This window comes from Furipterus horrens, unplaced genomic scaffold (assembly GCF_987537825.1).
Source record: "Furipterus horrens unplaced genomic scaffold, mFurHor1.1.pri manual_scaffold_7, whole genome shotgun sequence".
NCBI lineage: Eukaryota > Metazoa > Chordata > Mammalia > Chiroptera > Furipteridae > Furipterus > Furipterus horrens.
The window spans coordinates 73,692,647-73,764,735 of record NW_028327177.1 but is presented as its reverse complement, the minus strand read 5'-3'; the positions used below and the strand labels follow the sequence as shown (position 1 = coordinate 73,764,735).

The window sequence follows — 72,089 nt, the reverse complement described above, 5'->3', positions numbered from 1 at the left end:
TGCTCATTCGTTTATTTTGTTCATTAATTCCACTTATAAGTGAAAGCAAATGGAATTTGTCTTTAGCTAGCTGGCTTATTTCACTTAACATAATAGTCTCCAGTTTCATCCATGCTGTGATATTGCAAAAGGTAAGAATTCCTTTTTTTCTTTTTTACTGCTGCATAGTATTCCATCATGTAAATGCACTGGTTTTTTAATCCACTCACCTCCTGATGGGTACGTAGGCTGTTTCCAAATCTTGGCCTTTGTAAACAGCTCTGCTATGAACATAGGGGTCTGTAAGCTCTTCTGAATTGATGTTTCAGGTTTCTTAGGTTATATTCCCACCAGTGGACCTCTGGATAAAAAGGCAGTTCCAGTTTTAACTTTTTGAGGAAATTCCATACTGTTTTTCACAGTGGCTGCACCAGTCTGCATTCCCACCAACAGTGCAGTAGGGTTCCCTTTTCTCCACATCCTCACCAGTACTTGTTTGATGATTTATTAATGATAGCCACTGTCGCAGGTGTGAGGTTACATCTTATTTTGGTTTTTATTTGCATCTCTTTGATGATCAGTGGCATTGAGCAATTTTTAATATGTCTATTGGCCATCTGTATGTCCTTTTGGAGAAGTGTTTATTCAGGTCCTTTGCCCATTTTTTGATTGGATTGTTTGTCTTCCGTGTTTTGGGCTGTATAAGTTCTTTATGTATTTTGGAGATTAAACCCTTGTCCGATGTATTGTTGGCAAATATGTTCTCCCATACAGTTTGTTCCCTTTTCATTTTGATGATGGTTTCTTTAGCTGTGCAGAAGCTTTTTAACTTAATGTAGTCCTATTGTAGGGGCACCAAATAGTCCCTGTGAAAAGTTTCAATATGTAAGTATGTAAGGGCGTTAAATGTTCTTTGTAAGAAGTAGCAAGGACTTGCTAAAAGGCCTTGGAAAAAGCAATGTAAGAAGGAGTGTTATAGCAATTAGTGATTTATAAGCTAAAAGGACTTCAGCCTCTATCATCTCCCATTTGCTTGCTTGTGTCTGGTTTATAACATTTGTGAAGGTTGTGCTTTGCAGAATGTCTAGCCCTTTGAAAATAAATTGCTTCACAGGGAGTTCGTCCCTGGCTGAAGAGCTATGCTGCCACCGAAGATAACCTTATAGCCTTGCGAATTTCTGTTCCTGTTACTGCCAAGACATCCCTGCAGTCCTGCCCAGCCCCCTCTTCCTAAGGCTGTTTCCCGCCAAAGAAGAAACAAAGAGGTTCCACCAGTATAAAAACCCAGCATTTAGACTCCATTGTAGGTTGGAGCATGTTAGAGACCTGCTCAGGGTCTGCCCAACTCCTGGCCATTATTAAAAATCCTTTGCTTAACTTTATAGCTGCTTCAGAGTGTTCAATCTCGCCTATGTAGCCATAACACTATTTATTTATTTTGCCCTGGGAGATGTATTGGCAAAACTATTGCTATGTGAGGCATCTGAAATTGTACTAACTATGTTTGCCTCTAGGATTTTTATGGTATCATGACTCATATTGAAGTCTTTTATTCATTTTGAGTTTATTCTGGTGTATAGCATAAGATGGTGTTCTAGTTTCTTTTCTTTTTTTTTTACCTGTACCAGCCCAGTTCTCCCAAATTGAAGACTCTGTCTTTACTCCATTGTAGGCTCTTGCCTCCTTTGTCAAATATTAGTTGGCAGGGACTTCTGGCCAACATGGAGGCATAGACAGACATGCTGCATCTCCCTCCACAACTAAGAAGGAATACAACTACCTCAAAACTAGAAATAATTAGAAGTTCCAGAAAATCAAAGTGCATGGAAGTCCAGCAAACAAAGATATAAAGATGAAATACTCATCCAGACAGGGCCCCCATAGACCTAGAACATCCGCAGACACACCCACTCTGGGAACGACATCCAGGGCAGCAGCTGGAGGGGGCACCAGTGCGGTGCGGAAGTGGGAGAAGTGCCTGGAAAAGGAACAAGTGCTGGGCAAGCGGCATTGTTCTTTCTCGGACCCCACTCCCACATATAGTGCCACAACATGGTGAAACAAGTTGCCCATTACTGATGAATACCTAAGGCTACGCCCCTTACAACATAACAGGAGCAACAGCTCTGCCTGGGACACGGAAGCAAACAAACACAGGAGACTTCCAGCCAAGATGGAGGCCTAGACTGATACACTCTGTCTGCCTCCACAACTAAGAAGGAATACAAATACCACAAAACCAGCAATAACCAGAAGTTCCAGAAAATAAATGGAAGTCCAACATATGAAGTTATAAAGAAGTGGTGCTCGTCCAGACAGGTAGGAAGGGCGAAGCCTGGGAGGAGAGGTCAAGCTGTGCTGTCCTCGGTAGCAGCAGTGACAGCAGCAGGACAGTGGTAAGCACAGACACCTGTATTTAAGGGGAGGCAAGAAGCACCTAGAGAGCACTGTGGGCTTCAGACCAGACCCGTCAGCTTGTGATTCCATTGCAGGGGAAGGCAGACCTCCATTGCCTTGGACTGTGAGGACTGGTGGAGGTGGGGACAGAGGAGGAGGCTCCCGGTCTCTCAGCGCAGAGTGAATGGCAGGAATACATCTTGGATCCCCACCGCCGCAGGAAATGCCACAGCATGGTGAGACGGGTCGCCCAGTTGTGACGAGTGCACAGGGCTCCGCCCTCTGTAGCGTAGGAGGTGTGGCAGCCCTGCATAGGAAGCAAAGGTAAACATAAAACTGTTCAGAATGGCACAGATCATGATAGAGATCCCAGTGACGCCGCTGACCAGACAGCAAATTTCTAATCAAACGAAGCAGCGGATAGGAAATCTTTCTGAGGCACAGTTCAGAGCTTTGGTTATTAAAGCGCTTATAGACCTAACAGCAGATCTTAAACAAGACAGGGAAGGAATGAAGGCTAGTCCTGCTGAAATGAACAAAACCACACATACGAAACTAGTGATGAGGCAAGGAAAACCAGGGATCAATGAACAAATCGGAACATAGGGAAGGAACAAACAGTCAACCAGTGCAGAAAGAGGAAACAAAAAATGAGCAATGTGAGGAGAGGCTCAGAAACCTATGGGACAGCTATAAGCAAACGTACATTCGAGTTATAGGAGTGCCAGAGGGCAAAGAAAAAGAACTAGAAATTGAAAAATTATGTAAAAAAATAATGAAGAAGAACTTCCCTAACTTGGGGAAGGAAATAGACTTACAGGTCCAGGAAGCACAGAGTTCCAAAACAATTGGAACAAGGAGAACCATACCAAGACACATTATAATCAAAATGTCAAAATTAAGGAGAAAGAGAGAATCTTAAAAGCAGCAAGAGAGAAGAAGAGAATTATGTTCAAAGGGGTCCCAATAAGACTGTCAGATGATTTCTCAAAAGAAACTCTGCAAGCAAGAAGGGACTGGCAAGAAGTATTCAAAGTAATAAAAAGCAAAGACCTACAACCACGATTACTCTATCCAGCAAAGCTGTCATTTCAGAATGGAAGGGCAGAGAAAGTGCTTCCAGGACAAAGTAAAACTGAAGGAGTTCATCAGATCCAAACTACTGTTTTATGAAATGTTAAAGGGACTTGTTTAGGAGAAAGAGGATCAAAACTATGAACATTAAAATGAAAACTGTATCACAACAACCAACAACAGAAGCTAGGGAACCGAAACAAAGACAAACTAAGTAGGCAACAGAGTGTGAAAAGAATTATAGGTATGGGGAACCTTATTGGGGGAGATCGGCAGGGAGGATGAAGGGGGGAAAGGGAGGGAAATGGTACAGGAATTAAGAAGCATAATAGGAGGGAGTGGAGTAGATAGGAAGATGTTGAGAAGAACTATATGCGCAACCAATGGGCATGGACTAAGGTGGGGAGGACAATTGGAGGGAGGGGGGTCACTGGGTGGAGGGGAACAAAGGGAAAAGAAATTGGGACAACTGTAACAGCATAATCAATAAAGCATATTTTTAAATATATATATATATATTAATTGGCAAGAAGGGTGTGGGTTTATTTCTGGGCTCTCTCTGCTGTTACATTGATCTATTTGTCTGTTTTTATGCCAGTACCAGACTGTTTTGATTACTATGGCCTTATCATATAATTTGATGTTAGGTAGTGTGATTCCTCCAACTTTATTCTTCTTTATCAGGATTGTTGCTTCTATTCAGGGCCTTTCGTGGTTCCATATAAATTTTTGAAATATTCATCCTAATTCTGTGAAATACGTCATTGGAATCTTGATAAGAATTGCATTGAATCTATAGATTGCTTTGGGTAGTATGGACATTTTAATGATGTTAATTCTTCCTATCCATGAACACGGTATGTGCATCCACTTATTTGTATCTTCATCAGTTTCGCTCTTTAGCGTCTTATAATTTTCTGAGTACAGGTCTTTTGCACTTGGTTAGGTTTATTCCTAGGTATTTTATTCTTTTTGAAGCAATTGTGAATGGGATTGTTTTCTTAACTTCCCTTTCTGATATTTCAGTATTAGTATATAAAAACTCAACTAATTTCTGGATATTACTTTGGTATTCTGGTACTTTGCCGAGTTAATTTATTAGTTCTAGTAGTTTCTTGGTGGAATCTTTGGGGTTCTCTATATACAGTATCATGTCACCTTCAAATAAAGATGGTTTTACTTCTTCCTTTCCAATCTGGATGCCTTTTATTTCTTCTTCTTGCCTGATTACTGTGGCTAGGATTCCCAGTACTATGTTGAATAGAGTGGTGAACATAGATACCCTTGTCTTGTTCCCAGTCTCAAGGGGAATGCTTGTAGTTTTTTCTCATTATGTATGATGCTGGTAGTTTGTTTGTCATATATGGCTTTATTATGTTTATTATGTTCCCTCTATTCCAATTTTGCTGAGAATTTTATTATAAATGGGTGCAGGATTTTATCAAATGTTTGTTTGTTTGCATTTATTGATATGATCATATGGTTTTTATCCTTCATTTTTTTACATGGTGAATCACTTTTATTGATTTGCAAATGTACCAAACTTCCATTCCCTAAGTAAATCCCATTTGATCATGGTGTGTGATCTTTCTGATGCGTTGCTGTATGTAATTTGCTAATATTTTTGTGAGGATTTTAGCATCTATGTTCATCAGTGTTCATCAGTGTTATTGGCCTATAATTATTTTTCTTTGTAGTGTATCTGACTTTGGAATTAGGATAGTGCTGGCTTCATAAAATGAGTTTGGGAGCCTTCACTCCTCTTGCATGGTTTGAAATACTCTGAGGAGGAGGGGTGTTAGCTTTTCTCAGAATCTTTGGTAAAATTCACCGGTGATGCCATCTGGTCCAGGGCTTTTGATTGTTGGGAGTTTTTTTTTTTATTAAAGCATCAATTTCACTAAGTGTAATCTGTCTGTTTCAGATTCTCTGATTCTTTACAACCCAATTAAAAAATGGGCAAAAGACCTGAATAGACACTTCTCCAAAGAGAACATACAGATAACCAATAGACATATGAAAAGTTGCTCAATGTCACTAACCATCAGAGAAATGCAAATTAAAATCACAACATATCTCACATCTGTCAGAATGGCTGTCATCAATAAATCAATAAACAACAAGTGCTGTAAAGATGTAGACAAAGGGGAACACTTCTGCACTGTTAGTGGGAATGCACATTGGTGCAGCCACTGTGGAAAGCATTATTGAGATACCTCAAAAAGTTAAAAATAGATCTGCCTTTTGGCCCAGCGACCCCACTTCTGGGAATATTTCCAAAGGAAGTCAAAACAGTAATTCAAAAGAACATAAGCATCCCTATGTTCAATGCAGCATTATTTACAGTCGGCAAGATATTGAAGCAGCCCAACTGTCCATCAGTGGATGAGTGGATAAAACAACTATGGGACATTTACACAATGGGATACTACTCGGCCGTAAAAGAGAAAATTTTGCCATTTGCAACAGCATGGATGAACTTGGAGATTATGCTGAGTAAAATAACTCAGAGAAAGACAAACACAATATGATTTCACTCTTATGTAGAATCTAATGAATAAACTGATATAACAAGGAAAATATACACAAACTAATAGGTAGAGAGCAGGGTGACAGCTAAGAAGCAGGGGAGGTTAGGTGGGTGGAGGGATTGAGCAAAAAAGAAAAAAGGACTCATGGACATGGACAACAGTGTGGTGATCGTGGGGCAGGGGTAAGTATAAAGGGACTATATGGTAATGGTAAAAATACAATAAAAAACAAAAAATAAAACATCTTTTTTCTTAGACAGCTTTGCTCAAATGCTGCTTAGATTCATCGTAACTTTCTCTAACTCTTTGGAAGAAAATACATTTGAAATTAATCCCCCATTAATCCTAACCATGTCTTTCCCTCTCCCCTGCCCCTCAGGAGCTGCTCAGTGATATTGAGAAAACTCTTTAAAATCCACACTGGAGTGACCACCAAGCAGCTCAGGAACATGGAGCCCAGGCTGGAGGTCTGGGAACAGAGGAGGGAATGAGAGAGGGGGCACTGTGCAGGATGTGCATTTGCTAGTTTGTTATTTCACACCTCCCCTGGCCTCCCAAGGTCCACCAGCAGCCAAGCCCAACACAGATCACATCTGGGAATGGGAACTGGAGCAGGGAATGCTTAGAACCACCTGGTAGGTTTATACCCTAGAGCTTAAGGCAACAGGAGTTAACTGCTTCAGCAGCTCTCCCACCTGCCCCACCCTTTGCACCTTTCATTTCTTCCTGCAATCCTTTTTGTGGGCCTCCCAAGTTGCTGGGGTTCAGCGACCTAAGAACGACCCATCCCAGCCTCTAGACCCCACCTCTTATCTGGGCGGCTGGGGTGCTGATTGACAGCAGAAGTGAAAATGATTCTTCAAATGATCTCATTACTGCCCTGCCATATTCATGGGCTTTGTGTTCGTGGAAAACATGTTTGTGAGAGGGAAGATGGTGGAGGAGTGAGGAGAGGCTGCGGTTTCAGGCTCCGGAGACCTGTCTGCAGTTTGGGCTAATTGCAGACAGAACATCTCAGTGAGCAGCTGGACACTGGCAGGAGTCGAGCCAAGGCACTGCTGGATTAGAGAAAATCCATCTGGGAACAACCTGTTTAGTGAGGATAGCGGAGGAAAAGGGGACGAAACGGGATCCCTGACTGGGGCGGCTGCCCGAGCTGTGGCTGGAAGTACACAAAGGCTTTTTGGCGACCACAAGCTAACCCAGAGAGGAGTCGGGAGGAGAGTGGATCTCTGTCCGCTGACAGAGGCGGGACTCGACCAAGTGGCATTGGCGCCAAAGGACAGGAGACAGCGTGCTGCCGGGCAAGTGAGGACATAATTCTCCTTTATATTTTTCTCTAGTGGACGGTGGAGAGGGGAGGAAAGTTTGGGGGTGGTAGGCCATTCTTGAGGAGCGCAGGCGCAGTGGTGCACTCATCCACTCCCCAACCCTCCCCTTGGGTCGCGGGGGCGCGCATAGGGAAGTGCTCTCACTCACTGGCCCAGGTGCGCAGGGCCGTGAGTCCAGGCATCCCTCGGACACTCCCCAACGGACATAAGATCAGTGCCCCAACGGGCACAGGGAGGGCCCATTGAACACGCAGAGGACCGTGCTCAGACACCCCTAGCCAGCTCCTGTGGGCGCCGGGCCCCAGGCCGGAGAGCAGACCACAAGCTCAGGCTCTGTTCGCCCGCCCAGACGGGTGAGGGAAGGTGGCCGACTGCAGCACGGGAACAGCGGGCGGCAGTGACTCACAGAAGCTCACTTCCACTGAGCACAAGTGTCCGCAGCCCCGCCCTAAGAGGCGAGAGACCAACTCCTGGAGCTGGGTTCAGCAGGACTAAGGGCAAAGGCACGCAAGCGCTAAAACACCTCAGCCCGGAAACAATAGGCGCCAATTGCGGGGCAAGCTCTCGGGCCACCTGCGCGTGCAGGGGCGCGCATGAAAGGGCACCTCAGCAGGCTCCAGCGGGCAGCAAGGGAGCGTGCCATGCGGGCAACCGTGGGCGCACACCATTGCTGCAAGAAACAAGAACCTCTTAACCGCCACACTAGACCAGCTGTGGATGCAGAAAAAGAAGGTGACACACCAAGGCTAAAACGGACATCTCCACAAAAGAATTCGAGATAAAGCAGATAGAGTGACTCTCAATCAACAAGCCAGAAGGAATATCCTAACAAAAAAATCTGAAATATAACCAAACAGCATAAACAAACGATATAAAAGGTACCCCAAGAACATCAGGCTCGGGAGATCAAAGAGACTGCACCACTGAAACCCCCAAATCTACCATAAAGAATCTCATACCACAAAGGTGGAAAGGCAAAGCAGACAAATCCAAATAACAAAAACAAACAAGAAGAATCCAACATGGTAAGATGCAGAAACAACCTCTCAATGAAAAGAAAAGAGGAATCCCCAGAAAGAGAGGTAGATGGAATAGACACAGCCCAAATGTCAGACATGGAATTCAAAACTATGGTGGTGAAGAAGCTCAATATGCTCGAAAACCTCAAAAACAACTATGACAACCTCCAAGAAAGTTACCAACAGCTCCAGGAAAATTACAGGGAACTTGCAGAGAACTACACCAGCATCAAAAAAGACATAGAAACTATCAACAAGAACCAGGAAGAAATGAAGAATGCAATCTCTGAACTGAAAAACACAGTAGAATCAGTCAAAAGCAGACTAAGCGAAGCAGAGGATCGGATTAGTGAGTTAGAGGATACTGTAGGTAATAATTCTCAAATGATACAGCAAAATGAAAAAAAGATTTAAAAAAAAGAACAAGATGTAAGGGAATTACAGGATAGCATTAAAAAAATTATATCAGGATCATAGGAATAAGAGAGGGAGAAGAAAAGGAGCATGAAATTGAAAAACTGATAGGAGAAATAGTGACAGAAAATTTTCCCAACCTGATGAGAGAAAAAGTTATGCAAGTCCAAGAAGCACTGAGAGTTCCAATCAGGAGGAACCCCCAAAAACCCACTCCAAGGCACATCATAGTTAAAATGGCAACATTCCAAGACAAAGAGAGAATCATCAAAGCAGCAAGAGAAAAACAGCAAATAACTTACAAGGGAGCTCCAATGAGGCTATCGACCGATTTCTCAACAGAAACATTACAAGCCAGAAGGGAATGGTCAAAAATATTTCAAGCAATGAAAAACAAAGGCCTACAACCAAGAATACTCTACCCAGCAAGGCTCTCATTCAAAATGGAAGGTGAAATAAGGAGTTTCTCAGACAAAGGAAGACTAAAAGAATACATCTCCACAAAATCAGCATTGCAAGAGATGCTAAAGGGAATATTCTAAGAAAAAGAAAGAGAAAAAAAACAAAAAAAAGAGTAGAGGAACAGAAATACAAAAGGAAATGAATAAATACATGTCAATAATAACCTTAAATGTAAATGGATTAAATGCTCCAATGAAAAGACATAGGGTAACAGAATGGATAAGAAAACAGGACCCACATATTTGCTGTCTACAAGAAACACACCTCAAAACAAAAGATTTACATAGACTGAAAGTAAAGGGATATAAAAAAAATATTCCAAGTAAACGGACGTGAATAAAAAGCTGGAGTAGCAGTCCTCATATCAGACAAAACGGATTTGAAAGCAAGGGCAATAAAAAGAGACAAAGAAAGACATTTCATAATACTTAAAGGAATGATTCATCAAGAAGATATAACACTGATAAACATATATGCACCCAACATAGGAGCACCCAAATACATAAAGCAAATACTAGAAGACCACAAGAAGGATATTAACAACACACTCATAGTAGGAGACTTTAACACTCCATTATCAGCAATAGACAGATCATCCAAGCAAAGAAACATCAAGGATATACAGGCATTGAACAACACACTAAACCACATGGACTTAACTGATATATATAGAACTTTTCACCCCAAAGAAGCAAAATATACATTCTTGTCAAAGGCACATGGGACATTTTCAAAGATAGACCACATAATAGGACACAAAACAAGCCTCAACAAATTCAACAAAATTGAAATCATATCAAGCATCTTTTCAGACCACAATGCCTTGAAACTAAAAATCAACCTCAGGGAAAAAAATCAAAGACACCCAAACTCATGGAGAATGAGTAACACGCTCTTAAACAACGAATGGGTTAACAATGACATCAAAGAGGAAATCAAGAAATTTCTAGAAACTAATGACAATGAACACACAACAGCCCAAAACCTATGGGACACAGCAAAAGCAGTCCTAAGAGGGAAGTTCATAGCAATATAGGCATATCTGAAAAGACTAGAAGAATCTCAAATAAAAAACCTAACCATAAAGCTACAAGAACTAGAACAGCAACAACAAACAAAGCCTAGGGCAAAAAGAAGAAAGGAAATCATCAAGATCAAAGCAGAATTAAATGACATAGAAACTAAACAAACAATCCAAAAAATCAACAAAACTAGGAGCTGGTTCTTTGAAAAAATAAACAAAATTGACAAGACTCTAGCCAGGCTCATCAAGAAAAAAAGAGAGAAGACCCAAATAAACAAAATCAGAAATGAAAGAGGAGAAATCAAGACTGATACCTCAGAAATACAAACAATTATAAGAAATTACTACAAACAACTATATGGCAAGAAATTTGACAACCTAGTAGAAATGGACAGATTTCTAGAAACATATAACCTTCCAAAACTGAATCAAGAAGAAGTAGAAAGTCTCAACAGACCAATAACAAAGAAGGAAATTGAAACAGTAATCCAAAATCTCCCTGCACACAAAAGCCCTGGACCGGATGGCTTCACAGGTGAATTTTACAAAACATTTAGGGAAGAACTAACTCCTACCCTCCTCAAACTATTCCAAAAAATCCAAGAAGAGGGAAAAATCCCAAACTCTTTTTATGCAGCCAGTATTATCTAATCCCAAACCAGGTCAAGACACAGCAAAGAAAGAAAACTACAGGCCAATATCACTGATGAACATAGATGCTAAAATCCTCAATAAAATTTTGGCAAGCAGGATCCAGCAGTACATCGAAAAGATCATACACCATGATGAAGTGGGATTCATCCCAGGGATCCAAAGATGCTTTAATATTCGCAAATCAATAAATATAATATATCATCTAAACAAAATGAAAGACAAAAATCACATGATCATATCTATAGATGCAGAAAAAGCATTTGATAAAGTACAACACCCATTTATGTTGAAAACACTCAGCAAAATGGGAACAGAGGGAGCATACCTTAACATCATTAAGGCTATGTATGAGAAGCCTGAAGTCAACATCATACTCAATGGACAAAAACTGAAAGCATTCCCCCTGAAATCAGGAACTAGACAAGGCTGTCCGCTCTCCCCACTTCTATTCAACAGAGTGTTGGAAGTCCTAGCCACAGCAATCAGACAAGACAAAGAAATAAAAGGCATCCAAATTGGGAAAGAAGAAGTAAAACTATCACTATTTGCAGACGACATGATAGTATACCTAGAAAACCCTATAAACTCCACTAAAAGACTACTTGATATAATAAGTGAATTTGGCAAAATAGCAGGGTACAAAATAAATATACAGAAATCTAAGGCATTTCTGTACACCAACAATAAAATACCAGAGACAGAAGCAAAAAAGAAAATACCATTTACTATAGCAACAAGAAAATAAAGTACCTAGGAATAAACTTACCCAAAAAGATAAAAGACCTGTACACTGAAAATTATGCAACATTGAAGAAAGAAATTAAGGAAGATACAAATAAATGGAAGCAAATACCATGTTCTTGGATGGGAAGAATCAACATCATCAAAATGGCCATACTACCGAATTCAATGCAATCCCTATTAAAATACCAATGACACATTTCACTGACCTAGAACAAATCCTCCAAAAATTTATATGGAACCAAAAAAGACCCTGAATAGCAAAAGCAATCTTGAAACAGAAGAACACAGCAGGAGGAATCACGATACCAGACATCAAACAATACTACAAAGCCACTGTGATCAAAACAGTCTGGTACTGGCATAAGAACAGACATATAGATCAGTGGAACAGAATTGAAAGCCCAGAAATAAACCCAGGCCTCTATGGTCAACTAATCTTTGATAAAGGAGGAAGGAACATAAAATGGAGTGAGAATAGCCTCTTTAACAAATGGTGCTGGGAGAACTGGACAGAGACATGCAAAAAAATGAAACTAGACCACCAACTTACACCACATACCACTTCTTTATCCGCTTGTCTGTTGCTGGGCACTTGGGTTGCTTCAGTATCTCAACTACTGAAAATAATGCTACAATGAGGATAGGGGTATATGTATATCCTTTTGATTTAGTGTTTGGTTTTTTTGAGGGGATACACACCCAGAAGTGGGATTGCTGGCTCATAAGTAGTTCTATTTTTAATATTTTGAGAAAACTCCATACTGCTTTTCATAGTGGCTGCATCAATTTACAGTCTCACCAAAAGTGCACAGGAGTGCCCTTTTCTCTACATCCTCACCAACACTTGTTTGTTTGTTTATTGATGATAAGCCTTCTGACAGGGGTGTGGTGATATCTCATTGTGGTTGTAATTTACATTTCTCTGGTAATAGCAATGTCAAGCATCTTTTCATATATCTATTGGCCATCAGGATGTCCTCTGTGATGAAGTGTTTATTCAAGTCCACTGTTCATTTTTTAATTGGACTCTTTGTTTTTCTGGTGTTGAGTTGTATGAATTCTTTACGAATTTGGGATATTAACCCATTATTAGATGTATCACTGGCAAATACTTTCTCCCATTCAGTACTTTTTTTGTTTGTTGTGTTTTGCTGATGTTGTTTTGTCTTAGTGCAAACTTTTTTAGTTTAATGTAGTTAATTTTTCTATTTTCTTTCCCTTGCTTGAAGAGATATATGAGAATAAATATCACTAAGCAAATGTCAGATAGTTTACTCTGTTGTGCTAGGATTTTTATGATTTCAAGTCTAACATTCAAGTGTTTGATCCATGTTTAGTTTATTCTTGTATATGCTGTAAGAAAATGGTCTAGATTCATTTTTTGTATGTATCTGTGCAATTTTTCCAAAACCACTCATTGAATAGATGGTCTTTACCCCATGGAATTTTTTTTGGTCATGTATTAATTGACCAGATATGCATGGGTTTATTTCTGGTCTTCTTATTATGTTTCATTGATCTACATGTTTGTTTTCATGCTAGTACTGTGCTGTTTTGAAACCTATGGCCTTGTAGTCTAGTTTGATGTCATGTGGTGTGATACCTCCCATTTTGTTCTTCTTTCTCAAAGTTGCTATGGCTATTGGAGTCTTTTGTAGTTGCAAATAAAGTTTAAGGCTATTTGTCCTAGTTCTATGAAAACTGCCATTTTTATTGATAGAGAGTGCTTTGAATCTAGAGATTGCTTTGGGAAGTATGCACATTTCAACGATCTTAATTCCGCCTACTAACAAACGCAATAGAAGCTTTCATTTGTTGCTGTCTTCTTCAGTGTCTTATAATTTTCTCAGTATAGGCCTTTTACCTTCCTGGTTGAATTCATTTCTAACTATTTTATGTTATTTTTTGGATGCAAATGTAAACAGGATTGTTTTCCTAATTTTATGTTAGTGTTTACTTTTAATTGGTGTATGGAAATGCGACTGATTTCTAATTATTAATTTTGTATCTTGCTCCTTTATTGACTTACTTTGTTGATTTTAGTATTTTTATATAAAGTAGTATGTCATCTGCAATAATGGGAGTTTTACTTTTCCCATTTTTATTTGGATGCCTTTTTTTTCTTCTCATTGCTGTTGCTATAACTTCCAATAACATGTTGGAATAAAAGTGGTGTATGTGAACAGTCCTGTCTTGTTATAGATATTAAGTAAAAATGCTTTAGCTTTTCCCTGTTGAGTATGAAGTCAGCTGTGGGTTAGTCATATACATCCTTTATTATGTTGAGGTATGTTTCCTTTAATCCCACACTCTTTGTCATAAATGGAATCTGGGGTTTGTCAAATGCTTTTCCTGCATGTATTGATATGATTCATGCTTTTTATCCTTTAGTTTGTTTTCGTGGTGTTTGATCTTAATTGACTTGTGGATACAGAACCAAACTTGCATCACAGGACTAAATGCACTTGATCTTTCCATCTGATCTTTATCAGTTATTGGTATATTCGTCTTATTGATATTTTGTTGAGGATTTTCCATCTATGTTCATCGAGGATATTGACCTAGAATTTGTTTTGTAATGTCTTTGTCTGATATACTATCGGGATAATGGTGGTCTCATAAAATGAGCTTAAGAGCCTTTCCTCCTCTTGAATTCTTGGAATAGTGTAAGAAGATTAGATGTTAATTCTACTTTTCATGTACGACAAAATTCATCCGTTAAGCCCTTCAGTCCAAGACTTCTGTCTGTTGGAGGTTTTTTTGATGACTGATTTGATCCTATTGGTGATACTTGTCGCTTCTCCACTGTCATTTGTGATTTTATTTGTTTGTGCTTTCTCAGTTTATTTCCATAATGAGTGAAGATTGATCAACTTTAACCAGACTCCTTAAGAAAGATTGGTAGATAAAGGCTTATCTATCAATGACGCCAATGTGGAGTGATTTGATTCTCGCTAGGAATGTGTAAGGCTTCCGAGCCTTCTGTATTTTAAATGTTTGGTGTTGGTCATCGTTTGCGGAGTAGCCATTATAGTGGGCATGCAGTGGGAAACTACTGCAGTTTCCACTTACGTTGACCTAATGTCAAATGATCTCAGCATCTCTGTTCATGTGCTATTTTCCTACCCATTATAGTTTTTGGTGAAGAGTTTGTTTAGCTTTTTTCCTTATTTTCAAGATTGGGCTTTTTTCTTATACAGTTTTGAAAGTTCTTTATGTATTTTGCATACAAGAATATATATTTTTTACAGGTGTTATTTCCTTGGGAGTCACATATGGTTAATCCATGTTCCAGCACCATTTGTTGAAAACACTCTCCTTTCTTCCTTTGAGTTACCTTGGAAACTTTAATTACAATCAATTGACCAGAAACATAAAGGGTTATATTTAGAGTTTTTATTCTGTTTCATTCCTCTATCCTTGTATGTTCATTTTCATTTTATGCCAGGCCTACACTCATAATTACTTTAGGAGTTTTAGGGTAAAAATGGAAATCAGGCAGTATATGTTCTCCAATTGGTCCTATGATTTCAGTTAATGTGCTCAAACGAGTAGAAAGTATTACTTCTTCCTCTGTGTTCTGAAAGAATTTATGTACATCTGATAATTTTTTCCCCTGAAATATTGGGTAGGAAGGATCAGTGTAGCTTTCAGAGACTGAGATTTCCTTATGGAAAATTCATAAAGAAAATTGTAAGCTGAAGCTATTATGTATGGAAATTCGGAGGACTTAAGAGTAGTCACTTAGAGTGGCCAAAATATTTTAAAATGTAAAACCTGAAATCGTAGCCAGAAAATGCCATCCCACGAGAATGTATGTCAGTATCCTCTGTGAACATAGATAAAAATTCATTTAAAAATTTGGCCAATGAAGTCCAACAATATGTATGCAGAATTATGCCTGAAACGAGGGAGTTTTATTCCAGGAGTGCCAGGCTCTTTCCACACACGGTGGCCTGCATCTGTGCCCCTGGGACCTTGCTTTCTAAAATCAGTGTCAGCACTCCTGTCATGGGGATGCTTGGATTTCTAGAGGAACCCCAGCCAAGCCCTGCGCGAGTGGCCCATTTCCCTCATCCATCCTCCCCACGCCCCCACCCCAAACCCCCAAACACCTCCCACACCCGCGCAATCCTGTTAAGGCCCCAGGCCCCTGTGAGAGCCCCTAGTGACTTCAGCTTATTCCACTGGTCAGGCAGTGACCAGGCACATAACACGCAGGAGAAGTGACCCATAGCTCTCGGCTCATCTGAAAATGCCCCATGCATGTGACAAATTAGGCTCAGAGCCTCACTTGTTGTGGGAACAATCACAGGCCCATAAATTTAAAGTATTTCCTTCACATTGCAGGGATTGAGCAGAAGGGTAGTCACTGTGTCTGGAGACCTAGGAGCAGGGACACTGGCTGGATCCTGCCACCTGCCATCAAGACGCTGCCCTTCCCTGGCTGAAGAGCTGCACCTGCTGTGCATGTGTCTGGCTGCTCCATCTCCCAGCAGCCACAGGTTTGGCCTAGAGACAGGGAGCAGGCGAACGTCTAGAGAGCAGAGACCTGTGGACACAGAGGGTGTGACCGAGTAACTGTATATATGTGGTTTTCAGTGCCTTTTCCTGCTCATCTAAGCCCTGTGACCTCACAAAGTGTCATGTCCACCTCCAGGGGTATCTGAAATGGTTAATATATATTATTGTACATGTTTCAGTGAGGGTATTTTGGGTGAGATTAACATTTAAGTCTGCACTTTGAATAGGCAGATCACCCTCTCTAATGTGAGTACAGTTTATCCAATCAGTTGAAGCACTAAATCGAGCAAGAAATTTCCCCTGAACAAGAAGGAATTCTGCCAGCAGATCACTTTGAACTTGAACTGAAACACTGACTCTTCTGTGGATGTCCAGCCTCATAACCCACTCTGCAGATTTGGGACTTGCTATCGTCCATAATCACACAAGCCACCTTCTTACAATTCACACACACACACACACACACACACACACACACACACACACACACACTCACGTTCATATGGGGCACGCACCTCATTTCCTGTGAGAGCGTGCGCATGTCCTGGCCTGAAGAGTCCCTATTCCTGGTGGGATGGGCCTCTGCGATGTGCTTCCAGGTGAAGAATCCTTGCTGTATCCCATGCTGTGACTTTGCAAGGCAGGCAGCCTAGCAGTCCCTGTAAGGGTTTTCTTATATATGCAAACCTGGCCATGCCACTCCTGTGTCAAGCTCCTCAGGGGCTCTCTGCAGCCCCCAGCCTTGTCTCCAGCCTCATGCCCCTGCACTCTCATCTCCTCACACACTCGTGAACCTGCTGTACCAATCCCCACCCATTATTTTCTTGTCTCTCTGCCTCTTTTATTTACAGTCCTCCCTAGAGTGTTCTGCCACCACCTCTTTGCTCACCTAACTGAAACTTAAACTTCAGTACAGGTGTTATCTCCTCCAGGAAGCCTCCCCTGATCTCTCCCTTTGCTCAAGTCTGGGCTATATCTTTTTTCTCTGGGCTGTAATGAGGTCCAGGGCTGATCTTGACCTTGGGTCAGCTTCCTCTTTTAGCCTGTGAGTTTCTCAATGGCCTGAACAGAAACGTAGTTGGCATAATAAGTGTTCCTTGAATGAATGAATGAATGAATGAACAAATGAATCAGTCACATCAAATGGCTTCTCTTGGGGTTTTCTCACTTAAGGTCTTCCAGGGAGTCACTCAGACTCATTTTCATAGCATTTTCATGGAGAGGATGCTGGGATGTGCTAAGACTCTAAGGTTATGTGTCATGGGTACTGATGTATACAGTCAAGAGTGCTGATGGTCTAAATGGAAAATAATAACAACATTGTATGGAGCACAGACGCTATTTAAAGTACAGAGCTAAAACTCTTTACAATATAATTGAATCTTCCCCTAACAAGGGTCACAGGAGAGCGTCAGAAAGGTTACCTCACTTGCTCAGAGTTACAGGGCTGACAATTGGGTCCACACCAGGCCAAGGGCTACAGTCTCTCAGGCAGGATTCTCAGCTCCTCTCAGTTTCCAGTCTAGGGTCTGTACCTGCATCCCCTCTGTGGCTCTCCCACCAGCCCCAGGACCCCATCGCTGGGACAGAAACAGAGGCTGTGCTGGTAAAAAGCAGTCAGGACCTGCCTGCCTGAGGGCCACCTGCAGAGATGAGAGCATGGCTGCCAGAGACTGCTGGAGGGTTGTCTGTTTTATTTCACCAAAGCAGCTCTCAGGGGGTGGGAGGGACACCTAGAGGAACCTGGGTCTCAGTCACAGGGGAAGGGTGTCTGCAGCTCTCAGACAGTGTTAGGTCTGATTCCCAGGAGCTCAGCAGGAACACGGGGCTAGGCCTAATACCAGGAGGCCCAGGTGAGGCTGGGAGTTGGGCATGTGGAGCTTGGCTTGGGTATCAGGCCCGCTCTGCCTGGGTCCTGTGCTCTTCCAAGGTGCATTCTGAGTGCGAGGAGTCAGGAAATTGCAGGTGAGAGAGGCAGCTGAGACAAATCAGGGCTCCGCACATTTGCTTTCCCCTCATGTCACTTTGCCTTGTTTCCATTCTCACAGTACATTGCCTCTGAGGCCAGAGAGCTTTCTGAGCCACTGGTCTCATTCTGAACACTTTGGAGATTCAGGGAACTCTTTCTCCTCATAGAGGATACAACTGATCTGGTCAGGTTATGAATTCAGGAACGATTTTAGTATTTCAGTCCCTGCCTTCTTAATGCCATCTCTATTACTCAGGGTTCTCCAGAGAAAGAGAGAATATGCAGATATGTATTTTAAAGAATTAGCCCACATGCTCATGTAGGGAGCTTCACAGAGACAAAAACCAGCAAGGAACTCTGTCCCTCATCAGGATGGGACAGGTATGGGTAGTCGTGATGCCTAGCCAGGCCTCCCTGCCAACAAACTCACTCCACGGTCCGCAGCACATGCAGCCAGGAATCCAGATGCTTGGACTTGCCATGTTGTTGACCTTCATTTCTTTCTGAAGGTTAATGTCATGGGCAATCAAAACAGGTTGAGGAAAAGAGATGAAAGGCAGAAACATGGAAACCTTTTAGACTAGTGAAATGCTTAGTTTACCTTTGGTAAATAAGAGGGTGCTTCTATTTTCACAAGAATGTATCGATTTCAGGCCGGGCTGGGCAAACAGGCTGTGATATGGTCACTGCTTTCATCCAGAGAGAAGGTGCAGAGATGGGTAACAGGAACCTAACGTGGGGGTCCCCCTGTGGTCCTCCCTTAGCTCTGGGAGTCAGGACAGCTTGGGCTGTAGCTGGTGCCCTAGGAAGCTCCATGTGGCTTTCTAGCTACCTGCCTTGGTCTGAGTGGGGCTCCAGCATGAGAGACCCTGGGACCAGTGGCAGACCCACCTGGATCAGTTGGTGGGAACTACAGAACTATCTGTCACCCACTCTGTGTCCTTGGAGAGATCGCTAGATGTTGCCAACCTACCTCCTGATATATACAAGTTCACGGGGTGGGCAAGAATGATGGAGTCAGACCCACATCCCAGGACCTGGCACGGATTCCACCCCTCCACAGTGATAGCTTGTGTTGTTCTCATTATTCCAGAAAATGGCTTTGTGAATTTTTTGCTTAATGACTGAAACTTTGTTTGTTCCTTTTTTTTTTTTTTTTGTTTTAAAGATAGAGTTGATTTTAAAAATGCCTAAAGGTGCCACTATTTTCTTCATTCAGAGGACTAGGGAGTGTGATGAGAACAATATTTAGATGATGAGCAGGTCTCTCACACTAACATTTATCACCACTGTTAGGTTCGGTGAGAGAGAGGAGAAACAAGAGAATAGGCCATGAGTCTAAAAGATTTGTTTGGCCAGCTGCACAAGCGGACTGAGACCAGGGAGGCAGGAAGGTGTCAGCAGCAAACAAGAGAAATGGGTTTTTAAAGGGGATGAGGAGGCAGGGCGGGAGTTGAAGAGACTCTGTAGGTGGCTTTGGGGGAGTTGGCTCTGAGAACAGAGAGGCTTACTAACACGGAGAAGTCATTAAATTCTTGCCAGCAGACTTAAGATATCTTTGAAGGACACAGGCCGTCAATGACATCAGCAGTAACTATGGGGACAGTAGATTTATTGGGTGTTAGGCAGACCCTGACACCAGCAGTTACTGTGGGGGCCTGCTTAAACCCAGCTCTTAGGCCTAAGAGCCACATTTTGTTTTTCCTCCTTTCAACTGTTCCTCTTCCTCCCACCTTAAGAAGAGTTAGTTTAAGTAAAATGAAAATTAGGAGCTTCAACAATATCTGTAGCCTTCGTGTCACGGAGCCAAAGAATGAGGCAGACCCAGGCTGGAGTTGAACTTGGTGTGGAGCTGTGTAGAAGAGAAGCCGGGCCAGAACAGAAAGGGTGATTGCTCCCTGGGGCTGCCTAGGGTGGAGGATAAGCAGAAGAGTCTGTGGGACTGCAGGGAGAGGAAGTAACCTGTGACCTGCTGCCACGTGGGAAGCGTGGCAACAACAGGCCTGGCTCTGGGAGGAGCAGAGAGGTCCAGGACCCTCAGGCTCAAGGAGGTCCTTCTCATGAGCTCTGAGGGGACTGACCTTGGGATCCCTCCTGAGGAGGAATCCAGGCCACTAGGCCTGGAAGACTGGAAACCACAGGCTGGCTCCCGAAAGAAGCACAGAGGCAAGTCCTGTGGACCCCTGAGCAGGGGTGGAGTGTTTGCTGAATGGGGACGGGAAAGAGCAGTGGCTTGTGCTGAATGAGGAGGACATTGTCGTCCTTGCGCTCAAGTCCATGCAGCCAAACTGGACTGACGTGGCCACTTTATTTTAATCCAAAACCCTCAGTGCCAGCACTGTCCACACAGTGGCTCCAACAGGCATGAAATCATTCACTGTGAAAGTGGGCAGAGCGTGCAGGTGCTGGTGAGAAGCCACCTACACCGGGATAGTAATGGTTTTTCTCTGGAACCCAGGGCAGCTGGGATGGGAGGCCCACAGAAGGTGCAGCATCAGCAAAGTCTTCCCCTCCTACTCCCCCCCAGTGCTGCTGCCTGGGTGCTGGGCCCACACTCCCACCATTAGATGGAGTCCGTCCCACGGAGCCCAGGACCTCTGCCCTAGCACCACATCCCTTTCTACAGGTGGGCTGTCATTCTTGGGCCGTGAGCGTGGCTTCTCTGAGGACATGCTGACTTCAGTGAGCTCTGCAAACTCCACTGGCTCAGAAATCAAAGGCAGGCTTGGGAAGGGGAGGTGTCTCATCTGAAAGGGGTAGCATTCTGGAAATGTTGACTGTTGACTGGGAGCACGAAGGATGGAGAAAAGTACCTGACTTTTCTGCCAATTTTCTTCAGGCATGTTGGGCCTTGAATCCACGCTCAACTGCCAGTACACCCACCCAGTCGTAGAGATGTTCTGCCATGTCCTCAGATCTGGAAGAGCCAGATTGATGCTCGGAGGCCCCCTGTATCCAGAGTGGTTTCCAAAGCACCAGGTAAGCCTCTCTGAGGTTGTACAACTCGGTGCCCTGGAAAGTGGTGAGCGGAGCGTGCCTCAGGGCTCTGACAGAGGACCTGAGCGTGGCTCCTGTAGCTTGTTTGAGGGACCCCAACTCAGTATGTTTCTGAGTTTTTGTCTTTCCATCTATAAAATGGGATAACACCAGTCTCATTCAAGAATTCATTCACCAAATATTTCTCAAGCTCCTGCCACAGGTCAGCATTATCCTAGGTGCTTGGGCGATAGAAATGATAAACACATGAAGCCTGACCAGTACCCCATTGCCACCCTCAAAGGTCTAGTGGGCTTGAGGGGCAGAATGGTACAAGCCAATTTAATGCACAATAAGTGGCCAGGTAGTGATGAATGCTGAGGGTAACAGCACGTGCCTGTGGGAAAGCTGTTTTCTGCATCCTGAGATCCCTTCAGGGTGGGAGGAAGACTAGTAACCCCTGGAGGTGGCTTCTCTGAGCTCTAGGCCACTAGCAGAGCCTGGTTTCCATTCAAATGGAAGATAATGTGAGCATGTGTAAGGAAGCCGAGTGTTCAAAAGAGCCAAAGTGCCAGACGTCTGGACTCGGCTCTCTCCTCAAAGCTGGGAACCTGGCCCATTCCCAGGGGGCTGTGGGGAGGGTTGTGCTGGGTATCTTAGTAGAGGAGTGGAGATGACACAGTCAAGGATGGTTAGAGGTCAACAATTCAGAGGGGGCTTTGTGTGGCTCTGATTGTAAGAAGGGGCCCAGATAATGGAACCTTGAGGGGTGACCTCACTTCCTTGGTGACAGATAACAAGAGAAGTTAGAATTCCAGTAACCAAGCACCCCTATCCACTAACTTGACTGAAAATAGTTAAGAGAGCAGGATGATTCCTTGGTGTTTCCCAATTCCCCGAAGCTCTGGATGGAAACAACCCCGGAGTGAGGAATGTTTTGCTTCCTTTCGATGTTGCCACAAACCTCGCCTCCAACACCTCTCAGGCACGAGGCACCCTCAGGTAGCAGAGGGCAACCCAGGGCAGGCCATTCCAGTCCAAGGCCCAGCTGGGATCCCCCTGAGAAACCCCATACCCCTTACTTCCCATTTTACCTGTGTGTGTGTTTGTTGGGGGTGGTGAAGGAAAGCATTGGATGAGGGGTGCTCTTATAGGAGCAGGTTGTTAACGGTTGAAAGCCTGTTGGGGCAGTCATGTACACTGTCCAGGTCATGGCTGGCAGGATGGGGAGCTGAGTGCTGGGGACCAAGCTCCTCTACTTGCATGTTTATTGGGAGTCCTCATGGTGCCATCTTGTTCCCTCACTGGTGGGAGGTCTTTGTAGAAGCCCCGCTGTGTCTGTTGTGGAAGCAGAATCTGTGGTGGGCACCTTCCCCTGTGGCAATACCCAGTCAGGCCCCTGCTGCCTCCTTGCCGGAACCGGGCTCTGTCTTTGTAGCACTCCACCCTGGACATCATGGAGGAGATGGCCAATGGGTTTGCCTTTGCCACCAACCGGTACAAGGGACAAAGTCACCAAGCCAGGAACACCATCCAGTGCCATCCTGAGGTGAGAGCTGGCCCACACCTAGGACCCTGGGATCACTGGGGTGGAATAGAGCCCAGACCCAAATCTGGGGCCTCAATGTTTTCAAAGGACCACTACCCCCAAAACCTACCTCCAATCCTCCTGACCAGATTCTTGGCAGGGTAGAAAGAGAAATACACTTTTCATGGCTCTATTGTGATCACAGAGAAAAATTCTTACTGTCTTTGTATTTTGCTCATTTTGATTGTGTACCTACCTGACCCAGGTATCCTGTGGAGCGGTCAGCTCCACTGTCCTTGAAGGCCTTCTCAGAGAATCGCACACCATCACACTTGATAGGGTGGTCCCTACAATTTAAAAAATGGTGGAACTAAGGTATTGGATCCATTTCTCTGCAAGTCGTCATCTCACAGAAGAAGTAAGGTAAAGAAAACAGAAGGGTACAATTTGTATCAAATGGGATCACATCAATCTCTACATTCCTCACAAATTTTCAACGTATATATTTAGGTTATGTATTCAACTAGACAGGAAACAGCAATATGTTCAGAAACCTCAATCTCTACCTCTGAACTACATAGTAATTCCACGGTTAACCGTGACACACAGTGAATAAAAATAATGTACTATCAGCAAGAGGGAAGCTCTGGCTCTTCGAATTAGAGAAAATGAACGGGTTTGTACAGTGTTAACTGTAGTGTTGCTTCATGTAACTTGACATTACTTGCTTGTCTTTGATACAGAACACAGTGTTATGTTCATTAAATTGTAAGGTCAAAAGAAATAGGAACAATCTGTGAATTATGATTCCTAACAGTTAAACCACTTATCATTATATCTTCTAAGAATACACACTATAGTTCACATTAAACAGGAGTTTTCCAAAAATGAAAATCTCTACCTTTTATATTCTAAAATTCCACAGTCAACCTTAAGAAGCAGTAGAGGAAATCAATATAGTGACAGCTGGATGAAGGCTCTGGTTCTTAAAATTATTCGAGAAAGTGAATGAGTTTTCTACAGTGTTAACTGTACTGTTGCTTTGGGAAATTTGATCTTCCTTGCTTATGTTTGAGAAAGAACACTTTTTTCATTTTAAAAAAAAAAGGTAAAAGAGAACAGAAAGGAACATACTCTATATGATAGGATCACACCAACCTCAGCATTCCTAACAAATTTCCTACGTATAGGATTAGATTATGCATTAAACTACACAGGAATGAGAAATATTTTCAGAAACCTCAATCTCTACGTGAGTACTTTGTAGGAATTCCACGGTTAACTGTGAAACGCAGTGAATGAAAACAATGTACTGTTGGCGAGATGGTAGTTCTGGCTCTTGGAATTAGAGAAAGTGAATGGGTTTCCACAGTGCTGACTGTAGTGTTGCTTCAGGAAACGACATTACCTACTTCTCCTGATATACAACACAGAGTTTTGTTTGTTAACTTTTAGGAAAAAAGAAACAGAAGGGTATAATCTATATCAAGTGTGATAATATCAACCTCCACATTCCAAACTAATCTTCTACTTATAAGATTACATAATGCATTAATTACACAGGGAACAGGCATATTTTCAGAAACCTTAATCTCTAAGTGCGTACTATGTAGGAATTCCACGGTTAACCATAATATGCAGTGAATGAAAACAATGTACTATTGGCAAGAGTGAACCTCTGGCTCTTGGAAGTAGAGAAAATGAACGGGTTTGTACAGTTGTGACTGTACTGTTACTTCAGGAAACTTGACCTTACTTGCTTATCTTTGAGATAGAATACAGCATTTTGTTGGTTTAACAGGAAGGTCAAACAGCAGAAAGAAACTGTATCTATATAATGGAATCACACCAACCTCAAAATTCCTAATGAATTTCCCACGTATTTGATTAGATTATGCAATAAAATACAAAGAAAAGAGGAATGTTTTCAGAAACCTCAATCTCTACGTGTGTACTATTTAGCATTCCACGGTTAACCATAACACGAAGTGAATGAAAACAATGTACTGTCAGCAAGAGGGAAGCACTGGCCCTTGGAATTAGAGAAAGTGAACGGGTTTCCACAGTGCTGACTGTAGTGTTGCTTCAGGGAACTTGACAACACCTGGTTCTCCTTGAGACACACCACAGCGTCTTGTTCATTAACTGTAAGGACAAAACAAACAGAAGGGTAAATCTGTATCAAAGGTGATCACATCGACCTCCACATCCCTCACTAATTTCCTACGTATGATTAGATTATGCATTAAAGTACACAACTAAAGAGGAATATTTTCAGAAACCTCAATCTCTATGAGTGATCTCTGTAAGAATTCCACGGTTCACCTTGCCATGCAGTGAATGAAAACAATGTGCTGTCGACGAGCGCGAAGCTATGGCTCTATCTACAAGAGAAATTGAACATGTTTGTATAGTGTGAAATATTGTGTTGCTTCATGAAACTGACATTACTATCCCATGATTGATATAAACACAGCGTTCTGCTCATTAAACTGGAAGGTCAAATGAAACAGAATGAAAAAATCTGTGAATATACATCATACAACTCTCACATTCCTAAACAATTTTCCATATATCTTCTTAGACTACACATTAAAGTACACTAGAAACAGGAGTTTTTGGTAAACGACAATCTCTACCTCTTTACACTCTAGGATACCACAGTCAACTTTACGACGCAATAGTGGAAAACAATATAGTGACAGCTGGATGAAGGCTCTGGCTCTTGTAATTATCCGAGAAGGTGAATGAGTTTTTAACAGTGTTTACTGTACTGTTGCTTCAAGCAACTTGACCTACGTTGCTTATGTTTGAGAAAGAAAACAGCCATTTCTTCATTTAAAAGAAAGGCCAAAGAGAACAGAGAGGAACAGTCTCTATATAAGAGCATCACACCAACCACAGCATTCCTAAAGAATTTCCTACGTATAAGATTAGATTATGCATAAAAGTACTCAACTAAAGAGGAATACTTTCAGAAACCTCAATCTCTATGTGTGTACTCTGCAGGAATTACACAATTTACCGTGACACGCAGTGAATGAAAACAATGTACTGTCGGCAAGAGGAAAGCTCTGCCTCTTGGAATTAGAGAAAGTGAACGCATCTCCACAGTGCTGACTGTAGTGTTACTTCTGGCAACTTGACCTCACCTGGCTATCCTTGATATAAAACACAGCGTCTTGTTCATTTACTGTAAGGATAAAAGAAACAGAAGGATACAACCTGTATCAAATGTGATCACATCGACTTCCACATTCCTCACTAATTTCCTACGTATATGATTACATTATGCATTAAAGTTCAAAACTAAAAAGGAATACTTTCAGAAACCTCAATCGCTATGTGTGTACTCTGTCGCAATTCAGCAGTTCGCCGTTACACCCAGTGAATGAAAACAATGTACTGTCAGTGAGAGGGAAGCATTGGCTCTTGCAATAAAAAAAGTGAATGCATTTCCACAGTGCTGACTTTCGTGTTGCTTCAGGCAACTTGACCTCACCCGGTTTTCGTTGATGTACAACAGAGCGTCTTGTTCATTAACCATAAGGACAAAAGAAAGAGGAGAGTACAATCTGTATCAAATGTGATCACATCAATTTCCACATTCCTCACTAATTTCCTAGGTATATGATTAGATTATGCATTAAAGTACACAACTAAAGAGGAATATTTTCAGAAACCTCAATCTTTACCTGTGTACTCTGTAGGAATTTCACGATTCACCATGACACGCAGTGAATGAAAACAATGTACTGTCGGTCAGAGGAAAGCTCTGGCTCTTTGTACAATAATAAATGAACGGGTTTATACAATGTGAACTGTCCTGTTGCTTCATGAAACTGACATTACTATCTTATCATTCATATAGAACACAGCGTTCTGCTCATTAAACCGGAAAGTCAAAAGAAACAGAAAGTAACAATCTGTGAAGTATGCAATCACACAACTCTCACATTCGTAACCACTTTTCCATATATCATCTTAGACTACACATTAAAGAACACTGGAAACAGCAGTTTCCGGGAAACTATAATCTTTACTTCCTTACACTCTAGGATTCCACACTCAACCTAATGATGCAATAGTGGAATACAATGTAGTGACAGCTAAATGAAGGCTCTGGTCTTGGAATAATTTGAGAAGGGGAGTGAGTTTTGTACAGTGTTAACTGTACTGTTGCTTTGAGAAACTTAACCTTCCTTGCTTATGTTTGAGAAAGAAAACAGCCATTTCTTCATTTAAAAGAAAGGTCAAACAGAACAGAAAGGAATAGTCTCTGTATGATAGGATCAAACCAAACTCAGCATTCCTAATGAATTTCATATGTATAGGATTAGATTATTCATTAAAGTACACAACTAAAGAGGAATACTTTCAGAAACCTCAATCTCCACATCTTTACTCTGTAGGAATCCCACAGTTCACCATGACAGTGCATGAAAACAATGTACTGTCCTTGAGAGTGAAGCTCTGGGTCTTTGGACAAAAGAAAATGAACGAGTTTGTACAGTGTGAACTGTCGTGTTGCTTCATGAAACTGACATTACTATCATATCGTTATTATAGAACACAGCGTTCTGCTCATTAAACCGAATGGTCAAAAAAGACAAAAAGGAACGATCTGTGAAGTATGACATCACACAACTCTCACACTCCTAACCACTTTTTCATATATCTTCTGAGACTACACATTAGAGACACTGGAAACAGGAGTTTCCGGGAATGTACAACTCTATCTTTACACTCCAGGATTCCACAGTCAAACTAGTTACCCAACAGTGCAAAACAATATAGTGACATCTGGATGAAGGCCCTAGCTTTTGGAAATATTCGAGAAGGTGAATGAGTTTTTACAGTGTTAACTGTACTGTTTTTTGGGTGGCTTGACCTTCCTTGCCTATCTTTGATAAAGAAAACAGCCATTTGTTCATTTAAAAGAAAGTTGGAACAGAACAGAGAGAAACAGTCTCTGTACATGAGGATCAAACCAACCTCAGCATTCCTAGAGAATTTACTATGTATAGGAATAGATTATGCGTTAAAGTACACAACTAAAGAGGAACAGTTTCAGTAACATCAATTTCTAGGTGTTGTGATCTTATTTGATACAGATTGTGCCCTTCTGTTTCTTTTATCCAGAAAGATTAAAAAAAAGACGCTGTGTTTTATATCAAAAAGGAAGAGGTGATTTCTTTTTTTTTATTTATTCATTTTTTAAAATGTATTTTATTGATTATATTGTTACAAGAGTTCCAATTTTCTCTCCTTTATTCCCCTCCACCCAGCATCTCCCTCCCCCAGCAACCCCCCCCAAGTCCATACCCATGGTTCATAAAAAATAACTATCCCTCCCTCTAAGATATTAAGACCCTTTGTAATCATGTAAAGGACAATGGGCGAAGGTCTCAAGCTCCTCTAGCTGCTTCAAGCTGGACATGGTCGTCGTCCTACCTACCCTTGGGTCCAGAAATCCATAATAATAGTGGGGGTGTGGAGGGGAGGATGGCCTTCCCACATGGGGAAGGATCGTGCAGATTCCAGGTCAGTTGGCTGTCTCCGGACAACGACGTGCTTGGTTTAACAGGCTGGCATCCTTGTTGTGTTCTGGGGGCAACAGATTTGGCAAAAAGGGTTAAAAGACATCATTCAATCCATAACTACTAGATGACAAAAGGCAGGGATTAATTTTTCAATGTTCCACATTAGGAGAAAAAAAGAAAAAAAAGAAAAAAAGGGCTTCTTTGGAGGAAGGTGTGCTAGGCACATCTCGCCTGTCCAAAACTCTTTTGCCCATTATACTTAGTTTGGGCTGAGGGAAATAGTTTAGGTTTCCCCCCTCTCAGACCTCTGAGTGCTTTCTGTACAAGCCATTAGGATAGAAAAGAGAAACCAGTTTTAAAGTGAAGCCCACAGACCACCCCATTCTTCACCAACCCAGCCATTTAGTTCAGCCAAACCGTTGAGTCTCAGGAGGCAGCGCTGCAGAGAGGATTAAGTGAGGCTTGTGCGTACAGACGATCACTCAGGTAATGCGGTCATAGGCTTATGCCCTTTGAAAACAGAAAACACATGTTAATTTATGTAACATAACCCACAAACAAGTCTCTAAATCTGTAAGACTGTCTTATTGGGAAGACATCCAGTTGCAAGGCACTTGACATTATATTTGCCTGCAACTTGATTATCTTTGATGATATCACAGACATGGTTTAGTTTTCAAGTGAAACCATATTTTAAGTGAAAAGAGACTTTTAAGACGGTTAGCTGCCCTACTTTATAGTCTACTACTGATCATTGTGATTTTCCTTGAATAATGATTTTTCTCCCTCAGATTACCCTCCTTGTCTTTAAAGGGACTACATTAAGTCCATTTTTAATTTATCCTGTTCATTTGCATAAACATAACAAGAGCAGCAAATGATCACTTATGAACTTTAGTTCTGCTTTGCTGGAACTTACCCAAGGAACATTAGGGTGACCCTCAGTCTGCTCTTCAGGGCACAGAAGCTGGGCCACATACCTGGCATTCATCCTTGCCTGTACACACCTGTCCTTTCCAAGTCTTTCTGGTTTTTCATTGTGCCTTAAGGGCCCTTCTAGCCATCTTTCAGGAAAACAACCTTCGTTCTTCCCTGGAAAGATTGCTGTGGACGGCACAACCAACCACGGTACCAGGCCTTTTATCTCGCAGGCTTTTATTACCTTTGAAAGTCATTCGCAGCTCCTCAGGGCTTTTTGGTAACAACCTGAGCCCAAGCATGTCTCCTTTAGGCTTGACATTCCAGTCAAAGACTTGGTCGAAAAAAAAAAAAAAAGAAAAAAAAGAAAAGGAACCTCTATTAACAACTGGTCTTATTAGGTCTATGCAAAGAAACTTAAGTCATTACTTACTTGTTTAGAATGCCAAACTCTGGAGAGATCAAATAGGGAGAAAAATATACAATGTAAAGGGAAATCTTTGACCTAATATTCACTGAACTGGCATTTCCATTCTTCATATTTTCATTTTTACCGCACTAAAAAAAAATTTTTTGTTTGTTTTCCCATTACAGTTGTCTCACTTTATTCCCCCTCTTGCTTCCCTGTACCCTGCCCCTTCCTTCCCACACATTCAGTCTCTACTCAGTTGCCCATGTCCGTGGGTCATTTATACATGTTCTTTGACTTGACACTTCCCCTTCTTACCCCCTTCTCTCCCTCCTACCTCCCCCCTTGTTACTGTTAGTCTACTTCTTGTTTACATAGCTCTGGTTCAATTTTGCTCATTTGTTTATGTTGTTCATTAGTTTCCTGTAATAGGTGACAGCATAAGGTATTTTTCTTTCATTGCCTGGCTTATTTCACTAAGCATTATTCTCTCTAGTTCCATCCATGTTGTTGCAAATGGTAGAAGTTCCTTCTTTCTTTCTGCTACATAGAACTCCATTGTGTAAATGTACCACAGTTTTTTGATCCACTCATCTACAGATGGGCATTTAGGTTGTTTCCAGCACTTGGCTATTGTAAATAGTGCTGCTATGAACATTGGAGTGCATAGGTTCTTTTGAATTGATCTTTCAGGATTTTTCGGATATAATCCTACCAATGGAATTACTGGTTCAAAACGCAGTTCCATTTTTAGCTTTTTTGAGGAAATTCCAAACTGTTTTCCATAGTGGCTGCACCAATCTGCATTCCCACCAGCAATGCACCGAGGTTCTTGTTTCTCCGCATCCTCTCCAGCACAAGTTGTTTGTTGATTTGTTGATGATGGCCATTCTCACTGGTGTGAGGTGGTATCTCATTGTGGTTTTTTTTTTTTTTTTTTTTTTTTTTTGCAGAGAGTAAAGGTTTTATTTTACTTTGCCAAGAGAGGGAAAGGGCTAGGACCCGCACCAGCACCAGCACTGAGGGATTAGGGCTTTGAGTCTTTATTGGGCAATAGGGTGGTTGTAGAGCAGGATGTTTCAGCTAGGCTGCAACTTGTTTCAATGTTATCTTTGGGTGCAGGGTCGGGTGGTGGCTGTGCTCTGCGTGTCCTGTTTCATAAATTCCTGGAGCTTCTGTGCCATCAGGGTGTTCCCAGTAATTTTCTAGTCCTGAGGATAAAGGCTCATAAAACAATTAAGGTCAGTCATGATTTATGGAAACCAACCAGCTCTGGGAAAGAGGGCCTAGGAAAGTGGCTTTTGTCCTATTATAAACTGTTAATTCTCAAATGTGCACATAAAATATTACTTTAAGCAGGATAAAGAAGGCAAACATATGTTGTGTTCCTAATACTGGTAAAGCAAGCTGGGTGAAAGTGGAGCCTCAGAATACATTTTATGTTTACATAAGACCCTTAATCCTAAATCCTAATCCAACAAATTTGCAGGGTTGATTCTTCACTCTTAATAAACATTGAGAGATGATATTTTAAAGTAATTAATATACTCATAATTCCTTATTGATTCATTCTGTTTGTTCTATGTCATTAATTGATTAGGTTTTTAGTGTAGTTAAGCACTTCTGTCAGCTGCGTTTCTGACATAGTTTCACTAAAACCAGAGTTCTTATCTGCTGACTCTTCACACAGTATACAATAGGGTTCATCAATGGAGGAACCAGGAGGAAAATATCAGCCATGAGAATCCTAATAATTGGGGAACTGTGTTTGGCAAAGCGGTAGATAACAGCTAGGGAGATAATAAGAATGTAGAAGATGAGTACAGCACAGATATGGGAGACACATCTATTGAGGACCTTGAACCTTTTTTCTTGTGATGCTATGCTCAATACTACTTTCAATATCAGCATGTAGGATAGGAAAATAAATGTTAAGTCTAACATGCTTGTGAGAGCCACAAATAAACCATAGATGACATTGACCTTGTTGTCAGAGCAGGCCAGGTTCATGACATCCTGATGTAGGCAATAGGAATGGGAAAGGAGGTTTTTCTTACAGTACCTAAGACGTTTTAATGTGAAAGAGAAAGGGAGGACCAACAAAACAATTTTGAGAGAAAAAGCAAACCCAATTTTAGCTACTCTGGCACTGGTCAGAATGGAGGTATATCTCAGAGGATTGTAAATGGCAATAAAGCGATCAAAAGACATGATGAGAAGCACCGATGATTCCATAGCTGAGAATCCATGAATAAAAACTCTTGGGCAATACAGGCATCTAAGGAAATTCCTGGAGCATTGAACAAGAATATCCTTAGCATGGTAGGCAAAGAGGAGAGGGACAACCCGAGGTCAGAGACACCCAGCATGGAAAGGAAATAGTACATGGGTTCATGCAGAGAAGTCTCTGTTTTTATGAAAAATAGGATGGTACAGTTCCCCCAGATTGCAACAAGGTACATGAGGCAAATGGGGATGGAGATCCAAACGTAGGCAGTCTCCATCCCTGGGATCCCAATCAGGAAGAAGGTAGAAATTTCAGAGGTGTTGAAGATGTACATGCCAGGTAGATAGGGAAGCAAGGTGAGAGGCTCAGGAGAGGCTCCCTGTAGTGCTCTAAGTAGAGTGGCTCAACTGCCTGACTCTCTTATTGCAGTCTTTGAGGTCTTAGGAATCCAAGTGATATACACACAATTCTTATACATAAACCTACATTTAAAAAAAAGAGTAAATATTAAAATCAAACTAAAAACAAAAACTGAGAGAAAAGGAAAACAAATTTTTATGAAAATGAAACCTTGATGTGCATTACAACAGATATGGGTTGCAATAGAAATTATTATAATGAATATAGGTTATAACAGATATAAGTTATGTACAAGGACTAATTGGTCAACTGAAATACTTCTGTAGGTGCCTATTTTCCAATAAAAGAACTTGAGATTTCTTTTTTTTTTTTTTTCAGTTTAAAAAGGCTTTATTAATCACTTAACAACTAATAAATCAATTAAAATCTCTGAGAAATCTTCCCAAATGGTATGATTATTATCTTTGGGACTGTCTTGCCAGGTTTTTCTTTTTTTTTTTTTTTTTTTTCAGATTTAATGTGTTTTATTGATTAAAATATTACATTTGTGCCCCTTTCCCTTCCCTCTGCTCCCCTCCACCCGGTGGCCCCCTCCCTCCAGTTGTCCCCCCCTTTTAGATTATGTCCATTAGTTGTGCTTACAGTTCCTCCCAACCTCTCTCCGTCTATTCCATTCCCTCCTACCATGATCCCCAATTCTTATATCATCTCCCTCCCTCTCCCCACTCCCCCTCCCTGTTGGCCTCCCCCCACTATGTTTCCCTTACCCACAGTTCCTTTTCCATTCTCGTTGCCTGTTTCGTTTGCCTTTGTTTCATCTCCCTAGCTTCTGTTTTTTAAACCAGTCCCTTTAACTTCTCATATAACAGTGGTTTGGATCTAATGAACTCTTTCAGTTTTATTTTGTCCTGGAAACACTTTCTCTGTCCTTCTATTCTGAATGACAATTTCGCTGGATAGAGTATTCGTGGTTGTAGGTTTTGGATTTTCATTACTTTGAATATTTCTTGCCAGTCCCTTCTTGTCTGTAGGGTTTCCCTTGAGAAGTCAGCTGATAGTCTAATTGGGACCCCTTTGTACATAATTCTTTTCTTCTCTCTTGCTGCTTTTAAGATTCTCTCTTTATCTTTAATTTTTGACATTTTGATTATAATGTGTCTTGGAGTGGTTCTCCCTGGGTCCAGTCTCTTGGGAACTCTCCTTGCTTCCTGGATCTGCAAGTCTATTCCCTTCCCCAAGTCTGGGAAGTTCTCCTTTATTATATTTTCACTCAATTTTTCAAGTTCTAGTTCATCTTCCTCATTCTCTGGCAAACCAATGATTCTTATGTTGGGCCTTTTATAGCTGTCCCAGAGGTTTCTGATCCTCTCATTGTTGCTTGCCATTTCCTCTCGCTGCATTGGTTGACTGCTTGTTCCTTCTCCATATTCCAGTTTGTTGAAATGGACTCTGGATTCCTCACCATCTGTCTCGTATGTGGTTTTGTTCCTTTCGTTATGAAAGTTTTTCGCTTCTTTCATATCTTTTTCCTGCTCTTTTGTGAATTCTGTAAGCCACCTGATGACAATGGCCCAGAACTGAGCCTCTGACAGGTTTCTTATCTGTTCATCTGTCAGGTTCTCTATCTGCTGCCTGGTGAGTTGTGTTACCGGGATCTCTATAGTTGCCTGCCTCATTTTGACAGATGCGTTTTGTTTTCCTGGGCCGGCTGTCGGGGGCAGGGGGCAGTGCCTGCGTACGCGTCACAAATCAGCGACCGCCGGCGCCTGCCTGTCCGCGACCTATTTCGCAGCTCTGTGGTGCTTTCTGTGGGGGCGGGGGTCCAAGATGGATTCACACAGTTATTCAGCTAGGAGACCGGGATCCGTCCTCCCGCCCCCCTGGGCCTCACTGTTCAAGGCGATGCTGCGGCTGCTCCCCAGCGCCCGGAGTCGCGCAAGCCAGGGGCTTGATTGGAGTCGCGCACGCCAGGGGCTTGATTACCTCCAGGATTTTTCGCCGCCCCGCCCCGCCGCTCCGCAAACAGCTTTGCCTTCTTTAACTCTTACCTGCCCAAATGGCACCGCTGGTTTATAACTTCATATGTTGGGCTTCCGTGTAGCTTTATTTTCTGGAATTTCTAGTTATCCTTTGTTTTAAAGTAGTTGTATTCCACTATAGTTGTAGAGGGAGACCTAGCGTGTCCGTCTAAGCCTCCATCTTGGCCGGAAGTCCCTCATTGTGGTTTTTATTTGCATCTCTCTGATGGCTAGTGATGTTGAGCATACTTTCATATGTCTATGGGCCCTCTGTATGTCTTCTTTGGAGAAGTGTTTGTTCAGGTCCTTTGCCCATTTTTTAATTGGGTTGTCTGTCTTCTTGGTGTTGAGTCATATGAGTTCTTTATATATTTTGGAGATCAGTCCCTTGTCTGAGATGTCATTGGCGAATATATTTTCCCATATGGTTGGTTTCCTTTTCATCTTGCTGATGTTTTCTTTAGCTGGGCAGAAACTTTTTAGTTTGATGTAGTCCCATTTGTTTATTCTTTCCTTTATTTCCCTTGCCTTAGGAGATATATCAGTGAAAATGTTGCTACGTGGGATATCTGAAATTTTCCTGCCTATTTTTTCCTCTAGGACTTTTATGGTGTCACGGCTTATACTTAAGTATTTGATCCATTTTGAGTTTATTCTGGTGTATGGTGTAAGTTGGTGGTCTAGTTTAATTTTTTTGCATGTCCCTGTCCAGTTCTCCCAACACCATTTGTTGAAGAGGCTCTTTTCACTCCATTTAATGTTCTTTCCCCCTTTGTCAAATATTAGTTGACCATATGAACCTGGGTTTATTTCTGGGCTCTCTATTCTATTCCATTGATCTATATGTCTGTTTTTATGCCACTACCAGACTGTTTTGATTACCATGGCCTTGTAGTATAGTTTGATATCAGGTATTGTGATTCCTCCTACTGTGTTTTTCCTAAAAATTGCTGTGGCGGATTAGAGAAGATGGCGGAGGAGTGAGGGGAGGCTGCTCTCTCAGGCTCCCGAGACCCGTCTGTAGTTTGGACTAATTGCAGACAGAAGATCTCAGTGAGCAGCTGGACACTGGCAGGAGTCAAGCTTTGGCACTGCTGGATTAGAGAAAAACCATCTGGGAACAACCTGTTTAGTGAAGGCAGTGAAAGAAGAAAAAGGGATGAAATGGGATTCCTGACTGGGGTGGCTGCCCGAGCTGCGGCTGAAAGGACACAAAGGCTTTTTGGCAACTACAGGCTTCCCCAGTGGGAAGTCAGTAGGAAAGCGGATCTCTACCGGCTGGCAGAAACAGGACTCAACCAGGTGGCATAGGCACCAAAGGACGGGAGAGAGCGTGCTGCTGAGCAAGTGAAATCGTAATTTTTTTCTTTATATTTTTCTCTTGTGAACTACAGAGATGGAGAGAAAGTTTGGGGGTGAAAGTACATTCTTGAGGAGCGCAGGCGCAGAGGTGCATGCGCTCATTCCCCAACCCTCCCTTTGGGTCGTGGGCGCGCATAGAGAAGTGCCATCATTCACTGGCCCAGGTGCGCAGGGCCGAGAGTCCAGGAGCCCCTCGGACACACCCCAACAGCATAAGATCAGTGCCCAAACGGGTGCAGGGAGGGACCTCTGGATACACACAAGACTGTGCGCAGTTGCCCCTGGCCAGCTCCAGTGGGAGCCAGGCCCAAGTGCCAAGCCGGAAACAGAGCATTCGCTCAGGCTCGGTGTGTATCCGCCCAGGCGGGTTCAGGAACGGTGGGCAACTGTGGCGTCAGAACAGCAGACAGCAGTGACTCACAGACACTCACCCGGAGCGCTGCATGGAGGCTAGCTCCCCAGCTGCCCTGGGTGATCAGGGGCGCGCGAGGAACAGCAGACAGCAGCGACTCACAGACACTCACCCAGAACGCTGCGCTGAGGCTAGATGCCTGGCTGCCCTGGGTGAACAGGGGTGTGCGAGGAACAGCAGGCAGCAGCGACTCACAGACACTCACCCAGAGCGCTGCGCTGAGGCTAGATCCCCAGCTGTCTTGGGAGAGCAAGGGCGCGTGAGTGCAAAAATACTTTGCCAACATCAATAGGCACCAATCGCTCACTTCCACTATACATGAGTGTCTGAGGCCCAGCACTGGCAGGCGAGAGACCATCTCCTGGAGCACAGTGCGGCAGACCTGAGGATAACTCCCTGGCCACCTTGGGAAACTCCCGAAATGCTACACGACAGGCCTGAGGCGGCTCTTGGGCCACCTTACCCGCTCACAGGCGTGCCTGCACAGACACCTTGGCTAGCTCCAACAGACACCAAAAAAATGCGCAGTCGGGGGCCGACTGCTGCAAGGAACAGGAACCTCTGACCCACCTCATTAGACCAGCTGTGGATACAGAAAAACAAGACAACACACAAAGGCTGAACTGACATCTCCACAAAAGAATTCAAGATAAAGTGGATAGAGTGACTCTCAATCAACTAACCAGAAGGAAGATCCTAACAAAAAGCATCTGAAATATAATCAGACAGCATAAACAAACGATATAAAAGGTACCCCTAGAACATCAGGCTAAGGAGATCAAAGAGACGGCACCACTGAAACCCCCAGATCTACCATAAAGAATCTCATACCACAAAGGTGGAAAGGCAAAGCAGACAAATCCAAATAACAAAAACAAACAAGAAGAATCCAACATGGTAAGACGCAGAAACAACCTCTCAATGAAAAGAAAAGAGGAATCCCCAGAAAGAGAGGTAGATGGAATAGACACAGTCCAAATGTCAGACATGGAATTCAAAACTATGGTGGTGAAGAAGCTCAATATGCTCGAAAACCTCAAAAACAACTATGACAACCTCCAAGGAAGTTACCAACAGCTCCAGGAAAATTACAGGGAACTTGCAGAGAACTACACCAGCATCAAAAAAGACATAGAAACTATCAACAAGAACCAGGAAGAAATGAAGAATGCAATCTCTGAACTGAAAAACACAATAGAATCAGTCAAAAGCAGACTAAATGAAGCAGAGCATCGGATTAGTGAGTTAGAGGTTAATGTAGGTAATAATTCTCAAAAGATACAGCAAAATGAAAAATGATTGAAAAAATATGAACAAGATGTAAGGGAATTACAGGATAACATTAGAAGAAATAATATCAGGATCATTGGAATAAGAGAGGGAGAAGAAAAGGAGCATGAAATTGAAAAACTGATAGGAGAAATAGTGACAGAAAATTTTCCCAACCTGATGAGAGAAAATGTTATGCAAGTCCAAGAAGCACTGAGAGTTCCAATAAAGAGGAACCCCAAAAACCCACTCCAAGGCACATCATAGTTAAAATGGCAACATTCCAAGACAAAGAGAGAATCCTAAAAGCAGCAAGAGAAATACAGCAAATAACTTACAAGGGAGCTCCGATAAGGGTATCGACCGATTTCTCAACAGAAACACTACAAGCCAAAAGGGAATGGTCAAAAACATTTCAAGCAATGAAAAACAAAGGCCAACAACCAAGAATACTCTACCCAGCAAGGCTCTCATTCAAAATAGAAGGTGAAATAAGGAGTTTCTCAGACAAAGGAAGACTAAAAGAATACATCTCCACGAAACCAGCATTGCAAGAGATGCTAAAGGGAATATTCTAAGAAAAAGAAAGAGAAAAAACAAAAAAGGAGTAGAGGAACAGAGATACAAAGGGAAATAAATAAATACATGTCAATAATAACCTTAAATGTAAATGGATGAAATGCTCCAGTTAAAAGACATAGGGTCATGGAGTGGATCAGAAAACAAGACCCACATATTTGCTGCCTACAAGAAACACACCTCAAAACAAAAGATTTACATAGACTGAAAGTAAAGGGATATAAAAAAATATTCCAAGCAAACGGACTGGAAAAAAAAGCTTGGGTAGCAGTCCTCATATCAGACAAAATGGATTTCAAAGCAACGGCAATAAAAAGAGAAAAAGAAGGACATTTCATAATACTTAAAGGAACAATCCATCAAGAAGATCGTCGGCAGCCGTCCATCTCGAGAGACGATGGTGTAGCTTCTTAAGAGTCTATCTGCACCGCCGAGAATGGCTGTGCAGTCCGACTCGGGAATGACACGGTATCTGTCTCCTCCCGTGTTGAATCGACATCTTACGATGACGCTGGAGTGTCCTCTCCAGTGAAGCTGAAGCTACAGAGCCTGGGCAGGGTGATATGGAGGGTCTGCTGTTGCCCATGCAGCAGACCCCCCCTCTCTTTGCAGCTGAAGGGTCCAAGGGAAAGACGGAGTCAATACAGCTTGGCTTCAGGTGCGCCGCAGGAGTTACCGGTGTTGACTACAACGTCAAACCGCCTTAGGGACTCCGGCTCCGGATTTTCTGTCGGGGTTTACTCCCTTAGCCTTTCCCCTGAAGAGGTATGCCGCAAGGCAGCGGAGGTTTTTGGAGTCAGAGTTTTCCTTCTCTGACAGTTTGTATCAATATGATAAATATTCACTATATTATGTATAGATTGTGCATATGAACTTACAGTAATGTTTTATGTGTAACACATGTAATAAAACAACATGGTAAGGGATACCAAATTTATATGTGTGCTTTGGGAGATGGTACTGTCAGAGTAACTTTGTGAACATTTTAACATTCTATGATCATCATAACAAGCTATGCCAATGAGTTTTTCATGTTTTTTTCCCTTTATCAACACAGTAAATCTTTCTTATTAATAGATGTGAGGTATTATTAAGCTCTTTGGGATACGGTTTGAAAAGGGAAATGCTGTCTTACTGAAAATCAAGACTATTTGTTAAGCTTTAGAGGTTCTCGTCTTTTATTAGTTATGTTCCAGATAATGCAGTACCTTTTTTTGAAATAGAAAATATCTGTAATTTCTCAGATTCTTAACTTAAAAATTAACAATGCTTTTATAACCTTTCATACCTTGTCCACTAGTAATTTCCTTTAGAATATTTTGAAGTAATGAGGTTAAACTTAAAGGAGTAGATTTCCATGTATACTACCAGCTATAAAAACATACACTTAACACCTATATGTAACTCACACTTAAAACTTGTTTTGGCTTCACAGATGAGAGCAATCATAACTACATATTAAAATGACACAAGAATTTTATGTTTGATTACAAATTGAAGGAAAGAACATATTTTTCCTCCTCTCTTCTTCCTACTCTATTTCTTAAAAGTTTCCAGTTTCCTCCTCTGTGACGAGAGAGCTTTATGGTAGCTTCACCACCACAACACAGGCACCGGCTCTTCCAATGTTAATAGGAACTGTTTCCATTCATCTCTCTGTGCATCATATGACTCAACGGTGTTCAAATAATTCTGTCCGTCATACCCTCCGACCACGAAGAGCTTGTCTCCCAGAGCGCACACAGCAGCAGCATCTCGGGGGACACCCAGCGACGCCACAGGAGACTTCCGGCCAAGACAGAGGCCTAGGCTGACACGCTCCGTCTCCCTCCACAACTAAGAAGGAATACAACTACCACAAAAGCAGCAATAACCAGAAGTTCCAGAAAGGAAATGGAAGCCCAACTGAAGAAGTTAAGAAGATGTGTTGCTCGTCTGGACAGATCATACATGCAACATCTCAAAGAAATGAATGCCAGTGTACGTGAGGAGCAGTTCCATGCTGCAAACCACGCGGATGATGCTCTCCGTAAAATGCAGAGCTACCTGAAGGACAAACAACTGTGTGATGTGCTCCTCATCGCTGGACACCTCCGCATCCCAGCCCATCGGTTGGTTCTCAGTGCAGTGTCTGATTATTTTGCTGCAATGTTTACTAATGAGGTGCTTGAAGCCAAGCAAGAAGAGGTCAAGATGGAGGGAGTTGATCCTATCGCACTAAATGCCCTAGTGCAGTATGCTTACACAGGTGTCCTTCTACTGAGAGAAGATACTATTGAAAATTTGCTGGCTGCAGCTTGTCTCCTGCAGCTGAATCGAGTCATTGAAGTCTGCTCCAATTTTCTCATAAAGCAGCTCCGCCCTTCAAACTGCTTAGGGATCCGGTCGTTCGGAGATGCGCAGGGCTGTGCCAACCTTCTGAGTGTGGCGCACAAGTACACAATGGAACACTTCATCGAGGTAATAAAGAACCAAGAATTCCTCCTGCTCCCAGCGAGTGAAGTGGCCAAGCTCCTGTGCAGTGATGACATCAACGTGCCGGATGAAGAGACCATTTTCCACGCCCTGATGCAGTGGGTGGGGCACGACCTGCCCGCGAGGCAGCAGGACCTGGCCATGTTGCTGTCGTACATCCGGCTGCCGCTACTTCCACCACAGCTACTGGCAGATCTTGAAAATAGCTCCATGTTTACTGGGGACCTTGAATGTCAGAAGCTCCTGATAGAAGCGATGAAGTACCATCTCTTACCCGAGAGAAGGCCTATGATGCAAAGCCCTCGAACGAGGCCCAGAAAATCAACCGTGGGGGCACTTTATGCTGTGGGAGGCATGGATGCTATGAAAGGTACCACTACAATCGAAAGATATGACCTCAGGACCAATAACTGGGTGCATATCGGCTCCATGAGCGGCCGTAGGCTTCAGTTTGGAGTAGCAGTGATTGATAATCAAGAAGATATAACACTGATAAACATACATGCACCCAACATAGGAGCACCCAAATACATAAAGCAAATACTAGAAGACCACAAGAATGATATTAACAACAACACACTCATAGTAGGGGACTTCAACACTCCATTATCAACAATAGACAGATCATCAAAGCAAAGAAACATCAAAGATATACAGGCATTGAACAACACACTAAACCATATGGACTTAACTGATATATACAGAACTTTTCACCCCAAAGAAGCAAAATATACATTCTTTTCAAAGGCACATAGGACATTTTCAAAGATAGACCACATGATGGGACACAAAACAAGCCTCAACAAATTCAAGAAAATTGAAATCATATCAAGCATCTTTTCAGACCACAATGCCTTGAAACTAAAAATCAACCTCAGAGAAAAAATCAAAGACACCCAAACTCATGGAGAATGAATAACACGCTATTAAATAATGAATGGGTTAACAATGACATCAAAGAGGAAATCAAGAAGTTTCTAGAAACTAATGACAATGAACACACAACAGCCCAAAACCTATGGGACACAGCAAAAGCAGTCCTAAGAGGGAAGTTCATAGCAATACAGGCATATCTGAAAAGACTAGAAGAATCTCAAATAAAAAACCTAACCACAAAGCTACAAGAATGAGAACAACAACAATAAACAAAGCCTAGGGCAAAAAGAAGAAAGGAAATCATCAAGATCAAAGCAGAATTAAATGACATAGAAACTAAACGAGCAATCCAAAAAATCAACAAAACTAGGAGCTGGTTCTTTGAAAAAAATAAACAAAATTGACAAGCCTCTAGCCAGGCTCATCAAGAAAAAAAGAGAGAAGACCCAAATAAACAAAATCAGAAATGAAAGAGGAGAAATCAAGACTGATACCTCAGAAATACAATTATAAGAAATTACTACAAACAACTATATGGCAAGAAATTTGACAACCTAGTAGAAATGGACAGATTTCTAGAAACATATAACCTTCCAAAACTGAATCAAGAAGAAGTAGAAAGCCTCAACAGACCAATAACAAAGAAGGAAATTGAAACAGTAATCCAAAATCTCCCTGCACACAAAAGCCCTGGACCGGATGGCTTCACAGGTGAATTTTACAAAACATTTAGGGAAGAACTAACACCTACCTTCCTCAAACTATTCCAAAAAATCCAAGAAGAGGGAAAAATCCCAAACTCTTTTTATGCAGCCAGTATTATCTAATCCCAAACCAGGTCAAGACACAGCAAAGAAAGAAAACTACAGGCCAATATCACTGATGAACATAGATGCTAAAATCCTCAATAAAATTTTGGCAAACAGGATCCAGCAGTACATCGAAAAGATCATACACCATGATGAAGTGGGATTCATCCCAGTCATGCAAAGATGCTTTAATATTCCCAAATCAATAAATATAATATATCGCCTAAACAAAATGAAAGACAAAAATTACATGATCATATCTATAAATGCAGAAAAAGCATTTGATAAAGTACAACACCCATTTCTGATGAAAACACTCAGCAAAATGGGAATAGATCGAGCATATCTTAACATAATTAAGGCTATATATGAGAAGCCTGAAGTCAACATCACACTCAATGGACAAAAACTGAAAGCATTCCCCTGAAATCAGGAACTAGACAAGGCTGTCCACTCTCCCCACTTCTATTCAACAGAGTGTTGGAAGTCCTAGCCACAGCAATCAGACAAGACAAAGAAATAAAAGGCATCCAAATTGGGAAAGAAGAAGCAAAACTATCACTATTTGCAGACGACATGATAGTATACCTAGAAAACCCTATAAAATCCACTAAAAAACTACTTGATATAATAAGTGAATTTGGCAAAATAGCAGGGTACAAAATAAATATACAGGAATCTAAGGCATTTGTGTACACCAACAATAAAAATCAGAGACAGAGGCAGAAAAGAAAATACCATTTCCTATAGCAACAAGAAAAATAAAGTACCTAGGAATAAACTTCCCAAAAAGATAAAAGACCTGTACACTGAAAATTATGCAACATTGAAGAAAGAAATTAAGGAAGATACAAATAAATGGAAGCAAATACCATGTTCTTGGATGGGAAGAATCAACATCATCAAAATGGCCATACTACCCAAAGCAATTTACAACTTCAATGCAATCCCTATTAAAAAACCAATGACACATTTCACTGACCTAGAACAAATCCTCCAAAAATTCATATGGAATCAAAAAAGACCCCGAATAGCAAAAGCAATCTTGAAACAGAAGAACACAGCAGGAGGAATCACGATACCAGACATCAAACAATACTACAAAGCCACTGTGATCAAAACAGTCTGGTACTGGCATAAGAACAGACATATAGATCAGTGGAACAGAATTGAAAGCCCAGAAATAAACCCAGGCCTCTATGGTCAACTAATCTTTGATAAAAGAGGAAGGAACATAAAATGGAGTGAGAAGAGCCTCTTTAACAAATGGTGCTGGGAGAACTGGACGGGGACTCACAAAAAAATGAAACTAGACCACCAATTTACACCACACACGAGAATAAACTCAAGATGGATTAAAGACTTAAATGTAAGCCGTGACACCATAAAAGTCCTAGAGAAAAACATAGGCAAGAAAATTTCAGATATCCCATGTAACAATATCTTCATGGATACATCTCCTAAGGCAAGAGAAATAAAGGAAAAAATAAACAAATGGGACTACATCAAACTCAAAAGTTTCTGCTCAGCAAAAGAAAACATCAGCAAGATGAAAAGAAAACCAACCATATGGGAAAACATATTTGCCAATGACATCACAGACAGGGGACTGATCTCCAAAATATATAAAGAGCTTATACGACTCAACAGCAAGAAAACAAATAACCCAATTAAAAAATGGGCAAAGGACCTGAACAAACACTTCTCCGAAGAGGACATACAGAAGGTCCATAGGCACATGAAAAAATGCTCAACATCATTGGCCATCAGAGGGATGCAAGTAAAAACCACAATGAGATACCACTTTACACCTGTCAGAATGGCCCTCATCAACAAATCAATAAACAACAAATGCTGGCAAGGATTTGGAGAAACGGGAACCCTACTGCACTGTTGGTGGGAATGCAGACTGGTGCAGCCACTATGGAAAACAGTATGGAATTAGCTCAAAAAAACTAAAAGTGGAACTGCCTTCTGAACCAGAGATTCCACTGCTAGGATTATACCCGAAAAATCCTAAAACCCTAACTCAAAAAAACCAATGCACCCTTATGTTCATAGCAGCCCTGTTTACAATAGCTAAGTACTGGAAACAGCCTAAGTGTGCCCATCTGTTGATGAGTGGATCAAAAAACAGTGGTACATCTACACAATGGAATACTATGTAGCAGAAAGAAAGAAGGAACTCCTACCATTTGTGACAACATGGATGGAACTAGAGAGAATTATGCTTAGTGAAATAAGCCAGGCAAAGAAAGCAAAATGCCATATGATATCACCTAATACAGGAAACTAAAGAGCAACACAAACAAACGAACTAAATAGGCAAAGACTAGAATAGTAGTCAGTAGGGGGGAGGGGGGAGGGAGAGAAGGGGGATAAGTAAGGGAAGGGTCTAGTCAAGGAACGTGTATGAATGACTCATGAACATGGACAACGGGGAGGGATATGATTGTGGGAGAAAGGATGGGCTGGGAGGGGTGGAGCAATGGGGGAAAAATGGGACAACTGTAATTGAAAAACCAAAAAATAAAATAAAATAAAAAATTGCTGTGGCTATTCGGGCTCTTTTTTGGTTCCATATAAATTTTTGAAGTATTTGTTCTAGGTCTGTGAAATATGTTGCTGGTATTTTAATAGGGATTGCATTGAATCTATAAATTGCTTTGGGTACTATGGACATTTTAATGATGTTGATTCTTCCCATCCATGAGCATGGTATATGCTTCCATTTATTTGTATCTTCTTTAATTTCTTTCTTTAGTGTTATGTAGTTTTCTGAGTACAGGTCTTTTACCTCCTTGGTTAAGTTTATTCCTAGGTATTTTATTTTTCTTGTTGCTATGGAAAATGGGATTTTTCTTTCAATTTCTATCTCTGAGTTTTTATTGTTGCTGTAGAAAAATGCCTTTGATTTCTTAATATTGACTTTGTATCTTGCTATTTTGCCGAATTCACTTATTAGGTTGAGTAGTTTTTTTGTGGAGTCTATAGGGTGTTCTATGTACACTACCATGTCATCTGCAAATAATGACAGTTTTACTTCCTCATTTCCAATTTGGATACCTTTTATTTCTTTTTCTTGTCTGATTCCTGTGGCTAGAACTTCCAAGACTATGTTGAATAGGAGTGGAGAGAGCGGACATCCTTGTCTTGTTACTGATGTCAGGGGGAATGCTCTCAGTTTTTGCCCATTGAGTATGATGTTGGCTTCAGGTTTCTCATATATGGCCTTTATTATGTTGAGGTATGCTCCCTCTATTTCCATTTTGCTGAGAGTTTTTATCAGAAATGGGTGTTGTACTTTATCAAATGCTTTTTCTGCATCTATTGATATGATCATGTGGTTTTTATCTTTCATTTTGTTTATGTGGTGTATTACATTTATTGATTTGCGAATATTAAACCATCCTTGCATCCCTGGGATGAATCCCATTTGATTGTGGTGTATGATCTCTCTAATGTGTTGCTTGATCTGGTTTGCCAATATTTTGTTGAGGATTTCAGCATCTATGTTCATCAGCGATACTGGCCTGTAGTTTTCTTTCTTTGTTGTGTCTTGACCTGGTTTTGGAATTAGGGTCATACTGGTTTCATAGAACGAGTTTAGGAGTCTTCCCTCTTCTTGTGTCTTTTGGAATAGTCTGAGGAGGATAGGAGTTAGTTCTTTCCTAAATGTTTTGTAGAATTCACTCCTGGAGCCATCCGGTCCAGGGCTTTTGTGTGCTGGGAGTTTTTTGATTACTGCTTCAATTTCACTAGCTGTTATTGGTCTATTCAGACTTTCTGCTTCTTCTTGATTCAGTTTGGGAAGACTATAGGTTTCCAGGAATTTGTCCATTTCCTCTAGGTTGTCAAATTTCTTGCCATACAGTTGTTCGTAATAATTTCTTACAATCCTTTGTATTTCTGTTGTACCAGTTGTGATTTCTCCTCTTTCGTTTCTGATTTGATTTATTTGGGTCCCCTCTCTTTTTTTCTTGATGAGCCTGGTTAAAGGCTTGTCAATTTTGTTTAGCTTTTTAAAAAATCAGCTCCTACTTTTGTTGATATTTTGAATTTTTAATTTAGTCTCTATGTCATTTAATTGTGCTCTGATCTGGATGATTTCCTTCCTTCTACTTGATCTGGGCTTTGCTTGTAGTTCTTCCCCTAGTTCTTGTAGCTGTAGGGTTAAATTTTTTATTAGACATTCTTCTTGCTTTTTTAGGTAGGCCTGTATTGCTATGAGCTTTCCTCTTAGGACTGCTTTTGCTATATCCCATAGGTTTTGGGTTGTTGTGTGTTCATTATCATTAGTTTCCAGAAACTTTTTGATTTCTTCCTTGATGTCATTGTTAACCTATTCCTTATTTAATAGCATGTTATTCATTCTCCATTAGTTTGAATGTTTTTGAGTTTTTTCCTTGAGGTTGATTTCCAATTTTAAGCCATTGTGATCTGAGAAGATGCTTGATATAATTTCAATTTCCTTGAATTTGTTAAGGCTTGTTTTGTGTCCTACCATGTGGTCTATCTTTGAAAATGTTCCATGTGCACTTGAGAAGTATGTATATTTTGCTTCTTTGGGGTGAAAACTTCTATATATATCTACTAAGTCCATTTGATCTAGAGTGTTGTTCAGTGCCTCAATATCTTTGGTGTTTCTTTGCTTCGAAGATCTGTCCATTGTCGACAGTGGGGTGTTAAAGTCTCCTACTATGAGTGTGTTGCTGTCTATATCTTTCTTGGAGTCTATCAAAATATTCCTTATATATTTGGGTGCTCCTAAGTTGGGTGCATATATATTTATAAGGGTTATATCTTCTTGATGGATTTTTCCCTTAAGTATTATGAAATGCCCTTCTTTGTCTCTTTTTATGGACTTTACTGTGAAATCTGTTTTGTCTGATATAAGTATTGCTACCCCGGCTTTTTTTTTTTTATGTCCATTTGCTTGAAATACTTTTTTCCATCCCTTTCCTTTCCGTCTGTGTAGATCTTTTGTTCTAAGGTTAGTCTCTTGTAGACAGCATATATGTGGATCATTCTTTCTAATTAATTCAGCTACCCTATGTCTTTTCATTGGAGCGTTTAATCCATTTACATTTATGTTTATTACCGATAAGTACTTATTCATTGTCATTTTTCCCCTTTTACTCATGTTCTTCTCTGTCTCTCTCTGTTTCTTTATCTTCTTAAAGCAGACCCTTTAGCATCTCTTGCATTGCTGGTTTGGTGGAGATGTATTCTTTTAGCCTTCTTTTGTCTTGGAAGCTCCTTATTTCACCCTCCATTTTGAATGAGAGCTTTGCTGGGTATAGTATTCTAGGTTGTAGGCCTGTGGTTTTCATTGCTTGGAATATTTTTTGCCATTCCCTTCTGGCTTGTAATGTTTCTGCTGAGAAATCTGATGATAGCCTTATTGGAGCTCCCTTGCATGTTATTAGTTGTTCCTCTCTTGCTGCTTTTAGGATTCTCTCTGTCTTTGAATGTTGGCATTTTAATTATGATGTGTCTTGAGGTGGGTCTGTTGGGGTTCATCTTCATTGGGACCCTCTGTGCTTCCTGGACTTGTGTGACTCTTTCTTTCCTCATGTGAGGTAAGTTTTCTGTCATTAGTTTTTCAAAGAGGTTTTCTACTTCTTGCTCTTCTTCTTCTCCTTCTGGAATTCCTAATGATGCGGATATTATTACATTTCATGTTGTCCTTCAGCTGTCTTAGAACCTCTTCAGTCTTTTTTCATTTTGTTGCATTATCTGGGAGTTTTTGTGTACGTTGTCCTCCAGCTCATGGATCCAATCTTCTGCTTCCTCTAGCCTGCTTTTAATTCCTTCTACTGTGTTCTTCAATTCAGAGATCGTATTCTTCATTTCCTCCTTGCTCTTATTGATAGCTTCTATGTCCTTTTTCATACCCATGTAATTCTCTGTAAGTTCCTTGTAGTTTTTCTGGAGTTCCTTGTAGTTTCCCTGGAGTTGTTTGTGGTTTCTGCTGAGCTCATTCAGCTTCTCCATAATCCATGTTTTGAATTCCGTATCTGATATTTTGCTCCCCTCTATTTCATTTAGGACTCTCTCTGGGGATTCTACCTTTCCTTTTGATGGGGGGTTGTTTCTCTGTCTCCCCATTTTTGTGATTCCTATTGTTTGTTGGTGCTTGTTAGAATGATCTGCTCTTCCTGGATCTGCCTCTGGTATCATCAGATCATGTACCAGACTGGCCGTAGACAGCCTATTGGAGACTTCCAGTGATCTACTGCCTTTGCCTGTCTTCTTTAGTTGTTAATCTACTCAATCTGTGATTAGCCGTCAGGCTTAAGGACCGTGGGTGTGGCAGCTTGATTCCTGTAGGCAGGGCTTTTATTTCCCCTTAGTCTGATGCCACTTGGAGGTGAATGGTCTGTCTGCTGTAGTGGGGCTGAGTCAGCACTGGCTGGTCCTGGGAGGAGGTTAGTGTAGCCTCCACTTACTCCTTCGCACTCTTGGATCTCCGTCTGTGTTGTCCTTGATGTTATTTCTTTAGTCTGTCTGGTTGTATTTCAACTACTCTTTGGTGGATCTTTTTCTCTCGTTAGTTGATTGAGAGTCACTCTGCCCACCTTGTCTTTAGATCTTTTGTGGAGGTGTCAGTCACTCTTCTCCGCATTCATTCCTGGAGTTTCTCCTTAACAGGAGCAAGCTGAGAACACTGTCCCTACTCCGCCACCATCTTTCCCTCCCAGGAAGAGGTGATTTCAAGTTGCCTGAAGCAACACTACAGTCAGCACTGTGGAAACGCGTTAACTGTCTCGAATTCCAAGAGCCAGAGTTTCCCTCTCACTGACAGTACATTGTTTTCATTCACTGCGTGTCACAGTGAATAGTGAAATTCCTGCAGAGTACACACGTAGAAATTGGTGTTTCTGAAAATGTTCCTCTCTTCTCTGTAGTTTAATGCATAATCTAATTTTATATATAGGAAATTCATTTGGAATGCTGAGGTTGGTGTGATCCTCATATATACACATTGTTTCTTTATATTCTCTTCGACCTTTATTTTAAATGAATGCTTGGCTGTTTTCTTTTTCAAACATAAACAAGGAAGGTAAAGTTTCCCAAAGCAACAGTACAGTTAACACTGTAAGAAACTCATTCACCTTCTCGAATAATTCCAAAAGCTAGAGCCTACATTCAGAAGTCACTATATTGTTCTCAACTATTGCATCATAAGGATGACTGTGGAAACCTAGAGTGTAAAAAGGTAGAGTTGTAGTTTCCCTCAAACTCCTGTTTCCAGTGTACTTTAATGTGTAGTCTGAGAAGTTATATGTAAAAATGAATAGAAATGTGGAGTTGTGTGGTGGCATACTTTACAGATAGTTCCTTTCTGTCTTTTTTGACCATCCAGTTTAATGAGCATAACGCTGTGTTCTATATCAACGATACGATAGTAATGTCAATTTTATGAAGCAACACGACAGTTCACAGTGTACAAAACTGTTCATTTTCTCTTGGCCAAAGAGCCAGAGCTTCCCTCTCTCTGACAGTCCATTGTTTTCATTCACTGAGTGCCACGGTGAACCGTGAATTTTCTACAGAGTACACAGGTAGAGATTGAGGTTTTGGAAAATATTCTCTTGTAGTTGTGTACTTTAATGCATAATCTAATCATATACGTAGGAAGTTAGTGAGCAATGGGGAGGTCGATGTGATCTTGTTTGATACAGATTGTGCCCTTCTAATTCTTCTTTCCAGAAAGTTAACGAACAAGACATTGTGTTTTATGTCAATGAGTACCAGGTGATTTCAACTTTCCTGAAGCAACATTACAGTCATCGCTGTGGAAACGCGTTCACTTTCTCAAATTTCAAGAGCCAGAGCTTCCCTCTTGGGGACAGTACATGGTTTTCATTCACTGCATATCACGGTGAACCGTGGATCCTGCAGAGTACGCACATAGAAATTGATGTTTCTGAGAATGTTCCTCTTTCCTGTGTAGTTAAATGCATAATATAATCATATACATAGGAAATTTGTTAGGAATGCTGCGGTCGTTATGATCCTAATATATAGACACTGTTCCTTTCTGTTATCTTCGACTTTTCTTTTAAATGAACAATTGTCTGTTTTCTTTCTCCAACATAAACAAGGAAGGTCAAGTTTCCCAAAGCAACAGTATAGTAAACATGGTCAAAAACTCATTCAGCTTCTCAAATAATTCCAAAAGCTAGAGCCTTCATCCAGTTATCACTATATGGTTTTCCACTCTTGCATCATAAGGCTGACTGTGGAATCCTAGGGTGTAAAGAAGTAGAGTTGTAGTTTACCAGAAACTCCTCTTTCCAGTGTACTTTAAAATGTAGTCAGGGAAGCAATATGGAAAAGTGATGAGAAATGTAAAAGTTGTGTGATGACATACTTCACAGATGGTTCCTTTCTGTCCTTTTTGACCATCCAGTTCAATGAGCATAACACTGTGTTCTACATCAACGATAGGATAATAATGTCAGTTTCTTGAAGCAACACGACAGTTCGCACTGTACAAACCCGTTAATTTTCTCTTGTCCAATAAGCCAGAGCTTCCTTCTCTCTGACAATACATTATTTCCATTTGGTGCGTGTCATGGTGAACCGTGGAATTCCTGTAGAGTACACACGTAGAGTTTGAAGTTACTGAAAGTGTTCCTCTATAGTTGTGTACTTTATTTTTTATTTATTTAACCCTAACTCTAACCCTACACCTAAACTGACCCCTACACCTAACACTACCACTAAACCTACCCCTACCCCTAACCCGAAACCTAACCCTAAAGCTAACCTTAAACCTCAGTCTAACCCTAAGCCTAACCCTAACCCTAACCGTAACCCTAAGCCTAACCCTGACTAACCCTAATCCTAACACAAACACTAAGCCTAAGCCTAACCCTAACCCTAAACATAACCCTAACCCTAAGCCTAACCCTAACCCTAACTCTAACCCTAAGCCTAACCCTAACCCTAACTCTAACTCTAAGCCTAAGCCTAACCCTAACCCAAACCCTAAACCTAACTCTAAGCCTAACGCTAACCCTAACGCTAAGCCTAACCCTAACCCTAACCCTAATCCGAAGCCTAACCCTAAGCCTAACCCCAACCGTAACCCTAACCCTAGGCCTAACCATTACTCTAACCCTAACCCTAATATACTTGTGTACTTTAATGCATAATCTAATCCTATACGTAGGAAATTCGTTACTAATGCTGAGGTTGGTGTGATACTCATGTATAGAGACTGTTTCTCTCTGTTCTGTTTCACCTTTCTTTGAAATCAACAAATGGCTGTTTTCTTTCTCAAACATAAACAAAGAAGATTAAGTTTCCCAAAGCAGCAGTACAGTTAACACTGTAAAAAACTCATTCACTTCTCTAATAATTCCAAGAGCCAGAGCCTTCATACAGCTCTCACTCTATAATTTTCCACTATTGGGTCATAAATTTGACTGCGGAATCCTACCAAGAGTGTAAAGAGGTAGAGATTGTAGTTTTTTTGAAACTCCTGTTTCCAGTGTACTTTAATGTGTAGTCTGAGAATATATATGAAAAAGTGGCTAGGAATGTGAGAGTTGTGTGATGGCATACTTCACAGATGGTTCCTTTCTGTCCCTTTTGACCATCCAGTTTAATGAGCATAACGCTGTTTTCTATATCAAGGATACGATAGTAATGTCAGTTTCATGAAGGAACATGACAGTTCACACTGTACAAACTCGTTCATTATCTCTAGTCCAATGATCCAGAGCTTCCTTCTCTCTGATGGTACATTCTTTCCATTCAGTGCGTGTCATGGTGAACCATGGAATTCCTATAGAATATGCACATAGAGATTGAGGTTTCTGAAAGTATTCTTCGATAGTTGTGTATTTTATTTTTTATTATTTTAATTTTTTTAACCCTAACCCTATCCTAACCCTTCCCCTACCCCGACCCCTACACCTAACCCCACCCCTAACTTTATGCCTACCCCTACCCCTAACCCTAATCCTAACTCTAACCCTAACACTAAGCCTAATCCTAACCCTAATCGTAACCCTAAGCCTAACGCTAACCCTAACCCTAAGCCTAAGCCTAACCCTAACCCTAAACCTAACCTTAACACTAAGCCGAACCATAACCATAACCCTAACCCTAACCCTAAGCCTAAGCCTAACACTAACCCTAACCCTAACAGTAACCCTAAGCCAAACCCTAATATAGTTGTGTACTTTAAGGCATAATCTAATCCTATACGTAGGAAATTCGCTACTAATGATGAGGTTGGTGTGATCCTCATGTATAGAGACTGTTATTCTCTGTTCTGTTTGACCTTTCTTGGAAATCAACAAATGGATGTTTTCTTTCTCAAACATAAGCAAGGAAGATCAACTTTCCCAAAGCAGCAGTACCATTAACACTGTAAAAAACTCATTCACTTTTCTAATAATTCCAAGAGCCAGAGCCTTCATACAGCTGTCACTCTATGGCTTTCCATGATTGCGTCATAAAGTTGACTGTGGAATCCTACCAAGAGTGTAAAGAGGTAGAGCTTGTAGTTTTTTGGAAAACCCTTTTTCCAGTGTACTTTAATGTGTAGTCTGAGAAAACATAAGGAAAAGTGGTTAGGAATATGAGAGTTGTGTGATGGCATACTTCACAGATAGTTCCTTTCTGTCCCTTTTGACCATCCAGTGTAATGAGCATAACGCTGTGTTCTATATCAACGATACGATAGTAATGTCAGTTTCATGAAGCAACATGACAGTTCACACTGTAGAAACTCGTTCTTTTCTTTTGTCCAGTTAGCAAGAACTTCCTTCTCTCTGACGGTACATTGTTTTCATTCACTGCATGTCATGGTGAATTGTGGAATTCCTGAAGAGTACACATGTAGAAATTGAAGTTTCTGAAAATGTTCCTCTTTCCTGTGTAGTTTAACGAATAATTTAATCCTATACATAGGAAATTTGTTACTAATGCTGAGGTTGCTGTGATACTCATGTATAGAGACTGTTTCTCTCTGTTCTGTTTCACCTTTCCCTGAAATCAAGAAAAGGCTGTTTTCTTTCTCAAACATAAGCAAGGAAGGTCAAGTTTCCAAATGCAGCAGTAGAGTTAACACTGTAAAAAACTCATTCACTTCTCTCATAATTCCAAGAGCCAGAGCCTTCATACAGCTGTCTCTCTATAATTTTCCATTATTGCATCATAAATTTGACTATGGAATCCTACCAAGAGTGTAAAGAGGTAGAGATTGTAGTTTTTTTGAAACTCCTGTTTCCAGTGTACTTTAATGTGTAGTCTGAGAATATATATGAAAAAGTGGCTAGGAATGTGAGAGTTGTGTGATGGCATACTTCACAGATGGTTCCTTTCTGTCCTTTTGACCATCCAGTTTAATGAGCATAACTCTGTGTTCTATATCAAGGATACGATGGTAATGCCAGTTTCATGAAGGAACACGACAGTTCACACTGTACAAACTCGTTCATTATCTCTAGTCCAATGAACCAGAGCTTCCTTCTCTCTGACGGTACATTGTTTCCATTCAGTGCGTGTCATGGTGAACCGTGGAATTCCTGTAGAGTACACACGTAGAGATTGAGGTTTCTGAAAGTATTCCTCTACAATTATGTACTTTATTTTTTATTTTTATTTTTTTTAACCCTAGACCTAAACCTACCATGTTCACTATCCCTAAACCTAACCCTACCCCTAATCTTACCCCAAAACCTAATCCGACCCCTAACCCTAACTCTATCCATAACCCGAAGCCTAACCCTAAGCTTAATTCTAACCCTAACCCTAAACTTAACCTAACCCTAACCCTACACATAACCATAACCATAAGCCTAACCCTAACACTAAACCTAACCCAAACCACATGCCTAACTCTAAGCATAAACCGAACCCTAACCCTACCCATAAGCCTAACCCTAAGCCTAAACCTAACCCTAAACCTAACCATAACACTAACCCTAAGAATAAGCTCAACCCTAACCTTAACCCTAACCCAAACACTAACCCTAGCCCTAAGCCTGACCTTAACCCTAAGCCTAAGTCTAAGCCTAACCCTAATCCTAAGCCTAACCCTAATATAGTTGTGTACTTTAATGCATAATCTAAACCTATACGTAGGAAATTCGTTACTAATGATGAGGTTGGTGTGATCCTCATATATAGAGATTATTTCTCTCTGTTCTGTTCGACCTTTCTTTGAAATCCACAAAAGGCTGTTTTATTTCTCAAACATAAGCAAGGAAGGTGAAGTTTCAAAAAGCAGCATACCATTAACACTGTAAAAAACTAATTAATTTCTCTAATATTTCCAAGAGCCAGAGCCTTCATTCAGATGTCACTATATTGTTTTCCACTATCGAGTCATAAAGTTGACTGTGAAATCCTAGAGTGTAAAGAGGTAGAGTTGTTGTTTCCCGGAAACTCCTGTTTGCAGTGTACTTTAATGTGTAGTGTGGGAAGCTATATGTAAAGTCATTAGAAATGTGAGAGTTTTGTGATGGCATATTTCACAGATGGTTCTTTTCTGTCCCTTTTGACCATCCAGTTTAATGAGCATAACACTGTGTTCTATATCAATGATACTATAGTAATGTCAGTTTCATGAAGCAACACGAAAGTTCACACTGTACAAACACGCTCATTTTCTCTTGTCCAATGAGCCAGAGCTTCCTTCTCTCTGATGGTACATTGTTTTCATTCACTGCGTGTCATGGTGAACCGTCGAATTCCTGTAGAGTACACACATAGAGATTGAGGTTTCTGAAAGTATTCCTCTATAGTTGTGTACTTTATTATTTTTTTATTTTTGTTTTTTAACCCTAACCCTAATCCTAACCCTTATCCTAACCTTAACCCTAACCATAAAACTAAGCCTAAGCCTAAGCCTAAGCCTAACCCTAAGCCTAAACCTAACCCTAACCCTAAGCCTAACCCTATCCCTAAACTTAAGCCTAAGCCTAACCTTAACCCTAACTGTAATCGTAACCCTAACCCTAACCCTAACACTAAGCCGAACCCTAACCCTAACCCTAACCCTAACACTAAGCCTAACCCTAACCTTAACCCTAAGCCTAACCCTAATACAGTTGTGTACTTTAATGCATAATCTCATCATATACGTAGAAAATTCATTAGTAATCCTTAGGTTGGTGTTATCCTCATGTTTAAAGACTGTTTCTCTCTGTTCTCTTTGATCTTTCTCTGAAATCAGCAAATGGCTGCTTTTTCTCTCTAACATAAGCAAGGAAGATCAAATTTCCGAAAGCAACAGCACAGTGAACACTGTAAAAAATTCATTCACTTCTCTAATAATTCTAAGAGTCAGAGCCTTCATCCAGATGTCACTATACTGTTTTCTACTATTGAGTCATAAGGTTGACTGTGGAATCCTAGAGTATAAAGAGGCAGAGTTGTAGTTTCCCGGAAACAGCTGTTTGCAGTGTACTGTAATGTGTAGTCTGGGAAGCTATATGTAAAAGTGATTAGAAATGTGAGAGTTTTGTGATGGCATACTTCACAGATGGTTCCTTTCTGTCCCTTTTGACCATCCAGTTTAATGAGCATAATGCTGTGTTCTATATCAATGATACAATAGTAATGTCAGTTTCATGAAGCAACACGAAAGTTCACACTGTACAAACATGTTCATTTTTTCTTGTCTAATGAGCCAAGCTTACTTCTCTTTAACTGTATATTGTTTTCATTCACTGCATGTCATGGTGAACCGTGGAATTCCTGTAGGGTACACACGTAGAGATTGAGGTTTCTGAAAGTATTCCTCTACAGTTGTGAACTTTAATGAATAATCTAATCCTATACGTAGGAAATTCATTACTAATGCTGAGGTTGGTGTGATCCTCATGTATATAGACTGTTTCTGTACTGTTTGACCTTTCTTTGAAATCAACAAATGGCTGTTTTCTTTCTCAAACATAAGCAAGGAAGATCAAGTTTCCCAAAGCAGCAGTACAGTTAACACTGTAAAAAACTCATTCACTTCTCTAATAATTCTAAGAGTCAGAGCCCTCATACAGATGTCACTATATTGTTTTCCACCATTGAGTTATAAGGTTGACTGTGGAATCCTAGAGTGTAAAGAGGTAGAGTTGTAGTTTCCCGGAAACTCCTGTTAGCAGTGTACTTTAATTTGTAGTCTGGGAAGCTATATGTAAAAGTGATTAGAAATGTGAGAGTTTTGTGATGGCATACTTCACAGATGGTTCTTTTCTGTCCCTTTTGACCATCCAGTTTAGTGAGCAGAAAGATGTGTTCTATATCAACGATACGATAGTAATGTCAGTTTCATGAAGCAACACGACAGTTCACACTGTACAACCTCGTTCATTATCTCTTGTCCAATGAGCCAGGGCTTCCATTTCTCTGACGTTCCATTGTTTCCATTCACTGCATATCATGGTGAACCGTGGAATTCCTGCAGAGTACACATGTAGAAATTGAAGTTTCTGAACATGTTCCTCTATAGTTGTGTACTTTATTATATTTTTTATTTATTTTTTATCCCAAACCCGGACCCCTACCCCTACTTCTACCCCTAACCCTACCCCTAACTCTATCCCTTCCCCTTCCCCTAACCCTAAACCTAACCCTAACTCTAACCCTAACCCTAATATAGTTTTCTACTTTAATGGATAATCTAATCCTATACATAGGAAATTCATTACTAATGCTGATGTTGGTGTGATCCTCCTGTATAGAGATTGATTCTCTCTGCTCTGTTTGACATTTCTTTGAAATTAACAAATGGCTGTTTTCATTCTGAAACATAAGCAAGGAAGATCAAGTTGACCAAAGCAGGAGTACAGTTAACACTGTAAAAAACTCATTCACTTCTCTAATAATTCTAAGAGCCAGAGCCTACATTCAGATGTCACTATATTGTTTTCCAGTATTGAGTCATAAGTTTGACTGTGGAATCCAAGAGTGTAAAGAGGTTGAGTTGTATTTTCCCAGAAACTCCATTTTTGCAGTGTACTTTAATGTGTATTCTGGTAAGCTACATGTAAAAGTGATTAGAAATGTGAAAGTTTTGTGATGGCATTCTTTACAGATGGTTCCTTTCTGTCCCTTTTGACCATCCAGTTAAATGAGCATAACGCTGTGTTCTATATCAACGATACGATAGTAATGCCAGTTTCATGAAGCAACACGACAGTCCACACTGTACAAACCAGTTCATTTTCTCTTGTCCAATGAGCCATAGCTTACTTCTCTCTGACAGTATATTGTATTCATTCACTGCGTGTCATGGTGAACCGTGGAATTCCTGTAGAGTACACACGTAGAGATTGAGTTTTCTGAAAGAATTCCTCTATAGTTGTGTACTTTATTTTTCTTTTATTGTTATTTATTTAACCCTAACCCTAACCCTACACCTACCACTAACCCTAACCCTAACCTTAAACCTAAGCCGTACCCTAAGCCTAACGCTAACCGTAACCCTAACCCTAGGCCTAAACCTAACCCTAACCCTAACCCTAAGCCTAAACCTAACCCTCACCCTAATCCTAAACCTAACCCTAACCCTAACCCGAAACCTAACCCTAAGCTTAAGCCTAATACTAACCCTAATCCTAACCCTAACCCTAATATATTTGTGTATTTAATGCATAATCTAATCCTATACATAGGAAATGCATTACTAATGCTGAGGTTGTTGTGATCCTCATGTATAAAGATTGTTTCTCTCTGTTCTGTTTAACCTTTCTTTGAAATTAACAAATGGCTGTTTTCTATCTCAAACATAAGCAAGGAAGATCAAGTTTCCAAAAGCAACAGTACAGCTAACACTGTAAAAAACTCATTCACTTCTCTAATAATTCTAAGAGTCAGAGCCCTCATGCAGATGTCACTATATTATTTTCCACTATTGAGCTATAAGGTTGACTGTGGAATCTTATAGTGTAAAGAGTAGAGTTGTAGTTTCCCGGAAACTCCTGTTTCCAGCGTACTTTAATGTGCAGTCTGGTAAGCTATAGGGAAAAGTGATTAGAAATATGAGTTTTGTGATGGCATACTTCACAGATATTTCCTTTCTATCCCTTTTGACCATCCAGTTTAATTACCATAACGCTGTGTTCTACATCAACGATACGATAGCAACATCAGTTTAATGAAGCAACACGATAGTTCACGCTGTACAAACCCGTTCATTTACTCTTTTCTAATGAGCCAGAGCTTACTACTCTCTGACTGTATATTGTTTTAATTCACTGCGTGTCATGGCGAACCGTGGAATTTCTGTAGAATACACACGTAGAGATTGAGGTTTCTGAAAGCATTCCTCTAAAGTTGCATACTTTATTTTTCTTTGATTTTTATTTATCTAACCCTAACCCTAATTCTATCCCTACCCCTAACCCTATCCCTAACCCTAAGCCTAAACCTAACTCTAACCCTAACCCTAAGCCTAACCCTAACTCTAACCCTAAGCCTAACCCTAACCCTAACCCTAAGCCTAACCCTAATCCTAACCCTAACCCTAACACTAACTCTAACCCTAACCCTAATATAGTTGTGTAATTTAATGCCTAATCTAATCCTTTATGTAGGAAATTCGTTACTAATGCTGAGGTTGGTGTGATCCTCATGTATAGAGACTGTTTCTCTCTGTTCTCTTTGACCTTTCTCTGAAATCAACAAATGGCTGTTTTCTTTCTCAAACATAAGCAAGGAAGATCAAGTTTCCAAAAGCAACAGTACAGCTAACACTGTAAAAAACTCATTCACTTCTCTAATAATTCTAAGAGTCAGAGCCCTCATGCAGATGTCACTATATTGTTTTCCACTATTGAGCCATAAGGTTGACTGTGGAATCCTAGAGTGTAAAGAGTAGAGTTGTAGTTTCCCAGAAACTCCTGTTTTCAGCGTACTTTAATGTGCAGTTTGGGAAGCTATATGGAAAAGTGATTAGAAATGTGAGAGTATTGTGATGGCATACTTCACAGAGGGTTCCTTTAGATCCCCTTTGACAATCCAGTTTAATGACCATAGCGCTGTGTTCTATATCAAAGATATGATAGTAATGTCAGTTTAATGAAGAAAAATGACAGTTCACACTGTACAAACTCATTCATTTTCTCTTGTCCAATGAGCCAGAGCTTACTTCTCTCTGATGGTATATTGTTTTCATTCACTGCGTGTCATGGTGAACCGTGGAATTTCTGTAGAGTACACACGTAGAGATTGAGTTTTCTGAAAGAATTCCTCTAAAGGTTTGTACTTTATTTTTCTTTTATTGTTATTTATTTAACCCTAGCCCTAACCTTAAACCTAAGCTGTACCCTAAGCCTAACCCTAACCGTAACCCTAACCCTAAGACTAACCCTTACCCTCACCCTAACCCTAATCCTAACCCTAACTGTAAATCTAACCCTAAGCTTAAGCCTAATACTAACCCTAATCCTAACCCTAACCCTAACCCTAATATATTTATGTATTTAATGCATAATCTAATCCTATACATAGGAAATTCATTACTAATGCTGAGGTTGGTGTGATCCTCATGTACAAAGATTGTTTCTCTCTGTTCTGTTTAACCTTTCTTTGAAATTAACATATGGCTGTTTTCTTTCTCAAACATAAGCAAGGAAGGTGAAGTTTCAAAAAGCAGCATACCATTAACACTGTAAAAAACTCATTCACTTCTCTAATAATTCTAAGAGTCAGAGCCCTCATGCAGATGTCACTATATTGTTTTCCACTATTGAGCCATAAGGTTGACTGTGGAATCCTAGCGTGTAAAGAGTAGAGTTGTAGTTTCCCGGAAACTCCTGTTTTCAGCGTACTTTAATGTGCAGTGTGGTAAACTATAGGGAAAAGTGATTAGAAATATGAGTTTTGTGATGGCATACTTCACAGATGTTTCCTTTCTATCCCTTTTGACCATCCAATTTAATGACCATAACGCTGTGTTCTATATCAACAATATGATAGTAATGTCAGTTTAATGAAGCAACACAACAGTTCACGCTGTACAAACCCATTCATTTTCTCTTGTCAAATGAGCCAGAGCTTACTTCTCTCTGATGGGATATTGTTTTTCTTCACTGCGTGTCATGGCCAACCGTGGAATTTCTGTAGAATACACACGTAGAGATTGAGGTTTCTGAAAGTATAACTCTAAAGTTGTGTACTTTATTTTTCTTTATTTAATTCTAACCCTAACCCTAACCACAACCCTAACACTAACCCTAATCCCTAACAATAACCCTAACCCAACTGTAACCCTAACCCCTAACCCTAACCCTAAACCCTAATCCTAACCCTAACCCTAACCCTAACCATAAAACCCTAACCCTAACCCTAAAACCCTAACCCTAAAACCTTAACCCTAACCCTAACCCTAACTCTAACTCTTACCCTAACCCTAACCCTAAACCCTAACCCTAACCCTAACCCCAACCCTAACCCTGACCCTGACCCTGACCCTGACCCTAAACCCTAAACCCTGACCCTAAAACCCTGGCCTGTCAGAGTTCCTTACCCACACATGTCATCACTCCAAAATTAATTAAATCTGGAGTACTGTGCATCATCTGTTTCATAAGTGGTGTGACATGTGCAAGATGGGAGAACCAAATGTAGACAGTAGGAGCAGAAAGCAGGAGAGTAGGGACACAAGAAAGGGAAATGGCAGTTTATGGCCTGTGCAGTGAGACTCAACAGGTAACGGGGAATCCAGGAGGAAATCAGCTGGTTCTGTGGTGGTTACCTTATTAGCAATACCAGGCTTCCTGGTGACCAAAGCCAGGATACAGGCTGACAAGAAATTACCTATAGTTACCACAGTTGTCTACCAGACGGCAGCACTGAGACAGACAGTGTGCAGTAGTGGGCAGCAGCCCTGATGAGCACTGAAGATTTCCCATGATGCATGCAGCAGCAGGCCACGCAGGTTTGGCTCAGTAGAAAAAGTGGCTGCCTGGTAACCCGAGAGCCTGGTGTTTGAGTATGGGGCTTGCCCTAAATGCTCTTTTTGCCTCAGTGTGAAGATAAGAAACAGAATGAAAGGAAGGCTGTTGCTGGCATGTCCCCTCATCTTTCATCACCACCGAAGTCTTTTGAAATCAGGAACAGCTGTTTACTGTGTAGTGACAAAGGGCAGCGATATGCGCGAAACACAGGGAAGAGAGTCAGACAATGGAAGTATGAGACAGAGAAGCGGAGACAGGCAGTGTCTTAGCCTCATGGCACAAGACAGGGAATTGGCAGTCCAGGTTCCCACTATCAACGAGTGCAACAACACATCAATGTGACGGGGAAATCTTGTCACTGTAACCAGTCTTGCAGTACCACACTAACTGGGAACAGATACCTGACAACCTGAGAACCGATACCTGGCAAGCAGAAACAGAACAACTATTGACCCGAACAGTACCAAGTAACCAGAAAATCAGCAGCAGGTATCCCAGGACCAGTCCAGAGGTAATTGGCTAAACATCAGTACCAAAAGCTAACACGAGTACCTAATACAGGTAGATCTAGTTTCTATTACACAGTAACCTCAGAGTGCTTATGAAGTAGCCTGCTAACCATAATCTGCATACAATGTCATGGGGAACAGAATACATGATAAGTAGTTCCAGGTTCTCTAACAACCACTGCAAGGATTCCGGGGTCTCATAATGGAGGAGCGCGGTAACCACGTCATGGTGACCAGTGAGTCGAAAGCCTTGACCTGCTAGGCAAGTAGTGGTAGCTGGAAAGCATTACCAGTGTGTCATGAACCAGCAGCAGATCAGCAGGGAACAAGTCACACGTGACCTTTAAACTAGAAACGGCCCATCTCTGAACCGATGCCCAGAGATGTAATAACAAAGACATGGTGACCTGGCGGCCAATTCCAGATTGCCAGGTGCCACAAGCAATGTAATCTTGTGACCTGGAGCAGGGTATTTGGTGACCAGTACCTGGTTCCCTGAGAACCAGTGTCATGTTAGCAGCTACAGAACTGCTAATTGGTGACACGGCGAATATAACCAGGAAACCTATTCAGCAATACCCAGTGCCTCGGAGACAAGATGGCAACCGGGCAGTCACAGCGAGGTCACGTGGTGCCCAACAGAAATGCATGAAACTAAAGGGACTGTATTACCAGGTTGCCTGGACTTTATAAACCACAGTTCCTAGAGTTTACAACGTATTGGCCAAAGCATGGTAAATTGGTAGCCATGGCCTGAGGAACTGTTATCTGTGACAAGCTGGCAAGGCAATACAGCACTGATGACCTTTAGACTGACCAAAGTCATGGAATCGGGAAATCACCACCTGGATGCAATGATACATTTGATAGGCAGGCAGACAAGACCATGAGAGGAAGCAATCACAACCAGACAGGCACCCATCCGTATCAGTCAGCACTGCACTGCAAGTGCAGAGGCACGCGGCAGCAGGAACAGGAACTCCCGAACCCTCACCGGTAACCGTAAACGTACACAGCAATGCTACATGATAGCAATATTCACTCTACCTTCAGAAAGCTGGAATTCCAGAAGAGGCGCACATCAGGAAAGCAGTCCTTCAAAGGCTCAGTCCTTGCCGTAGGAAATGGTGAGCCAGGATGCTCATCGAAGGATTTTGGGAACCGCTGGGAGCGCGCCTATTCCCTGTGCAGAAACGGGTCTGTCAATGTGAAGTTGCAGAGCAGCTTGTGTTCTGGTGAAGGACCCCCTCAGCCTTGGGGGAAAGCAGCATGAGTGCAGCGCACAAACTTGAAGCTCTGTTCTACAGCCTAATCTGATACAATCTATAGGAACAGAATGTGGCTACATGAGTTCTCCTTCTCGTGCATGCACATGTGACAGTGTTTCCCGTGACATGAAAGTAGAAATCATAGAAAGCAATGACTGGCACAATGAATCAGAACTGTCTTGGACGCAATACACAAAAGAAATCAGGAGAAGCCTACTCAGGCTGGGGCACACTGCACTTTCTCCGGTAGAAACTGGCCAGCCTAGTCCCCTCCTCTCTGCAGGAGTCTTGCAATCTGTGAGCACTTCCTCATATCCTTGGCATGTCCCTGGACCCTGCTGGTCAGAGGTCCACAGCAGAGAGACATGAATTGCGAAGAGGCAAGAGACAGAGAATTGGGAGCAGCCGGTGAGGTGCCAAGCACCTGCGGGATGATGAGTTTGTCAGCTTGCACCAACGTCAAGTGTTCCCGATGGGATGCCCATGGAGGCCACTGATGAAGTGGCTATGCAGTGGGCACTAAAGAGCATCTGTGTGAGCTGTGAGCTCAGCTGAGGCCATGGTGGCTGAGTGGACGAAGCACTTGCCCAGGAACCCTGAAGGCCTCATTTCAGGTCTTGGTTAGAGCACAGCCGTCTGCAGTTGCCCATCGTTGCCTTTTGGGAGCACAGCAGAGATGGCCATTTGGGGGTTGTCACCTATCGCTTTTCACACCCTCCACACCTCTCCATAAGTCAAGAAAGAGAAGCCATCAGGACTGAGAGCCAAGGGACATGCAGAACAGTCCTAGTGAAAGCGGAGCCAACCTGTTAGCGAGAACGCGAGACAGAGTCATACGTTCCCAGAGCGTCATGACCCAAGGAAGCCAAGAAACAGTGTGTCCTTCCCGTGGAGCGACACGTCCCAGGCAGCACAGTGGCTTACAGCAAGGCAAAGAACCATATTGAGCTGCCATAGCCGAGGACACTCAGGAAATGGAGAGTGCGGGAGTGCAAAGTCCTCTGGGCTGCAAGCGAAGCGGACGCCTACCTCATCACCTGCAGGAAGCTAAATGGCAGAGACCACACTGCTCTGAAGGCAGGCCTCGACAGGTAAGCTGCCGTAATGGGTATTTGCATGGGCAATCATGCACCGAAGACAATCATACACCGCTTGGGTAAGCGGCAGCAGCAGAAACAGACCGGGAGTAGCCCTCATTCCCAAGCACCAGAGAGAGAGGGCTAAGAGTCCCCAACAGGAAGCTCCAGGAGATGCACAGCCCACTGCAGCTCAGTGGAGAGATGGCCATTCCACAGGCCAAATGGCCAGCGGTGAAGTCCCTGTGGTGGGCCAGCAACCTGGACCACCATTGCATTATACCCTCAGTCGCCAACATCCTTGCAGTCACGTAGTGGATCTCACAACAGTGGCGGAGCTAGAGTGTTCCGGCAGAAGATTCAAGATATGCACAGGCTAAAAACACAAGTCACAGTATGTTCTTGGACTAACAGAGCACTGTCAGGTAAGAGAAGGCAAAGTCCCCACAGAGAAGAGGTCTGCCTGGAGAGGACACATGCATGGGTCACCGCACTAGGCTCCTTTCAACATCGTAGGACACAGAAACACACGTTGATGGCTGTCACAGTGTTTGTCCCTGCACCCAGCAGGGACGGGAACGGTCATGAAGGACAGCAGTGCAGATGTGAGGTGGAACACACACAGGGCAGTCATACTCAGCAGCAGCGGACACAATGCAGAGCACAGGGACCTGGAAACATGGAGTACCAGGCCCTCAGGAGCCAAAATAAAGAAGCGTCTGTGTCACCGACCCTCTGTGAACAATGCCACAGCCAACAAAGCACAAAGAAATCACACCCAGCGCGTTCATGACAAGTAGCAGAGACAGTGCAGGGAGAGGCAGAACAGGCAGCCCTCTTCCCCATGACCTCTGAAACGCAGTTGCCGGGAGCCAAGGCAACACACAGCAGCTGTTATGACAGAGTCACCCAAAGGAGAAGAAGGCACAGCAGGAACGGCAAAGCACTTCTCGTGTTTACCTACACAGGCATGTAGTTCCTTGACGTGTCCACAACACAGCAGCACAGAGTCGGCCCAGCGTTTCTGTGCAGGGGAAAGCACGCTCCACACATCACTGTACAGTACCTAGAAAAGGAAACGAAACAGTACAGGTGAGCACAGCCAAGTGGATTGAGTGCCTGTTTAGGAAACAGGAAGCCTCGGGTTTGAATCACAGCTGGTCTCCATTGAATTTTTTGACACAGGTGTCATGCTCTGGGTTGCTCAAGAGGAAACCTGTCAGCAGTTATCCTCATCCTTTTTTCCACCTCACATCCAAAGTCCTGTAATCATAGGGCATAGTACGAATCCAGAGGAGAACCACAGCAAGTGTCCTGGCCTCCCCACTGTAAAGGGAATGGAAAACCGCACAGCACAGAGGAACAGAAGCACACAGCACCTGCTGCCCACATCTTGCTTCTCCACTGAGAGACCCTGAGCATCATTCAAAGTAGCAGCTTTCCCCAAAGAAGAAGGTCCTTTCCAGACCTCATGACAGGTCTGGAAGAACAAAGTGCTGCAACTCGTGCAGGTCCCTGTGGAAACCTCAGGGATCTTACAGGAGGGTGACAGGGAGACTAAGAGGAGAGCACAGAAACAGGATTCAGGAAAAGGGAGTGCCATGTGGCTGACAGCGCTCTGATGGAGACACAGTTGACACAGGTAAGGATCCAGTAAGTTTATTGAAGAAGCTCCATTATATGAGCGAGCAACATCAGCATCCATGAAGTAAAAGTAGCCAGTGAAACTTGCAAAGAACAGAAGGGATTAGAAAATGCAGAGAAAGCTCTATGTGGAGTGCTCTCACATATCCTACAAGTAGCTTTTTCTGGAATGTCATAGTCAGGCAGTTCCCTCCTCCCCCTTTCTTTCCAGTCCCCATAGCCCCATCCTCCAGCACCCATAGGCTACATGTCACAGACATACTCAGGGAGACAATACCCTCACAGGACCCCAACCATCAGCAACTGTGCACAACCTGAGAAAACCTAGCAAATACCTGATCCCAGCCAAACAAGGCACCCTTCCCTTGGTCACTTCTGCTGTCGCTGCCCCTGACAGGAAACACACTGTGAGAAGCCTGAAAGTCCTGTCCAATGGAAGGAGCACTGCAGTTTCTACTGGAGGTCCAAAGAAGGCAAGGAGGGGAGTGGCAGAATGTTCTGAATGGAAGACAGGACAGCGATGCAGGTTTTCTCATGGCCCACACTGACAACCGAGGACCAAAGTGACCCAGGACACCTCAGCAGAAACACACAGAGAGAAGCCATACAGGCAAGTGCCTGAGGCAGGAGGCAACTGAAGTCAAAAGAGAAAGGAACAGGGACCGCCCAGGGCGTTCTGGCCCAGTGCACTTGGCGGGCAGCAGCAGAACAAAAAGTGCCTGTCCGGATTCCCAGCGAGGGCAGAGACAGAGCCAGTGGAAGAGATACCCTGCAGGGGATCAAGAAGCAGCCACAAGCAAATGTTCATCTCCCTGGACATGTCCAGGAAACCGACCCTCTGCAGTAGTCAGGACACGTACAGTCTTTGAACCCAAACACTGAACAGGTGCTGCAATGACAAATCTTTTTCTGGCCAAAGAACATGAAGCAGCCACAAGCAATGTGCATCACAGGTGAGGTCACACGTCAGGCACAGCCAGGAGGCACCCTTTGTCACTGCACGTGAAGAGACCTCAAGGGAATGGCTGCCCCACTCCCCTGTGGTTTCCCCTCCAGCCATGTCCACTACTTAGCAATGAAAACAGACCTGTTCAGAAGAGAAGTCAAGTGCATACATGACAATAATTGCCAGAAAGAGCAGAACCTATGTGGAAAGCATGAAAACAAATCCAGAGAATCACAGACTGTCACCAAATGGGAAAAACTGAAGGCACCATGACACAAACCCATGGGAAACTGGACTGTAACCTGCATGGCACGTCAGAAATCACAGAAATCACGGGAGCCATGTTCATCACGGATGGGAGCTGAATCCCAGCAGTGTGGCGAGCCATAACCCCTCTTCCTTCTCATTAAAATGCACTTACAAGAAAGTAAATGCACTCGCAGCAGAGCAGAAAGGAAGGAGCAGGTCAGAAAATAACAGAGAGAAAACACAGGAAACACAGCAAAGCAGGCAGAGCTAACCAGGCTTCCTGCTGACCTCCCCGCAGATGAAGTTCCAGAAAGTGTCTGCAAGACGGCATCACTGACACGCAGCTGGGGCTCATGGCAGAGCATCAAGATGCACGTCTGCAGCCTAAAAAGACCTCATGAAGCCATGCAGCCAGGCTACATGAAGACAGCTCAGTTGTCTAAGCACTTGCTTGTGAACCAGAAAGTCCACTGTTCGATTCCGGACAATGGTACCTACTTTTACTTTGTTAATATTCCCACCGTGGCGGTGCACAGCAGGCAACTTGTTTGCTGCCCATTGTCCCCCTTCCTTTTTGCCTCCTGCCCTATCTCTTGACAGAGGCAGGAAAGAAAGCAAGTGCCCAGGAGAAGCAGACTGACATGCACCGTTTTGTTCCAAGCAGGTCACCAAGGCAGTGCTGAACACAGCAAAACACCAGCAGAGCAGATGTGACCATCATGACAAAAGCAAGCAGAGTGGCAGTTGGGACCTCACACGGAGAGGCAAGGCAAGCTTTCAGTTGCACATGCACTTGGAACAGAGAAAGTTTTCCTCTCCTGATAACAGGTAGAGAAAAGCAACCAAACAGAGACGGGGCAACTGATAATGCCTCTTAGGCGACGGTTCAGGTCGCAGCTCTTATGTCACTTCTGGGAAGCCCCAGCCTGTGAATAACAGAATGCTATGAATGGAAGGTCAAAAAGCTAACCCGCTGTCCTGGTCACCAGTAGCGACAGCTGGGAACCGAATCCAGACCCGACACAGCAAGCAAAATGCACAGCCAGGAGGCATTTCATATAACAGTCTGAGCCAGACAGCAAGTGAGGAGCACATGGCAACCCACACAGCCAGCCCTGGAAAACGTAGCTCATAGGAAAAGTGCTGCCAGACAGGGCAGAGTAACCAACAGGACACATACGACGCATAGAGCACCAATCCCAGTGTACCGACCCAGTACCGTCACGCAGACGCAGACAGATATCTTGACAGGTGTGCACCACCCCTGTTTTCTGCCCCATCCTGTCCTCTATAACAGGAACTAACAAAACAAATCCGGGAGGCATTCCAAAGGGTAGGCAAAACCAAGGAGACTTTGGGGCTACTTCAACCCAAGTGACCCATTTGCCAATGCACCTGAAACCGAGCCTCAACTGGCCTAGCTGCTATGAAAGCAAGAAACTCTCATCCCCTGCTTCCAGGACATTGAAGATGTAAGTCGCCGAAATTGAGTGAGAAGAAAGCCTTACACCCACTTTGCTCTATCCTCAGGTGTCCAACACTCAAAGAGAGACACAGCTTTCAGAATGACAGAAGCCTGACAAATGACAGAAGGGAAGGGAACAGCACTGGAACTCATGGCGTAGAGCAGACCTATGAGCAAGATGAGTAGCAGGGCTCAGAAACCTTCCTTGTTGACCCCAAGGGAGCACTCAGCACGGGAGCAAGCACCACCTTGACAATCAAAGCGGCAGCTGTCGAAGCCCCAGAGAAGGAAGACTTTGTGGATACTGCTGGGATCCACATCAGGGACACGCAGGACAGGGGGCTGTGCACAGGAACATCTCGGGCTGGGGTTCCCCCTCCCACTCCCTCGCTCAGAAGTTGGGGAGATGGATACACAGCAAGGCAGTCATACAGGGCCAGAGATGGCAGTCCCCTCCAAATGATCCTAACAAATCAATACCAGGGCTCACACGCTGCATGCCAGAGAACAACGGAAATTAGGCCAGGTGCAAGGTGGCCAGTTCCAATCAGAACTTTCGTAGCACATGGCAGAGACCAGTGAGGTCAGATTTATGGACAGAGGCCTGATCACTGGATAGCATGCACACATTGCATCAACCTAGACTTGAAATCCCAGAATTGCAGCCCATGAAACCAATCAGGCAAGACAAAGTAAGCTTGCATCGCCAGCACAGCAAGCAGTCACATAACAGGAAACTTACTCAAGCCCATCAGCTGTTACACACAACCCTGCAAAAGTATGGTGAGAGAGGGCGCGTGTAACTGCAGGGTAGTAGTAAGACACCTGAAGGCCTGGAGAGAACACAGAAATCACAGGAGGCTGGGCCCACGCCCTCCTCTTGGCCAACAGTGTGGGATGACTTTCTAGGTAGCTGTGACCTCTACTACCAACATGTATGCACAGCTGTAAAGACATGACAGTTCTGCAGGGCCCCTCATAAAACCACAGGGAACGACAGAGCAGAGCAGCAAAGTAACTCACAGCGCACGAGGGAAACAGCATCCACGGACACCATCTCCAACTCCCCAGGCGTTTTAAGTGAATTTGGGGAGTGGACAGCCTGTGCCAATGGCTGACACTCAGTTGGGGCTATGCAGGAAGACCTCCTTTCCCCTCACCCTAAGCAACGTGCCGTCAGGAAACTGGCCACAGACAGTAAGTCAAGGAGAAGGTTTAGGACCAGGGCCAAGCCAAACCCTGCAATTATAGGAGCATGTCTCCAATCTCAGCACACAGTGCATGCAGGCCGAAAGCTACCCAGGGCCATCACAGGAGCTGAAACAGGAACAAGAAGAGAAATGTTCATCTCGGAACATGGAATCCAGTACTCTGGTGCCTCCGGGGACCACACCCCCCCAACACAGCCACTGTGAGATGCTCTCAAGATCCACACTGGAGGCTATTTCAAGCAGAGGACACAGGAAAAGAAAGCCCACAACAGCAAAGCAGCAGCAGGAGCTGAGAAATGTCGGCCCATTCCTTTTCACAGGGGCAAGGACATTTTTCACAGGAAGACATCAAGGAAGCCAGGACTCAGTAAAGACATGGCATGGCCATGATGCAGAGAGGGCACCAGAGGCTACTACGGAGCACTAACTGGTTTTCATGCTATGGCCAAATATGGCAAGTCAAAGGGACCGAAGCAAAGGGGAAAAAAAGTCATGTACAGGGAAGGTTTTCTGGCCACTGCAGCTGACACTGACAGGACAGCAGAGACACACATGGCGGCTCTGAAAGGCACGCCAACAAGGCTGTAAAGACACCCCAAATCCCTGCATCATCTGGCAGCTGCACAGTGCGTCACCAGGTCCAGCAGGCAAATCCAAGAGAAGTGCCACAAAGCTGTGACATCCATCAGGCAATTCTCAGAGCCTGGCTGCCAGAACTTCCTCAAGACTGCTGCAGTCGGCATCAGCCTCACCTGCCACCCTGGCATGAGGTCAAGTGCCTACATGGCACCCTGCAGCGTGGCGAGGGAAGCGGAATTCTCCATTGCTTTGTGGAGTAGCCCCCTCACGCCTACACATTGTCCAGTGAAACTACAGTCAGAGATCTCACCACCGCTCAGGTCTGCGCCCACACATTCCAGAAGCAGAAACAAAAGCCCTCTCCACAGAGGACAACAGCAGAGCCACAGGAACAGGGGAGGCCACCGTACCCCTCACAGGCACCATCACCAGCACCACTGGCATCAGACCTCTTCGTTTGCAAGCCCGGCTGCCAAACAGTCACGACCTGATCCTCCTGGCCACACCAGGGCAGGCACAGATCTGGGACAGCATAACAGACAGGGTCACTGCAGGGGACTCAGAGGAAGAGCTCACTCCCTAGTGCCCGAGCACACCTAAGCATACAGGGGTCTCCTCTGCTCCTCAAGTATCCCTAGACCCTTGCCAGCTACCTCCAGTGACACAGACCACAGAAAAGCTTCCCCTGTCATCTTGCCCTGGGATCCACCAGCAAGGGGACACTGGCGGACAGAATCTCCACCCATGACAGATACTGAAATACCTCCCCCATGATGCACCCAAACGGGAACCCTGGAGGCCACAGGAACCAGCCCTGGGGGGTAAGAGCACTGTGTGCACCACTTCGCCTGAAAGCCAGACCTATCTAATTTCTGCAGCAATGGAGCGCCCCAGCGCTCACCCCCATCTTCCAGGCTTTGCCGTCTGCATCCTCAGGTGTCCTTTCACAGCAGTCTCATAACCAAGCCCTGAGGAAGCCTAAACACTCCCGCACCCTTCTACAAGGAGGCAGAAATCATGGCGTGTGACACCGTAACAAATGGTGCAAGGGGAACTGAAATGCCACACATCCTCAGTGGAGCAGGACCGATGCAGGCAACGCAGCTCAGGAACGAGCGTCATGGATAGGTGACCAGGCACACATCAGACAAGGGCAGTCTCTGTGTAGCATCAGGAACAAGGAGCAGATACAGTACCCAGAAACCCCCCTACAAGGCACAAACTGTCCAGCAAGGGAAGAAAGCAGGGCCAAGAGGCAGAAGCAGCAAACAAGCACGCCTCAAAACCAAAGGACCGTGATACCACCAAAACTCTGAGGACACGGAAGGGAGCAGGCATTCTCCTGCGGACTGGCCTTCTCTGAGCAACCTCTGCAGCCTGGGGAGATAAGCACAGGAGGCTATTCTCTCGCCCAGTAACAGAAACTGTGCAGAAAGAAACGCCACAGAAGCACACAATGCCAAAATCTTCTGTACCAAGGGACCTGAAGCAACCCTCAGGAAGGCACAACCAAGAGGCAGAATCCTCAGTTGTCACCACAGGGAAGGCGCAGACGTCATAGATGACATCGGCTCTCCTGGTACGGGAGACAAATGTCACTGGGAAATGGAAAACAGGAAACTGGCTGAAACAGAGTTTTACATAGCACTTTGCAGAAATCAGCAGCAAAAACCAAATTTCAGACTCCCTGCACACCCAGAACTGAAGGACAACGACCACACCAGGGCAAACATGTCAGAGACGGCACAGGAAAGTACCTGCAGTGCAGTGAAATGCCCACAGGATGGCAGCAGAGACGCACAAGGGGAAATCACCCAGCTGGAGCCCATGAAGTTCCGATTTCCGGACCATCCAAGTATCAACATCTCATCGCAAAGCCCCTGAGCCACACGGGCCACTGTGGCCCTGTGGGCTAGGACGCAACCTGCAGTTCCACGAGTTGCCGGTTCAGTCCCCTGTAAGGCAACACACACAGGGACTGCCACACCCTCCCTTTTCAGGACATGCCACAGAAAGCAGCAGATCGCCCCCAACTTTTACCTCCATTCCTTATTCTCAGAAAGTCAGCAGAAGAAAGCTGTCCAGAAGAGCGGCTGAACACACACATAGGCCTCAACTTGCCAGAGTGAAGAGCACAGTAGAAACTGGGCGAATGCCAAGCAACACAGGATCAGCGCCTCACCAGTCATGCAGCTGTAGCGACCTATTGACCAAATGCGCTGCAAAGCCACGTGAAACCGTCACGACTGCCTGGCCGTCTACAATGCCGAACTTCCCACAGCTGTAGCCAAGAAACTGCTCAGCACAGTAGAGGGGCAAGATACAAGCCCCCA

At 42.7% G+C, this 72,089-nt stretch overlaps 2 pseudogenes; one reads left to right on the top strand and one right to left on the bottom strand.

Annotated features, from left to right (window-relative positions):
* Positions 1 to 31,122: 31,122 nt before the first annotated feature.
* LOC150004639 (olfactory receptor 51A4-like) lies at positions 31,123 to 32,057 on the bottom strand (annotated as a pseudogene).
* Positions 32,058 to 39,682: 7,625 nt separating this feature from the next.
* On the top strand, positions 39,683 to 62,591 carry LOC150004638 (kelch-like protein 4 pseudogene; annotated as a pseudogene).
* The last annotated feature ends 9,498 nt before the right edge of the window (positions 62,592 to 72,089 follow it).